This window comes from Haliotis rubra, unplaced genomic scaffold, assembly GCF_003918875.1.
Source record: "Haliotis rubra isolate DU_JTF1 unplaced genomic scaffold, ASM391887v1 Scf385, whole genome shotgun sequence".
NCBI lineage: Eukaryota > Metazoa > Mollusca > Gastropoda > Lepetellida > Haliotidae > Haliotis > Haliotis rubra.
Window position 1 is genome coordinate 194280 of NW_025767063.1, and position 72089 is coordinate 266368.

Consider the following 72089-nt stretch of genomic DNA (forward strand, 5'->3'; position numbering starts at 1 on the left):
CCTTACTGTACATTGACTTTTACATGCACAGATACGAAGCTGAAGGTCCGCGGGGACGATTTAGTCAACACTTGCATCGCAATTTTATCACAGAGGAATATTTTATGAAGATCCATTACGTATTGCTTTAAATACAAAACAAAGTGCCTACTTTTATGGACAACACAAAGATATTCCTTGATAGTATTCAAATGAAAAGTTTGCTCCTACTATAACGTTCATAAAAATATGCAAGCCTCAGTGTTAGTAACATCTATTGATATAACACAAAAAAGGTTACACATGGTTATGACACTGTGAGCGACTATCTTCACAAGTGGGATACAATGGCATGTATCAAAACAGTAAGTGAGAACGACCACCCGATCATATAAGGTCCCTCTTCCAACTGCATGGGTTGCTGAAAATCAGTTTTGACCCACATTGTTTTACAGATTCAACCTATTTGTGAACCTGTGAGAATGGTTAATGAATATATGCATAGTCAGTCTCATATTGCAGGTCATCCCAAATGCTATCAAAGACAACACAATGCATGTCGCGAATATCAAAGTTTTGGTCTCTGCATAAGACGTACCTTATAGAGGGAATCGACAGGTTAGGTTTAATCGCTATCAGCTATTCAATACAGGCACAGATATAGATGTTGGCAGACGAGTAAGATGCTTTAGAATCAGATTTTGCGCGGAAAACCTTGAACTCGTATATACATATTGACAGTAGTGGGTGACCTCGCCTAGATGGATACTGTAAGACCAACTGCTGTTCATATCTCGCCTGACTATGTTGTCAGTCAAGCAGAGAGTTAATACATTGCCAATAGTTACCGCATCATGGAACTGGTTCACGTGAATCACTATCTTTATCAGCTGATGAACGTCAACAATACAACGTCAATCCTAAAATATTGACAGACCTCGCCCAGATGTAAACTATCAAGTCAGCTGTAGTCAACTGCATTGTTCCAACAGACATAAGGAAGCCACCAGCTGTGATCAGCAGAGTGTGTTTCAAATGAAGGACGTCTTCTGCTTGCCCAGATCTATATATTTATTTTCCAAAATACGAATATTTTTAACCAGGAGATTATGTTTTTTAATGCATTTCCCTTCTTATAAGAACCACATTCCGTCTGTATCGATGGGACCTTAGACATGCCAGTTGTCCGTCTCATACTCCAAACTTTCCGCCCAACCCTTTCTGCAATGCAATAGTCCAAAATGAAACCAGTCTAGACTCCCACTGGTTCTGAATCTCCGTGCTCACTGGGGTTAATTCAGTAAAAGCAGAGATTTCTATTTCTATCAAAATTTCCTATTTTCAGTGACGATTTGCATAACGTGCCAGTATCCTGTAATTATGGATTGAAACATGCCCCGGATATGCTGTTGGTTTTCCAAGATCATCCTTATATTTCTGGATTTCTACCTCATTGCTCATCCATATAATTATAGAGGCATATCTTTAATGAGTGTTATTGGGAAAATATTTACAACTGTTTTAAACAACAGAATCTCAAACTGGTCAGGGGCGGTGGGGTAGCCTAATGGTTAAAGCGTTGGCTCGTCATGCCGAAGACCCGGGTTCGAATCCCCACATGGGTACAATGTGTGAAGCCCATTTCTGGTGTCCCCCGCCGTGATGTTGCTGGAATATTGCTAAAAGCGGCGTAAAACCAAACTCAGTCAGTCAGTCAGTCAAACTGGTCAAATCTAAGAAACTTAATTCCTCAATGTCAGGCGGCTTTTAGAAAAGATTATTCAACTACTGACCATATCTTTACACTATATGCAATAATACAAAGTGTCTATCGCGTAATAAACACAAACTTTATGTAGCATTTGTTGACTTTAAGAAAGATTTTGACTCAGTGGATCGTTGTAAATTATGGCACTGCTTACGAAAGTCTGGTTTACAAGGGAAAATGTATTCTATTTTAAAATCTATGTACTTGAATATTAAATCATGTGTTAGTTGTGGTGATGATGTCACCGATTCTTTCGACTGTCCCATGGGAGTTTGGCAAGGGTGTATTTTAAGGCCTATATTGTTTTCCTTCTTTATAAGCGTACTGTATTATGATATTACTAATTCAGGTAAACATGGTGTGCAAATGTTTCCAGATATGATCGAATTTTTTATCCTCCTTTTTGCCAATGATGTAATTTTAGTGTCAGATACTATCGCCGGTCTACAAAACCAACTGAATATTTTGGAACGTTATACAAATGAATGGAAATTATTTGTTAATTTTGAAAAAACAAACATTGTTATCTTTAGAAGAGGTGGGCCTGTGGCCACTAAAGAAAAATGATTTTTGAATTGCAAACATTTATCTATTGTTAATCAGTATACCTATCTCGGACTATTGTTTTCCCATACCATGAGTGTTAAAGAGTGTTATAGACCTGAAATCACGTGCTAAGAAGGCTCTTATTAATGTTATGTCAGTTTCCCAGAATTTTGGAATTTTAACCCCGAAAATATATTTTAAATTGTTTGATGCACAAATTCAACCGATTATGCTTTATGGGTCTGAAATTTGGGGATTTCAACGTCATGAATGTCTCGAGAAACTACACCTGTTAGCATGTAAAATATTTTTAAATGTAGCGCAAGCAGCACCAACGTGTATGGTTTATGGAGAATGTGGCAGATATCCGATATATATAAATTCACAAATCAGATGTTTAAAATATTGGTTAAAGATCCTTGGACTGCACGAACAAAGAATCCCCAAACTAGCTTAGAACATGCTTGTACATTTAGATGATAGGGGTAAGACAACATGGGCGTCTCATATTAGAACTCTTTTATTTTCTCATGGCTTTGGATTTGTGTGGCTAAATCAAACAGTTGGTAATATTAATCTATTTCTCAAGCAATTTCGAGAACAATCTGTTAGCATGTATTATCAAGAATGGCATTCCTGTCTAGACAAAAGTTCAAGATACCAGTTGTATAGATCACATAAGAGCTTAATTCAACCAGAACTATATCTATCTGTATTGACATCTAGAAATATCAGACGCACACTTGTCAAATTTCGATTGGGCTTGTTAGACTTATCAGTAAATAAGGGCAGACGATTTTCAATAGAGAGACGTTTAAGGATATGTCCATTATGTAACTCGGCTATAGAAGATGAAATTCACTTCGCTTTTGTATGCCCACATTATGCTGATTTAAGAAAAAAATATATCGCAAATAATTACCTGTTAAAATATCCTTCATCTGCCTTTGCTTCCATTCTATCCTCTAATGTAATACGTAATCTTTCGCTTTATGTAAAACATGCTGTTGTCCTTATCTGAACTGTAATTTCTTTGTGAAATGTCTTTAACATGTTATATATACTTGTATTACTTGTATATGGGCCGAGGCCTTAAGTACAATAAATATCTTTGAATTGACTTGACTTGACCTGACTTGACAACTGTCGTAAGATCCAATATTCAACTTTGCACGCTGTGTGGCCTTTCTATGGCATTTGTTTGGGTTTTCTTCGTGTGTTTGTTTGTTTTTTTCTTGAAGCATTTGTATGGACTGGGGCTATTCAAGATGAAATCCATCGAAGCAGGATAAATCGATTATTTTCTTCCTAACACAGAAGTAGCGTGACTTATTTTTCGTTTGTACCTTAAGCCCCCGGTTTTTTCAGGTGTCGTGATGTTGCGTGTGACTGTAACGGGTACTAAAGGTAGGGCAAAATGTGCTAACCTTTACCACGAGCACACTTCAAATGAAGATGGGTTTCTTCTTGATATCTTGTTCTCCTTATCCCTGAACCCTGATTTTTCGGAATATGGAAAGGCTCATCCAAGTACATTATATGTACGATGTGCTTGTGCGATCTATTAATTAGCATTATTATGTTGGTGAAACTTGATTTTATGGAGTATGGAAATGCTAATGCAAGTACATTGTAAGTACACTTATCAAAACATATCTCCCTCTGACATCAGCTGAAATGTTGTTTCTGCCAGACTGTCAATAAACGGAAATCGTATGATAGTCCCTGTATCTTCGACATATTTGGTATGGTTGAAACTTTATTCAGCGTGGACCTGAAATTATCGAATATTTTGCTGATCTAAATACAAATCCAACTTTTGTTTCCTTGTAATGTTTTTTCATGCATACAGTGACAATGAAACGTATATATGATCCTCAAATGATATGGCTGAATTAGACAAACATCATTTTGGTAAAAGTACCTTTAATTTGTAAAGTTTAACTCATATCTTTCTCATCAAATGAACTTTCTATTAAAATTAAACTTTGACCTAGCCAAGATATTTTTGCGATGAGCATACATATAATACTATTGTCCGCAATTTTAAATCATGATCTGAGCATTCAAAACCTCACTCTTTTGATGAAAATCGGTCAATCCCAACCAGAATTATTAATTCAAAATTCAACCATCCATTATCGGTTAAAATTATATCATAACTGAAATGACCTGTGGCACCTTAAAATGGTCCTGCACGGTAGCTGATGACAACCGGCTTTAAATCAAAGCTAAATCATTCCTGATTGTGAAAAATCACATCCCATTTGGTCGCCAGAACTGCACCACATTTTCTAGGCCATTAAGGCATCCATTTGCTGGACATGCTTTAGAGAATCTCACAAGAAACAGTGAGTGAGTGAGTGAGTGAGTGAGTGAGTTTGGTTTTACGCCGCTTTTAGCAATATTCCAGCAATATCACGGCGGGGGACACCAGAAATGAGCTTCACACAATGTACCCATGTTGGGATTCGAACCCGGGTCTTCGGCGTGACACAAGAAACAGTAGTGCAATATATGATTCCACTTTCAGTATGATCCTGATAACAATCCTGTTTCTGATCACCAGTTCTGATGAAGAATAGGTTTTAAGTGACTTAGAATGAGTGAGTGAGTTTGAGTTTACGCCGCTTTTAGCAATATTCCAGCAATATCACGGCGGGGGACACCAGAAATGGGCTTCACACATTTTGCCCATGTGGGTCTTCGGCGTGACGAGCGAACGCTTTAACCATTAGGCTACCCCACCGCCCCAAGGGACTTAAAAGACCCGTGAAGATCCGGTTTGTACTGATCTTCAGCAACCCGTGCTCGTGTCAGAAGCGGTTAATGGGAACGGGACCCAGACTCGTTGTCCTGGTTGACTCATGTTATAGTATCCTATTGGCGTAGATTGATGCTCATGACGTCAATCACTGGGTTGTTTAGTCCACTTTCTGTTATTTACAGACCGGCACATATTGCTGAAAACAGCAAACAATAAAACACCATAAGACCCAAGATCAAAACGCGGTAACATGTCACTGCTCTATTAGTTCATTCCACTGGCAGTTTTTATGGACAGATGCTTGTAGTGTGGGCGGGTCGTGCGCTTTTGTACACAATGCATATCCATCAGCTGTACAAGTGAACAGATACTATCAGACGCGTTTCCTTCCCTGGCCTAGGTCATCACCATTTTGTTAAATTAATGTGCGCATTAAAGGGCTTGTGAAAGTACATAATGAAAATTCGACAGATTGACGGCGTTCCCGAACAAAAGGTGAGAGATTTTACCGCTGCTTCGCACTGGAGCAAGTGATAATGGGTTTCTTTAGGTGCATAAGCTTTAAATACATGTGAGATGTATAATAGATTCCAGATATTTTGCTTCACCAACACAAGATCGGTTGCCGATGAACAACTGGTCAGGTAATGACTGATTGAATATTTAAAATGGAAAACGCAGATACTTTGTTGGAAAGTAATCAGAGACGGGTCAAATATACACGATGTTTATTCACTTTCATCACTTATATTTGCGATCGTTGTTATTCTCTCACGGATTTCGTTTTGTGAGGTTATCTCAAGACGTTGATATATACAGCACCTTGAACAATATTTCTATTTGCATTCCCATGTCAATATTCTATTGACAGTCTATTTAAAGAGATTCAAAGTTTGTTACAGATTCAAAAATGTCTATCTGTAATCAAGAAACATCGTAACAGGATTACTAGACAGGATCACAGTCGGATTGGTAAAACGGAAGGGAAATCATTTGGAACTGAGTTATATTTAAATTAGGCACACGTCCTGCATGTAAACGTTGTGTGAAAGATGAATATTGTTTTGTCTGAAGTTGGTACTGTTGTAATGAACTCAGAGACACCCATGCAGATCCGGGTTAGAATTGATCTTCAAATCAACCCAAACTTGTATCATAGGCGGGATATGGGTTTTATCAGAGAATATACAAACATGTCTATATTCCCTGATAAAACCCATATCCCGCCCCGCCAAAGTGCTTTGATACTTGTTGTAAGATACATAATATATTTTAACAATGACCATTTATATAGCTCCTGTTTCCACGCACCTGTGCTTGCTCAAGGCGCTAATACATTATTACCCCGGATAACCCAAATTGCCTGTGAGGCGCTAGAAGCTTAACAGTCACATGACTTATCCCACCGGGTACCCATTCACCGCTGATAAACAAACTCACTTGCCTAAGGTTAGACCACATGGTCACGTGTAGGACAGGACTGAAGCCTCGAAACTCTCAGGAAATCAAGCTGCCAAATGCGGTCACCCATCCAAGGACCAGCGTTGATCACTTCAGCTGATATGTGACATGGGCACTATTCACAGGACCACACAGCACCACGAATAAGTGTAAGAAGCGACTAACGGGATCGGGTGGTCACATGTCATCGTATCCCAATTGCAGAGAACGATGCTCATGTTGGATTGTCTGGTCCTGACTCGATTCAACCCTGAAACTGTGAAATATTGCTGAAAAATATGCAAATTCGTGTCGTAATGAAATTTATTTATTTATTTATTTATTTTACGGCACACTTGTACACAGTTAGAAGAAAGAACACACAGTAGTACAGGGTATGGAGCTGTAAACCTTCCTAAATCTGACTCGCTCGTATCTGAACTGCGTAAATCGAGGCTCGTGATATCAATCACTGGATTGTCACACTTACATATTACTTTCCCATGGTGATAAGATTAATATAGGACAAACTTTATGGATAACAACTTCTTTTGTCCTATATGGTACTTCTCAGCTTCTAAAATGCCGCTCAAAGAAGGTACTTCTCAGCTTCTAAAATGCCACTCAAAGAAGTCTGTTTTCAACAAACCCACCGATTGTGAAGAAACGGCTAATTTTCACGAAAAACTTCTACATACATACAGAATAACATACAACTGAATAAATCACAGATAAATCAGGTGTTAACTAATCAGTTCAGTTCCCGTTTCCGTTTCAATGCATTAAGACCGCTTTACTCAATACCCCTTTTGAACGACAATGCAAATAAGCGTTTAGAGTTACCTCCCTTGCATCACTTCTCAGTGATTACAGACATATATATCTATGTTCCCTCATAGATTGTTCACCTCCGCTAATGAATTATCTGGATTCAGCTGTGACACAATAAGTGTTTGTTTTAGAAATTGGCATGTCAGTTTGATTTGGGTTTGGGGTATTTTTCTACGTCCCAGCAATATTCCAGCTTCATGACGGCCGCGTGATAAATATTCGAATCCGGACCAGTCAATCCAGTGATTGATACTCTGAGCAATGATCCAATGATCCATCCGGGGTACAGATGTCACGATATAAACCAGGTAACCGATTGTTGGCAATCCGTTCATATATGTAAGAAAAGAACACGTAATTGTCACCACCAAATCAGACCGAAAATCAGCCATTTCTGACATCATCAACCTCCCAAACCACAGCATCACGTTGGACAATTTACAAATCTTATTACCAATCTCCATGACTTCACCCAAGGAAGACTGTCCGAAGAAGATTTCAATCAAAAGCCCTCCATTAATAGAGATCAAGAATATCTCATCGGTTACCAATGACCAGATTACCATCAGAGCACTCGCGCTGTAGTCTCTGCTTCATCTGATCAGCAATTTGTATCAGATCACGTACAATTGGCCTCCTACAGTTGTTATCGTATCACCAATAACATTCATATTCGTCGTTACTGTTAATCCCTTTCGGCCATACCGTATTTCCTCTAATAAGTATTTTTTTCAACGGACATCCAGACCCGGCTCTTGTTAGAGGCCCGGCGCTTATTGCGCTTAATGGGTGTACCGTAAGTAACTGTTAGTGAGCTGTATGTCAAAGTTAAGGGCCATGCCTTACTAAATATATTTTTGGATCAATGGAGAATACATTCATAGAGACGTACCAATCGCTTATTAGAGACCCGGCGCTTATTCGAGGCCCGGCGTTTTTAGAGGAAATCCGGTTCCTTTTTGTCGGGTTATTATATCTATCAGATGTATCAATACAGTGATGTAGTATTTCCTTCTTGCTTGAAAGCGGTATAAGGATCTGTACCGAAAGGATCTTTGGTACAGATTACTTTTTATGCATCCAAGTATTGATATAACACTCCTTTAACGGTGATAGTGCCACACCCCACCCACCCCAGCCCCCTAAATAAAGTTAACTACGGCCCTGGTTTTACAGCTCTAATCTTCACTGATGGAGAAACTCCCATTCTACGGAGATGGAAGTCACGTGTTTACATATTTCCAAAACACGAATTGATAATAAGTTACCTCACGCACATTTCTCTGCATTGTGTCCGATATTTCCATTTTTAATAGCAATTAGAAAAAAAATCAATGGCTCAGTTTTACACACACAAAAGTTGAATCGCCAAATATTCTGGTGTTCTGATGAAATGCGTTGTGAAAAGCAAATTATATTATTACTATAGTAGGGACCTGTTATCTAACTAAAAAGGTCAACTTCCCTCTTCGAGGTATGTCTCTCTCTTGTTAAACAGGCCTTTTTCATTTGTATGAAGTAATCCAGAATTTAAAAAATTGAAAATATATTTGAAGCACTGAATCACTAACAGAATATTTAGTAAAAGGCCACGTCCCACAAAGTGACCATATCCTACAACTGTCGTAAGTCTATGTGGCGTATGGGAGTTAAGATCTTCGTAGATCGCCTTTTTAGGACAGGGCCAGTAATGAGATCGTCAGCCTAGAGTCCAAGGTCGCCAAAGCTCAGTTGAGGACGATCACAAGATGCCAGGATGCACTATCATGACGTTCTTCATCAGTGATGCGATTAGAAGGAATCCCACTGTTAAGCTATCTGTCATGTTACGCATGTGAGCGATGGTCTGTCATGACTGATTACAGCACAACTGCGTAGCAACCACTACATAAGATGCTATCTTGTAAACCTTTGGACTCACGTCCAAGCCCCGGTCAACCTGCATAGGGCCAGCTGATATCTGTGGACAGGCAAAGTGGTGGACAACTGACCAGTCGGTAAAGAACGTTCGGGATCTGACTGTACCTATCAAAGACATGGCGAAATCGGAAGTCAGAAATGTCTTGATTGCAATGGACGGAAGTGACATCGCCGTTCGCGCGTTTGATTGTGAGTATCAATAATGTTGAAACAACAATACAGCTTGATATTGAATGAAATGGGTGAGTGTGGTTTTACGCCGAATATGGCATGTTATTGCGGGGTCACCAGAGACTGGCCGTTATTTGAGTCAAAACCGGGCCAGTGAACGCTTAAACATCCAGACCCTGAAATTGAATAAAACGTATATATTCCCATGTGATAGAACACGAATGGTGGCCTTTTTATGTTTAGTTCTTCTACAGATGTGAATTTGTTTAGGTTCGGGTGCAAGACAGTGTCGGTAATGCTCTAGTATTGTTAAAACGTTTAAGCGTCTGTAATGGTAATCATCAAATTTAAACCTTAATGTATTTTGCTCTTTTAAGGATGATTTCAACTATTACGAGTGTAAGGTATACTGATGTAAAATCAGTTAAAATAATATAGTCATACTTACTACCGCTGTCAAATGGAAAAAGAGGACAAACCAGTACTCTTAAACAATGCTAATGCCATTGTTTTTTCACATCCATAGTCTCGTTATTACAAATTATGCGACATTTTTACTCTTTGTTCTGAAAGAAGGAAATCATTTTCTCTCTTTTCTTGTTACGTATAAACATCAAGTTATTTTCTTCATTTTGGTGAAAGAAATGTCATAATATAAAGCTTAGGGATGATATACAAGTATGTGATGATGGTTTGTGTTTATGTATATACTGTGCTGGTTACCTCTTAATGGGGGTGGTGGGGGTAGTCAAGTGGTTAAAGCGTTCACTCGTCAAGCCGAAGACCCGAGTTCGATTCCCAATATGGGTACAATGTGAGAAGCCCATTCCTGGTGTCCCTGGTCGTAATATTGCTGGAATATTGCTAAAATCACTCACCCACTCTTATTGTGAATAGCACATAATTATCGTTCACATGATAATCAGCGAAACATAAAATGGCATGGTACTTTTAATACCAACTTTTTCTATGTCCAGGGTACGTCAAAGAGATTTACAGACCTCACGACCACGTGATTTTTGTCCACTGCCCTGAACACAGAGCATCCATTCAATCAGGTCAGTGTCAGGTCAATGTCGAGATTTAGTCACAGCTTTGTTCACAGTTTGGGAGGAATATCATATATCCATGCTTATAATGGTTGTCACCCCCTTCAAATTTATTAATAGGCTGAGGGGTGATAACCATTATTGGCATGAGTATAGGTGTGTGCTTGCGTGCGCGCTTGTACTGGTCCGAACAATTTTTTTGTAGCGCTAGCCCAATGATACATCATGCTGTACCTTTACCATAGACACCCCGCTCAGATAACAGGGAGACGATCACGTTGCCGTTTTTTGACAGATGGACTGGCCTTTGTGAGAGTAGTTGCGTATAATGAATCCTAATCTCTCCTAGTGTAGTGCGAGATAAAGCCTTGATTTCTGTTGGTGTGGCTGTGAGAGATGAGTCCTGTCCTCTGTTACTGCAGCTGTGTGATATGGACCCTGTCCTCTGTTACTGTAGCTGTGTGATATGGACCATGTCCTCTGTTACTGTATTTGCGTGATATGGACCCTGTCCTCTGTTACTGCAGCTGTGTGATATGGACCCTGTCCTCTGTTACTGTAGTTGTGTGATATGGATCCAGACCTCTGTTACTGTATTTGCGTGATATAGACCCTGTCTTCTGTTACTATATTTGCGTGATATGGACCCTGTCCTCAGTTACTGTAGTTGTGTGATATGGACCCTGTCTTCTGTTACTATATTTGCGTGATATGGACCCTGTCCTCTGTTACTGTAGTTGTGTGATATGGATCCAGACCTCTGTTACTGTATTTGCGTCATATAGACCCTGTCTTCTGTGACTATATTTGCGTGATATGGACCCTGTCCTCTGTTACTGTATTTGCGTGATATGGACCCTGTCTTCTGTTACTATATTTGCGTGATATGGACCCTGTCCTCAGTTACTATATTTGCGTGATATGCACCCTTTCCTCTGTTACTGTAGCTGTGTGATACGGACCCTGACCTCTGTTAGTGTAGCTGTGTGATATGGACCCTGTCCTCTGTTAGTGTAGTTGTGTGATATGGACCCTGTCCTCTGTTAGTGTAACTGTGTGATATGGACCCTGTCCTCTGTTAGTGCAGTTGTGTGACATGGATCCAGACCTCTGTTACTGTAGTTGTGTGATATGGACCCCGTCCTCTGTTACTGTAGCTGTGTGATATGGACCATGTCCTCTGTTACTGTATTTGCGTGATATGGACCCTGTCCTCTGTTACTGTAGCTGTGTGATATGGACCATGTCCTCTGTTACTGTATTTGCGTGATATGGACCCTGTCCTCTGTTAGTGTAGCTGTGTGATATGGACCCTGACCTCTGTTTCTATATTTGCGTGATATGGAACCTGTCCTCTATTACTGTATTTGCGTGATATGGGACCTGTCCTCTGTTACTGTATTTGCGTGATATGGACCCTGTCCTCTGTTACTATATTTGCGTGATATTGACCCTGACCTCTGTTACTATATTTGCGTGATATGGGCCCTGTCCTCTGTTAGTGTAGCTGTGTGATATGGACCCTGTCCTCTGTTATTATATTTGCGTGATATGGACCCTGTCCTCTGTTAGTGTAGCTGTGTGATATGGACCCTGACCTCTGTTACTATATTTGCGTGATATGGACCCTGTCCTCTGTTACTGTATTTACGTGATATGGACCCTGACCTCTGTAAGTGTAACTCTGTCATATAGACCCTGACCTCTGTTACTGCAGTAACACGAAATGCATCTGATAAATCATGGTGTTCTACATCCAACAGTAATGATGGGTGACAGCCTGACGGTGGAGGCTGAGTTGGCAGCCGTGTTGGCGGAGGAGGCAACGCGAATCAAGTCCATGGTAGCTGAACTCGGAGAGAAGCTGAAAAAGGCCAAGGTATCTTACGGCCCAATGCTCAACTCCTACCTTAACGGCAAATATCAACAGAAGATCGCATATACATGACTGTATTTTTCCATCTATTTCATTGCTGACATAATTGCTGAAATTAAACGCTCCTAGTGCTGAAGGTCGGGGCCAACTTTTAACTGGCACGTTTAAATCAATGTTTTACGGATGTTTTCTCTGTATTAAAATCCCTTAGACTACTAAAAGGCTTAAGGGTATAAAACCTTCCTTTTGGTGCCCGTGTGATTTGAAGTATTGGAAGCCAATCATTTCTATTGGAATTACCATCACGAGTGATGTCCCTTTCAGATTACCGGGAAGGTGAAGTGCGTGTACGGGACACCAGGGGAGGTAATCGTGCAGGTCGCGGAGGATGAGAAGGCGGAGCTCATCATCACAGGGACGCGCGGATTGGGGGCGATACGGCGGACATTTTTAGGCAGCGTCAGTGACTACGTCGTACATCATAGTAACGTCCCCGTACTCATCTGCCGTCACTAGGACCAGACATTACACAAGTCTGCATTGCCAAGTACAGTACCACACAGTGGTACCCAGAGTCTGAAAAGACCGAAAAGTGGAATATGTGAGGCTCTTTATGTGCCGGACAAAGGAAGAGCACAGCTGAAAATTGGATTTGACAAAAGAACGTTTTCAAAACGTTACTAGGCTGAAAACGAACGCCGAAGCACTGCAAACATAAGCCCAGAACATCACCTACAGCTGTAAGAAACACTATCAAGTAATAATTACTATTTCTTTTCATTTTAGACATATACATAGATGTATACTTTCTTTTACCCATCAGCATATATAAGCTGTCGTAGTGTTTATACACCCTTACCCATATGCGCCCAACCCGAGTCTCTCTTATTCCTGTAAATAGGATGAAATTCGGGGATGCGGATGGAAATCTCATTGAAATCCGAACTTCCACAGCTCTGCATCTCACACACTGGGGTTGTATCGAAGGAAAATATAGACTGATTTCCAAGTGGTTTGAGTCAAGGTAGGAAGAGTGCACATACTTATGCTAGCATTCAGCGCAACTATTTTCGTGCTATAACAATCACATGTTATCTCGAGGGCCGCTTTACTCGACGGTTTCCGGGTCAAGTACATATCAGGTGTTACCTTTGCCAGATTAGATTCCAGTTTATGGAGGAAGACCTTGACTTCCAGTGACCTCATTATCTGTCATAGTAGTTGAGTCTACACTTATAGTCCGTTTGGCTCAAAAGCGGACCGATGAATTGCAATCTAACTCGAAAACCAATAAACATAAAATACTCAATGAAACGCTGATCATAATCAAAACATCATACCCACTCTGTGGGGTTTTTGCAGAATTTTTGTCCTAAAAACCAAAAAGTTGTTTAACAATCTATCATTAAAATACTGACACAGTTCACTATTTGTTACGAGGGAGGAGTGCAGAGAAAGGGACAGCCAGGTGTTCGAGAACGGATAGAGACGGCACAGCACAGGTTAATGAATAAATAACTTTGTCTCTGAACGTGCTTCTCGAACACCTGGCTGTCCCTTTTTCTCTGCACTCCTCCCCTCGTAACAAACAGTGAACTGTGTCAATATTTTAATGATTGTTTGTTAAACAACTTTTTTATTTTTAGGACAAAAATTCTTTCATAGAGTATTTTATGTTTATTAGTTTTCGAGTTAGATTGCAATTCATCGGTCCGCTTTTGATCCAAACGAACTGTACCTGTTCGTCACCTGTGCTGTGTCTGACCTACTGTAGATATGACGCACTGGCTATAACCTTGTGTGTATTGTACACTCACGTAACGCAGCACGTGAGAGACACCGGTAGGTCCCTTGAGTTGTTGATTGCCATGTTGACGTATGCAATCTTCTCTACATTTATATCGTTTTCGATATCATTTCTGAATAAAACATTCCGTTGTGACAAAAGCAAATATTTGTTGTTTATTTTCAGTGTAATCTTACAGCTGGCCTCTTCTTGTGCAGGTCGATATTTCTTCTTGTCCCTGTCTACACGGTCAAGGTCACAGATGCAGGGAATTTTTCGCACATTTTGGTTTGGTTGTTGTTTAATGCCGCACTCAGCAATATTCCAGATACAAATGTATATGGCGGCGGTCTGTAAATAATCGAGTCTGGACCAGACAATCCAGTGATCAACAGCACGAGCATGGATCTACGTAATTGGGATACGATGACATGTGTCAACCAAGTCAGCGAGCCTGACCACCCGATCCCTTTAATCGCCTCTTAGGACAAGCATGGGTTACTGAAGATCAATTCTAATCCGGATCTTTACGGGTCCGCACATTTTGGATAGGCGATGGCGAAACATGGTGGTCAAAGCGTTCGCTCGTCATGACGACGCTATCCCGCGGTGACGGAAAGACGCGATCTGATTAGTTGACGGGCGATCGGTCGGAACTATGCATGGCCTCGCTATGGACACTTTCATCTATATTCAGATATGTATGGAACGATGGCCTCTGAAATTCCTGAGTTTGAAAATCAATGTTATATCATGATGGCAATAACTGTTTGTCATGATGTACTGTGTTTGCAGCGAATTGGCAATAGACTGGACAGTGAGTGAGTGAGCGGCTTTTAGCAATATGAAAGAAACATTTCTGCGGAGGACCCCAAAATAGGCTTCACACATAGTACCCATGCGGAAAATCGATCCCGGTTCTTCGGCGTGACGAACAAACGCTTTAATAACTTGGCTAGCCAACACCCTAGACTGAACAGCGTAATTATTTTTACATATTCTGTGAAGGTATCTGATATTACAATGACAATGACATCTCTATTATATCTGATGAGGATAATGCTAATATATCGCCACGCAGTAGATACAAGTAATTGCCACGATGATGATGATGATGATGATGATGATGACGACGACGACGACGGAGGAGGAGGTGGTGCTCTTTGCGCTGACACGACTTCCACTTACTATCACCTATTCATCCCCTCGTGTTCATCGTGTCCACCAGCTGTGCAATACTTGTAACACAGTTCTCCTCATATTTAGGCTCAGAATATAGTTACTATATTTAAAAATATACATCTGCAACAAAAATAACTAAATTAAATGCAAAGGGGGCCAAATACTATTCTAACTTCAGGAGCTGAGGCAATCTGGACTTGCCCAGTCATTCTAGACTTCAGCTGGACTTCTATTTTAATTTATTCTGTAGGGTCTGTAGGAGGCAAACGTTTCTCCAAGGTACACACGCCTCCCTTTCACTTTGTCCTCAGTCAACAAGATATCACATTTCAGCATCGGGGACCCTGTCATCAATGTGACCATACTTAATACCCCCATCTAATCTCAATTCACGTATTCTTGCTCATAGGGGACGGGGAGGCGCGGGAGTTATCATTTACCCCCTTTGATTTCCCCGGGAACATCTGATATGCAATAGCACTTGATATCCATCCCGCCTTAGGTATTTTCACCTCGAGACAAAACGATGAACCAGCTGAAAATTAAATCCGGTAATGTCGATGAATTTTGTGTTCAAGCGAAATCATGGTTTTATTCGAATGTGTCCTTTTATAAGAATTGTTGAATTTATTATGCCACAAAGACAGTAAGCCCAAATTTTCTCTATTTTAACACCCAATGTCAACAATGGTTTTCAGTGATCGGTTCACAATTTTCACAAATATTTTGCAATTAACGCTCAAATAAATCTGTTTCGGCGCGGTAATCTTACTATATTGGCTATGTTCAAAGGTGAGTAGTTGGAGAAAAAGCTGTACGACTATTTCTACAATATCACTTAACTTAACTTTTTGAACAGAAAAGGCGTTCCAGTGAGCCGGTTTGGTTAGTTTGGGGTTTTTGCATTGCAGAAATGGTAGGGAGGAAGGAAAATGAATATGGTTCAGGACTTTGAGACTAAAATGGAAGAATTATATAAAAGCAGATGACGTATAGTTAAAGCGGATCCGTACGTATCTGAGCAGATATAACCCTTTGATATGTGTAATAAGCTTGTACAGGATATAAGATAAAAGATATTTATTGCGCGAACGTTCCATGTAGAAACAGTGGCAATACCCACACCTCACATCTAAAACCGCCATGATCATATTTAAACACTGCTCTTGACTAACATCTAGTATCTAAAATGAACATATTTTACAGAAAGATACTGTTCATAAAAGATAATCATAAAATATAATGAAAAGGAACCTGGAGACTTTCTTCATTTTCCTGAAACTGTGGAAATCTAGGCTTGCCACTTATTCTAGACTTGCATGGGCTTTCTTGGATACAAGATACAAGTTAAGAAACAAGATATTTTATTGTGCAAACGTTCCGTGTAGAAACAGGAACAATATTCTATAAACTACATAAACAAGATATATAATGAGTCAGAGTAACAATACATATACTGATACAAATGTGTATAATGGCCAAGGACAATCTAAAAAAATTTCTATATTTGTTTGAAGTTGTATATATAATAGCAAAATTATTATTAATTATATGTGATCCAGTAACGCAAAATAATTGTGATTACGACACGAATCTCTCCATGTCTCTAATAGCTGTAAACACGCTTGGTGATTTACATTCCGAGGATGCAGATGATAAGTTCAACATCACGGTATTACATAATATCACCCAGACCACGAACAGAGGTCCCGAACAGATGGCCAGTGACAAGCTCAAGTCGCCTATCTATACCGCCTTGGGGGCTGAATTGAAGGCTGATCTCTCAGTGACCTGTAACCTCTGACCTGTAACCTCTGACCTCGTGTCTCAGCCCTCTGAGAAATTTTGTAGTTTCTTGTTAAAACCAGCATGGCTTCGCAACGGAATGTCGTCCTCGCAATGGATGGAAGCGACCATTCCATGTACGCATTTGACTGTAAGTAATGAAATGTATATATGTGCGTCTATACAAGCTTGTATTGGGATGCAGGAAGGATGTAACAGTATATTATTGCAACATGTGCGTTGGAGTGAACACCTGTAACACAACCCACCCAATCCATGTACCAGGCAGACTGAGTGAAAAACAAGCGAACATGCGATTTTATTGTTTTCATCGACTGTTCTCGCTTATTGTGCATTTCGTAACATTTGTTAAATACATAGATAACATATGTGACAGACAATTTGATATATCATCAGCTGATGATCAGATCGAACCAGTCCGTTTGTAGAGGTTTAGCTCCAAATGCATATATAGCTAGCTTGAAATATGTGAGTGTTAAGCCTATTTTCGATGTTCCAAGTGCAAATATGACCCGGTTTTTAAACGCAATAATAGTATATGTCGAGGACCTTTTAAGTATCCTAGATTTATCCTAGCCTTGCTCCAAGGCTCTACTGAATGCTAAGCCCATGGATGGAAAATAATTTTATCCTTTAAAGAGGCAAGTCTAGATAAGCAGACAGTACTAAGGAAGCCAGTCTGTTATTAATAAAAAAATGAAATTTTCATTTAAACTATTAATTATTACCTTAGAGACTTGTGCAAGTCTTCATTTACCTTAACGTGAGTGCTTGGATTCTACCAGCAGGGCAGGACCTGCTCACTCACTTTTCGTGCATCCAGTGTCAATGATTTTCAGTTATCTGTCATTGTATTATCGATACTATATTCCCTTTCACGACAGATAACTGAGCTTTGTCATTCTGTAACGGGGGCGGTGGGGGAGCCTAGTGGTTAAAGTGTTTGCTCGTCACGCCGAGGGCCCGGGTTCGATTCCCCACATGGGTTTAATGTGTGAATCCCATTTCTGGTATTCCCCCGCCGTGATATTGCTGGAATATTGATAAAAGCGGCAAAACCATACTCACTCACTCACTCATTCTATAACGTTGACTGTTAATGAGGCTAATTTAGACATATTCTAACCCACAATGCGAAACCTCGGGCGTTTACTCAAAAGCCATATGATAGTACCTGTATATATCACACGCAAGCACAAGTGAAAGGACGTGAGTAGAACTCAAGTCGAAAACCAGGTCATGTTCAAACGAAACAGGCATACATGTACTTGTCTCTGCATATGTACGTATAAACAGATAAAACGTTATCTTAGCGGCCCTAGACTTCAGATACAAGTGACATTAACAAAGGTAAACATTCACACTGCGATTGAATATGAATTACAGCCTTGTCAACAAGTGGACTCTCAAGACAACCTTGTAAAGGTGAAGCCTTTTATAGCTAGGAGTACACAACGCAAGTAGTGCTTGTAGAGGTGATATTGACACACCCGGAGAACATGCGGTTATGTCAAACTCAGACAGACTGTGGAGTAATCGTGTCCTAAAGCAACAGATACAAGTAGTAGTAGTAGCAGCAGCAGGAGTAGTGAGTGAGTGAGTTTAGTTTTACGCCGCTTTTAACAATATACCAGCAATATCACGGCGGGGAACACTAGAAGATGGCTTGGTTCACATATTGTACCCATGGGGGAATGGAACCCGGGTCTTCAGCGTGACGAGCGGACGCCCCAGTAGTAGTAGTATTAGTTGTTGTAGTAGTAGTCGCAGTCGTAGTAGTAATTGTAGTAGTAGTAGAAGCAGCAATAGTAGTAGTAGAAGCAGTATAGCAGTAGCAGAAGCAGCAGCAGTAGTAGTAGTAGTAGTAGTAGTAGTAGTAGTAGTAGTAGTAGTAGTAGTAGCAGCAGTTGTAGTAGTTGTCGTAGGAGTATAAATACCGTAAACTACATTCATATATTTTAGTCGAAATGCGTATACCTAAACACGATTATATCGAACTGCATTTAGTTGTCTCATGGAGTCCGTTTAACCGTAGCTTGCAGTATTACACTTTGAATATTGGTCCACCGAGAGAGCGTTATATGCTTTTGGTAAAATATTATTAAAATATACCTGTCTTCAGATCTTTGCGTAATGTGGGGCCGTTTCAAGATCAACATGGGATATAAATCACCAAACTGTGTACCTTATCATTGCTTGTTACGTAGGCTTGCGGGGATTGAGTGGCCCTGCTGTTTAAAATTGGGGCAAACCGTTGTACAGAGTCGCCATGCCCGAAACTTACGATCGTCGGTTCGATTCCGCTGGTTTGTCAGCACCAATGCCATTGCTCGTGGTTTTCATCAATGAGGTAAACGCTTATGATTCGTGACACATTGAGCAGACATGCTGACATTACTTTGCAAAACGGAGTAAAACCGAATGCACCCACTCCCGCAAATCACTGTACTGTAAAGTCTGTACATCTATTATGCTGAATGTCAAGTGGAATTATAATATCGATAGAGAAATATCATTGACCTTCTAACTGGATCTGACTTTCATGTGTGTACATTGAATTGCTGTCGACGTCCTCGCTTGTACACGATCTGGGTGCTTATCAAAAACAGACACACAATTTTAAAGTAGTTTTCTCATTACGATATAAATATTGTATCATTCTTTACTTATTAAAGCCATCGATTCACTGAAAAGATGTCAGTGCTAATACAGTATGTAATTGTGAATAATTGAAAATATTTCCTAATCGGATCAAAGGGGGAATAGTCAATTACAAGACGATCAAAACATAGGGACTGTCTGGCAGCCCGTATATTCTGCACTACACTATTGGGAGTGAGTATGGTTTTACGCAGCTTTTGACAATATTCCAGCAATATCGTGGCGGGGGACACAAGAAATGGGCTTCATACATTGCACCTATGTGGGGAATCGAACCCGGGTCTTTGGCGTGACGGGCGGACGCTTTAACCCCTAGGCTACCCTCACAGCCTCTACTACTCGACAAAGCAGTTAACTATAGCCGAAGACTACAAAAGTACAATGTCTTCGTTTCACAACAACGACAGAAAATGGCTACTACACTTTAAAACATTAACATAAACCATTGTATGTCTGATTTCAGGGTATTTGAAGAACATCCATAAGGCCCATGATCACGTGATCATTGTCCACTGTCCGGAGTACCATGCAGTCATGCAAGCACGTGAGTATTCATATTAACAATCCGGACGCTACGTGCGAGACATTGTGTCAGATATTCAATTGTTGGTTTGACAGTCATTCATAAAGACATGATATAGTCGGAACCGTACAATAAATTCTGTTTATAGCAGAGTCATGCATGTGGAAAGGGTTTTGTCTCTTTTATTTATATTTTGTATGTCAATATAATTCGTATGCCGAAAAGAGTGAGTGAGTGAGTTTAGTTTTACGCCGCACTCAGCAATATTCCAGCTATATGGCGGCGGTCTGTAAATAATCGAGTCTGGACCAGACAATCCAGTGATAAACAGCATGAGCATCGATCTGCGAATTCGGGAACCGATCACATGTGTCAACCAAGTCAGCGAGCCTGACCACCCGATCCCGTCAGTCGCCTCTTACGACAAGCATGGGTTACTGAAGATCAATATTCTAACCCGAGGGTCCCTAGAAAAGAACACGCACACCCTCTCACTCTCACACACGCACACATACACGGGCGCGGTCACAACTTAATCACATACACACACATTCACTTACACAGCCTTTGAATCTGTATATCTATTAACTTAGGAAGGCAATTCGTCAGAGCAGTTACACAAGACCTCCTGGGGCCGTTCTCCTAACTATTAGTTATATAACACTCTGACACAATAGGTCTTAACGACACAATGTCATAGGAAGGTCACACACATGGACGTCAGTGGAATATTTGCAACGTGAATAGTTATATACTGTCTCCACGTCACAAGACATGATTACTCATAATTTAGTGAGCACCATGTGTACATAATACAAGAGAACTATGTGACTAGCATACTTAATTCAAGTGGGTCGGGCAAAGCCATTATCGTGATCATGTAAGACTTAGTTATATCTGAGTTCCGGAGATGTCCAAGAATAACGCATAAACGTGCTGTGGCCGTTTAAAAATGGGCGTGATGTACTCATATATCAGGGATCACAATCGGGGTAAATTTGAAATTTGTATTCATAACCAGCTGCGGTTAGGCCTGGTCATCAGCAACCCATGCCGATACAGCTGAGTCAGCTTGTTATGATTTGTATGTATGTTTGTTACCAAGCAATAATTCAGCTAAATGGCTGCAATCTGTAAATGATCGAGTCTGGAACAGACAATCCAGTGATCAATAGCATGAGCATCGATCTATGCTGTTGGAATACGATGACATGTGTCAAACCAATCAGCGAGACAGACCACCCGATCCCGTCAGTCGCCTCTTACGACAAGCTTGGGTTACTGAAGCCCAATTCGAACCCGGATCTTCACGGGTAGTTAAGAGATAGTATTTGTTATTACCATCCCTGGCGCATTAAGGGAATAAAACAAGGACTGGTTGGCTGAGAATAGTTATAGTTGTCTGTGCGAGTTATCCATGTTAAGATATATGAGTGGACAAGCACGGTAAAATCGACGTGAGCCTGGACAGTTACAAGCAGCTATATATACTTCCCATCAAAGGTTTAGACTCACTAGTGTAAATATAGCCGCTTACTTCAGGCAACTGTTCTAAATTAAATTTTGCAAAATATTCCATACTGTTTAAAGGTACTGTTTACACATGAACTGATTTATTGTAAAACAAATTCATAACGTTGAAAAGATTATTGTCACATGAGTTCAATAAATGATACAAATCAGTGACAATTGTCAAATTCTTAACCAAACTTTACACCAAAACGCAGCTGTTCACATGCACGATATTTGCACATGCTCTTCAGCAATTTGATGCATGATCCTCGTGCAATTCATCTGCATAAGGTTTGCAGTTGGTTCTTCCAAGTTAGTGGAGAAGTCAATCTTTGATGTAACCATATAGTGAGTGCTTTAAGTGAGTGTAAACTTTTGAGGTGAGGTGAAATTGGGTTTAACGTCGTGCTTGAGAATATTTCGCTCATATGACGACGTGCATGCGTGTGTATGTGTATGTGCGGCTGCTTGTACTAGCCCAGACTAAAGCTGGTTTTATAGTGCTAGCCCACTGAGATACCATGCCGCAGTGAAGCATGAATACCCCACTCAGACACATTATACTGACTCCGAGCCGACCAGTCCTTGTTGTACCCATTAATGCCGAGCGCCAGACAGGGACCAACAAGTACCATATTTTAACGTCTTTTGGTATGACGCGGTCGGGGATCGAACCCGCGACCTTCCGCTCTCCGGGCGGACGCTCTTACCACTACACCACAGAGGCGGTCCTAAACGTTTGAGGGGTAGTAGTAGTATAGTAAACTATTTGTATGACGAACACGTTTATAACGAGTGAGTGAGTGAGTATGGTTTTACGCCGCTTTTAGCAATATTTCAGCAATATCACAGCGGGGGACACCAGGAATGGGCTTCACACATTGCGCCCATGTGGGGAATCGAACCTGGGCCTTCGGCGTGATGAGCGAACGCTTTAACCACTAGGCTACCCCACTGCCCCTGCTTATAAGGAACTGACGGATATAACGAACTGGCTTGTTGTCCCGGCCGCTTGCTGTATATTTTAGTCGAAATGCGTACAAGAAACTTCGGTTATAACGAATTAAAATAAGTGGTCCTTTTGAGTTCGTTATAACCGTAATTTGCTCTATAACAATATACATTTGAAAGCAAAATTACCCCTCATTCACCTGAACACGTGTGTTGTTTGTTAACGCTGGCAGCGATGGTGTTAGCCGACGCCACGGCAGTCTCAGAGATCATCGCGGAGGAGGAAAGGAAGATCAAGGCGCTGCTCAATGACTTCGGGGAGAAACTCAGGAGCGCTGGGGTAAAAAAATTCGTCATCACAATGTTATAGCGTATGTCGTAACTCATGGGTGTTGGTTTGTTTGTTTTGTTTCTTGATGCAACATAAGACCCAGAATGGCATCACTTCATTACGAAGATACATTCTGAGGTATGTTTGCTTGCTGCCTGTTTTTTTAATACCAAACTCCACAAAATATTAATTTAGTCGAACAAGAGTGTATCTCAGTCGCGAGTTTGCTCATGCCCCTCTCTCTCATTCCTTGCCATTTAACAATTACAATTTGTACACTGACGTTCAAAGGAAAGTGCCCTCGTATTATTTTCCTAAAATCAGTTTTCAATTTGAGGAACGTGAGGCGAAACGTCCACGTCGCGATTGCGTACGATATCTGTGGTGTTTTGGCGGCATGTACACAAAATGTGTGACCTGTGAAATCACAAACAATTTTTATTCAAAATTTTTACTTTGCCTTTTTCAGAAATAGTCCCGAAACACCAGGTTTCTTTTGTGCGTCAGCGTATATCCCAGCATTATCAGGGCGGTCTACGCATAGTAGAGGCTGGACCAGTCAAATTAAAATGGCATGGACAACGACTCCACTTAACCCCACCCGATAGAGGTCGTGACTCTCAGATAGCTGCAACACTTCCTGATTTGATCACCAATAATTATTCGTACGATATCAGGCTACTATAGTAACCAGACATAGAGACAGAGTTTTCTCCTTTTCAGATTGGCGGCAAAGTAAAGAGCGTGGGTGGTCAACCAGGAGAGGTGGTGGTGCAGGTTGCCGAGGAAGAGGGCGCAAGTCTCATCATAACAGGCACCCGGGGAAACGGCACCATTCGCCGCACCCTCATGGGCAGCGTCAGCGACTTCATCGTACATCACAGCCACGTCCCCGTGCTTGTGTGTCGCCGGAAGGGACATGGTCATGAACACTAGATCAAGCACTCTCCTCCCACCGAGCACCTGCTGGTACTACTCACTGGAGACAAGGATACCCGGATAGTGGACCTGTTCCATGGTTACCAACAAGCAATCAAGCGATTTCGTATCTGTGGTTTGATGTTCTTAAGACTGTCAAGACAATTTTTGCGTCTTTTAGTGAACTAGTCAGTGTATAATGTCTGGGAATAACACTTATAAAGACCGTGCTCCACAAACTGCCATACTTGAACATAGGCTTAGTACATTCGCAGTGCTCCACAAACTGCCGTACTTTAACATAGGCTTAGTACACTCGCAGTGCTCCACAAACTGCCGTACTTTAACATAGGCTTAGTACACTCGCAGTGCTCCACAAACTGCCATACTTTAACATAGGCTTAGTACACTCGCAGTGCTCCACAAACTGCCATACTTTAACATAGGCTTAGTACACTCGCAGTGCTCCACAAACTGCCATACTTTAACATAAACTTAATACACTCGCAGCGCTTAGTTCGCTTTGTGCATCAGGGCACTGGTTCCTGCCAGTGTTATTCTTTGTGCGTCCTTCCATTAACTGCTGGATCGATAACACATGAGTCTGCAGACAGTGTGGAGTTTGGACGCACCGAGTCAAACGTGCTAGGACTACCAGGTGCGCTGATTCTTATCGGCTTTAATAGTCGTTCATATTACTCTCTGCCAAGGAATATTGTATTGTACATATTATATATTATAATTACCATTAAGAATAGTAGGAATGTCTATACCTCGGCTTGTACGGGCTCTTGGGCGTGAAATAACCTCCTTTAAGACAGACAAATCTTTGTCGTGGAAGACAAACGGACTGCACTAAGTATTGTTTAACGCTACCTTTAGCAGTGTTCCAGCAATATCACAGCGGGGGACACTAGAAATTGGGTTTTCGGCAGGACGAGAGTGAAATTAATTTCTATTGGCCCCCTTTGATAGTGAAACAGTTAGGTACACTACCTTACCATAACATCGATACCCCGACATAGAGTGTTCCTTTATTTCTTTCCGTCAGTATAATCAATTTTCTACTTGTACCAAATCAGAGTTTTATTGGTTCATATTGTTTGAAATATACCTATGTAATATACCGTCGGTATATATTTCTTTAACTGAATCATATTTAGAATGTGTAAATGGAGATATAGTGACGAATAAAATAACATATTTGTGAAGCAGTAGCAACAAAATACCATTGGAAATTATTCAAATCCTTTGATACTCATCCATTTGTAAAATAAAACGTTATTTCGTGACTTTTGTCATTTTTTTCCTTCGCTAGTGCCACGAGATGTTGTGTTGTTGGTGACGGTAGCGAACTGGGCCCTGTCTCACAAAGCGATCATAGCGCTGCGACTATCCCATTTCCTATACTGTAACATAGAGTTACGACAGTCGTAGCGCTAAGATCGCTTTGTGAAACAGGGCCCAGTTCGCTTCCAGCAATATCATGGCAGGGGACACCAGAAATGGGCTTCACACATTGTACGCATGTGGGGAATCGAACCCGGGTCTTCGGCGTGACGGGCGGACGCTTTAAGTACTAGGCTACGCCCACCGCCCCCTGGTCTCCGTGCTGATAACATACTGGGGACGGTAGGATAGTGCAGTGGTAAAGCGTTCGCTCGTCACGCTGAAGACCCGGGTTCGATTCCCCACATGGGTACAATGTGTGAAGCCCATTTCTGGTGTCCCCGCCGGGATAATGCTGGAATATTGCTTCAAGCGGCGTAAAACCATACTCAGTCACTCACCGCAGAGTCGAGGGTCCAGCCCCAGAATATGCCCGACTTGATCTATAAATTCGCGCTTGTCTAGATAATACTTAGACCCTGAATACAATTACATCCCTTCACAAACATGCCCATTTTTCGACAGTTTCTGAAAATGAAGAAAATCTCGACCTGCTCCTTTGAAATCTATACTTACTCACTCACTGCTTGATATACTGATGGTAAAGCCCCACACCTAAAACCGACATGATCAAATTTAAATACTGCTCCAACGGCGGTAAAAGCCAGCCCACTGAAAACTCGACACCATAGAAGCTAACACACTCACTGAACCCTAAAGAAAGCCACGACCACGGCTGAATCAGATTCTATGGATAAGCCGTTAAGTGCGTCTAATTTAGCATTCAGCAAACACCATTTGAACCTTCGTTGACCCCCAGCAGTGTCCCGACATTAGTCTGTCTCACAGTCCCCGAACCACATTATTTCCCCTACTGCCCAGCCCTCCCTGCATTGCTAAAGCCCTAAATGAAGCAAGTCTAGACTTCCCCAAACTAATGGGGATATTTGTTACTATCAAAATTATATTTATTGAGGGACTGAGCGTTTAACAATAGCGTAGCCCGACATGTACAGAACCATCTGCATGTCTGTATTTTGAGGACCAAAGGATGTGCGCGTGTCCATTACACTTTAGTACAAAAAAAATAACTACAGACGCTCGCTTGTTTTCTCAGTATCCCTTCTCACCCAGCTGATGTGTATCAATTGCTCCGACTAGTTTAATTAGTATATCGATTAGCTCAAAATGACAAAAGACCATTTGTCCGATCGATTGGGACCTGCATCTGTTACATACCAATAATTTACACATCCCCATGGCAGTTGTACGGCCGCTGTGGCTTGAGTTGAGTACAGGTATAAAATATTCATATTTTCGCATTAATACCGTAAATAACTGTTGAGTTAACTGGGGTTTGGCATGAAGAAAAGCTCGACCGCAGACGTTGTACAATTTAGCTCAGACATTAGTGGTGGCACTAACAGCAGAGGACTTTGTTGTAGGCGCAGCAGGACAGCAGCTAAAGAAGTTGACGATGTGACGTAGCAGCGGTAGTAGCAGCAGTAGTGGAAGAGGTGTTGGTAGTAGTAGTAGTAGAAGGTTAGTGGAAAAAGTAGTAGTAGTAGCAGTAGTTGTAGTTGTGGAATAGGTGATGGTAGTAGTAGTAGTTGTAATAATAGTAGTATTAGTAGTAGTAGTAGTAGTAGTAGTAGTGAGTATAGCTTTATGCCGCTTTTAGCAATATTTCAGCAATGTCACGTCGGGGGACGCCAGAAATGGGCTTCACACATTGTACCCACGTGGGGAATCGACCCCGGGTCTTCAGCCTGACGAGCGAACGCTTTAACTACTAGGCTACCCCCCTACTAGTAGAGATAGTGATTGTAGTGATAGTAGACATTTGATAGTAGTGTGATTTTTGTTGTTTGTTTGTTGTTTAGTAGTGTTGTTTTTGGCGTGGCGTGGGGGTCGTTTCCGCACTCAGTTATACTGATCTGATGAGGGTAGCCTGGAAATATTATGCACTGGCAGGGCACGGCCACTAAAAGCGATCAGAAAGAACAAAGGTTATGAATAGAATTGAAAAACAAACCAAACCAAAAAGAAAAGAAACAGTTATCCTAGATTTAGCAGAGGTGGCTGTTGCAGATTGTGTAGCATTGGAAGTAGCAGATAAAATCGTGAGGCATCACACATTATAAGAAGGTATATTAGGTCGATATTGCATGACTGGATTTAACAGTGAGCCTGAACATTATCATACCAACAACACCATTAAGTTTAAGAATACTTTCATCATTACGTGTGCATGAACATCCTCTGCTATAATAACCCTTGTTTATGTGTAAACAGTCCATGGAATCAAAGATATGTTTCCAGACTATCAGCAAAAATTATCTGTAAACGGCAACGATTTTTGGGTAGAGTACGGTAGCTGCGTGACCTCTGACCCTTTCATTGAGCCTGACCTATTTCGCGCAGTGATCGCTGCCGATTTCTTTGACGGCACAATATTCACAGACAATTCTGTTTCGTCGAAGACAGGGAAGATGGCAGAAGCTACACACGAAAGAACAGTTGTCATTGCTATGGATGGGAGTCATTTCGCAGCGTATGCGTTCGAATGTAAGTTAGAATGTTTTTTAATAATTTCACGTATCGATCAGTTCTGCGTCAGTCACTGGGAAGCTTGTTTCCGTGCTCAGTTCTTGAATTCCATCAATATCAGACGATGGATACCTAATGGTTATTTATAAATGTCACAGTATATGCATCTGCTCTCGGTGCCAGTCAGTTTTAAAACAGGTCAATCTAGAAGCACTGCACTGTCAAAATATACACTAAACACTTGCCGTTCAGTATTGTTTTGCTCGGGAGGTGAAGGACGCCTCACCGGTGATTAGAAAATCTCCATCCCATGATATTTGATATTTGTGAAAGCGCGTTGACGTGCATGGAATGGTATGCACGCCCTTTGATTGATATAGGGAACTCTTGAATAGTTCATTATTATCTTTTACCAAAAAAACGAAATATTAGATTCAGGCTACATATATTATAAATGTATCAAAATTAAAATTTACACTAGAGATTCAGTCCACTGTTTTAAATCAATGGTGAGTGAGATTAAGTATGTTGGTTTGTTTTTGTTTAACGCCGCACTCAGCAATATTCCAGCTATATGGCGGCGGTCTGTAAATAATCTAGTCTGGACCAGACAATCCAGTGATCAACAGCATCAGCATCGAATTATTCAACTGGGATACAATGGCATGTGTCAACCAAGTCAGCGAGAAAGACGTCTTCAGTCGTCTTTTTACGAGAAGCATGGGTTACTGTTTGAAGACCAATTCTAACCCGGATCTTCACGGGTGTTGTGAGTGAGTTTAGTTTCCGCCGCTTTTAGCAATATTCCAGCAATATCACGGCGGGGGACACCAGAATGGGTTCCCATGTGGGGAGTCGAACCAGGGTCTTCGGCGTGAAGAGCGAACGCTTTGACCAAGGCTTCCCCACCGCCTCTGAAAATGATGAATCCCCGCGAATTGTCGTAGCGGTACTATCACACCGGTGCTTGGATCGATGCACAATAACACGATTCCATCGTAGATTCTCTTGGGAGAATATATAGCAATCTGACGTCGCGTCGTGTAACACTTGTCAGATTCTTGGGAGAATGCACACCAATCTGGCATCGTGTCGTGTAACACATGACAAATTGATTTTTACAACTATCATAGCTGTAACGCGACTAAGATAGCTGTACTGCTTTATGAGATCGACCTTTTAAAAAAATCGATTACAAAGTCACGTAGAACCATACATCTTTGATACATTTCAACTGTATATTCACCTCAGCTCACTTCCGTAAAACATACAATTGGTTTATTCCTGGAAACCACTTCTTGCTTGAAACAATTTCCACCTGACTAAACATAATAATAATCTTTTATCACACACATACATTAATAAGTGAGCAATTTTCATAGCCCGTTCCTCGTTCATTTCCAAAGAGGACGTGCACTGGAAACGATAATTTAATGACGGATAAATGTTTTGATAGAACAACAAACCAAAATACTTTATTATGCAGGGTATATGGACAATGCTCACCGGAAGACGGACTACGTGATTTTCGTCCACACCCCTGAATTCCATAACGCCTTGTCTTCATCTTCAAGTAAGTACATGTTTACATGTATAGAAATACCGCATTTGCTCTAATAGACAGGTTCACATTAGCTGCCGGGTCGAAACCAAACTGGAGGATTCATCATCAGGTATGCAGTTATACTCAGTAGCAGTAGTTGAAGTAACTTCTGTTATTTATCGGGTGCCAAAGAAGTGGTTCCAGTTCAATTCGTCCAGTTTAGGAGAAACTAAGAACCTCATAGTATTGAACTTTCTGCAGGTTGCTTGTAGTATTCTGGGACGTTGAAAAAGTGTGAATTCAAGTATTTGTTCGTTAGTTCTTTAGTGCAGCGCTCAGCAATTATGCAGCTGAATGACTGAATGAATAATCGGGTCTGGACAATCCAGTGACTGGCATCATGAGAATCAATCTACGCATTTGGGATACCATAGCGAGCCTGGCCACCCGATCCCGTTAGTCGGCTCCTGCAATCAGCATGGGCTGAAGACCTATACAAACCAGGATCTCAATGAGTCACAGTCATCGTGTAATGACTGACACTTTTTTCCATATAACGCAGACTTGGCCAGTAAACTGACTTATAGCTAGAATGTTTACAGCTGCCCGCTTGGGATTCAGCTCCACAGCACAGTAACTTACTTGACTTGATGCATCTTGTGGTCAGAGTCGATAACTTGGTATAGATGCGTCTCGTCGTATCTCATTTGCACAGATCGATTCTCATATTGTCAATCACTTGATTATCTGAACGGACGCTCATTCACAGATCGCCATTATAATTCTGGGATATTGCGGAGTACGGCGTAAAAACAAACCTGAGCGTCGAGGATCACTGGATTGACTGGTCCGGTTTGAACATTTGAATTCTGTTATTCTGGAATATTGCTCACTGAGCAACAAACAGGCGTACCTCACTCACTCACAGTGACTAAAGAGCTAACTCCGTAACACACCCATGTACCCAGTGACTCGCCAACTCGCTCAGATCTGTCAGCAAGGCCCCCTATTCGTCGGGTATGATTTGTTGGCAGAGCCATGTGTAATAACTTGCTGATGAGACAGGTCACTGAATATTCTGAGTACCTACATTTACATGATGTATATACCAAGTTTCAATTAATTCACTTGTTTGTCTTGAACGTCTGTACATAGACAGTCGAACAGTTACACATTGAAAACAAAGAGACAGATAAATAATAATAAGTCATCTTCTATAGCGCACGTTTCCAAAGACCAAGTGATTGCTCGCGGCGCTTAATCAGAATCTGATTCTTATTACCCCGGATGATTATAGTCACATGACTTTATCCCACCGGTACCCATTTTCTGCTGGGTGAACAGCGGCAATTTGAACAAATTCACTTGCCTAAGGTGAGACCGCATGTATCACATGTGCTTCGTTGTGGGGCAGGACTGAAGTCCTAGATGCAAGATCTTGCCACAAACTGATCTGACGTCCATAACGGAATGAAGAATATTTGCAGGTCGCGACTGCCTTAGTGAGTGAGTGAGGTAAGTTTTACGCCGCTTTCAGCACTATTCCAGCAATATCACTACCGGGACACCAGAAATGGACTTCTCACATTGCAGCCATGTGGGGAATCTAACTTGGGTCTTCGGCGTGGCGAGCGAACGCTTTAACCAATAGGCTTCCCCTCCGTCCCAGTAATTTGACCACATTACTTTGCAAGTTAGACTAACATCTAGTCTCTGAAATGAATATATTTTACAGAAAAAACGGTTCCTAAATTATAATCATAAAATATCATGCAAAGGAGCCCAGAGACTGTCTTCATTTTCAGAAACTGTGGTAATCTAGACTTGCCACATAGGCTTTCTTGGATATATTTGTTTCAGGGTTTGTATGACAGATTACTTTGAAAGTGTGCAGCTTGAGGTGTCGATAGATGCAGTATCTTGTGGTTGGAGACAAGTTAACTCTAGATTCTCCACAAGACATAAACACACGTGTGTGTATGCACATTGTAAATGCACGTTTACACAAGGCTTCCTGTTTCCAGATACGGACTATGTGGATCCCACCAGCAATGTTGTGATGGACATGTACCGAGCAGAGCAAAAGAAGGCCAGGGAACTCGTGCAGAGTCTGGGGCAGCGGCTCAAGGACGCTGGGGTGAGGGGGACTTGGCCTTGGGCGGGGAGGGCAGTGGTTATCTGGAGAAGATTCAAATGAGTCATTTTCAGCAACACGATTAAGTAACGAAATAGCGGATCGATAGGAAGTTTGTTATTTACGTCCCGGACACTTGCTGTAGTGACTGAGTGAGTTTAGTTTTACGCCGTACTCAGCAATATTCCAACTATATGGCGGCGGTCTGTAAATAATCGAGATTGGGACAGTCAATCCAGTGATCAACAGCATAAGCATCGATCTGCGCAATTGGGAACCGATGACATGTGTCAACCAAGTCAGCGAGCGTGACCACCCGATCCCGTTAGTCGCCTCTTACAAGCATGGGTTACTGAAGTTCAATATTCTAACCCGGATCTTCACGAGTCACTTGCTGTATATTATCGTTGATTTGCGTATAAGGAACTACGGTTATAATGAACTACAATTAGAGGTCCCTTTGAGTGTGTTATACAATTTAATGTTCCAATATACGATCTGGTCCTTTTCCATTTAGATGAACAAGAAGGTTCTTTTACAAACACGGGAAGGATTTTGACGCTGTAGAAAGATATGTGTCAGGCAGACGCTTGGCGGTTTAAGCCAGGCAGAGCTGTCAGTGGAGATCATCAGATTGGCAACATAGTCCATGAGCCAGATAAACAGTGATGGGAGATAATTTGAGGAATCTCGACGTCCATTTCAAATGTAGCAATGTATGTTATAAATATTTCATATCGTACTTAACTTGACTTGGTTTTCAGGTTAGTGGGAAGGTCAGATGTGAAACGGGGTTCCCCGGCCAAGCGATCGTGAAGGTTGCCGAGGAGGAGCAGGCAGTGTTCATCGTGACGGGGTGTCGCGGACAGGGCACCGTCCGACGAACATTAATGGGTAGCGTCAGCGACTACATCGTCCACCACTCTCATGTGCCTGTTGTCGTGTGCCGTCACAAAGGTCACTATACCAAACACGACTTTCACTCCTCCCACAAGAAGAACTGACGGGGAGACAACTGAATGTTTTCTAACATCGAAGCACGCACATCGAATTGAAATGTACACCTCGGGCGTTCTTGCACAATCAGTTTCCTAAACAGTTCTCTTGGTCCCTCCAGTAGTCCCCCTCGATTATCCAGTGTAAGCCAGTAACAGAATGGAGACATAGTAGTCTAGTATTGCACTGGAATATCGAAGGTGCTTTTTGTCGTAGAATGTAGATTTGTTAAGCCAATAGAAACTTTGTCAGTCCTCTCGCAGTCCATGGGAGGTCGCGTCAGGGGAGCTTTCTAGTAAATCATTTGGCACTGAGAAAGTGAGTGAAACATTTCCTCTAAAACGATTTTGAGAGGGCAGTTACGAATGTAAATGACAAATGCAGTTGTTATATTATATACACCAGGTCGTTTCTGAGCGCCTTTTTGAAGAAACCTAACTGTACATCGAGGAAATACATGTGTTGTGATGGATTTCTTTGTTAAAATCGAAACTTTAGCATCGGGTGGGAATATATATGTATGTCAGTATCTGCATGTCAATGATTTTAGAATGCTTATGTCCCATAGGTTCCAAAACTCGCCCTTTCTTCGCTTCGATCTGATGGTCAAAGTAAGCAGAGTGATCAAATGACGCAACGTTCTTTAGAGTGGTATATCAAAGTAAAGTCTCACTCCAATGAGATAGTTTAACGAATATGACGTAAATGGAACCAGGCACTAGTGTTTTTTGTTCGTGTGTATTGTTTGTAAACTTTGTTGTAGGTACTAGTCGTAGTGACATGATGGTTTCCTTCAGCTTTACGAATCCTTATCATGAGCAAGTGTTTTTATTCAGATTTCCTAACATCCCCAACCATTGTCGTGTCACGACACATGTGCTCTACACCCTAGAACTGGATAGCCCATCTTTTAGTGATAAAAAAGCACTACTGGATCCACAGTGCTTGTCTCTTCAGTATTTGGATAGAGAGGGACGGGTACACCTTCTTACACTCATTAAGCCCTCAGTACTATTGACTTCAGCGGAATGTTATTCCGGCCTGACGAACGTACATACGTATATAGTATAAAGTACACCCGGAAAAGGGTTATGCACATAGAATACTCTTTCAGAAAATGGCTTTTGCAAATGGATAAACAGTGGTGCTCAACCTGTTTTCCAAACGTATATATCAAACCGAAACGGTTCCGTATATGAAGTGTTTTGTAGAAGTTTGTTTACGTCTTACACAATATTTTTCTTATACTTAATTTTTCTATAACTGTTTTGTGTTTTTCGCTTTCATTTCTTATCCTTAAAGACACGTTACCATTCAATAGCTACAGCGTTGGCTTCTGTCGATTTGAGCGATCTAATATTCAAAGGATCATGGTTACCGAGTAAAGATTCTCTAGCCATTGTTATCAAATTCAATGGTCTATCACGACATCATGCCAGCATCAGTATTGACGTTGTTCTCAGACTGTTTAATGCCCATTGCCATTCAGCCAGTACCACCATGCGGTACGTGTATATCAACCATCGAAATAGCATTATCTTGACAATTGCCAATACCGCCATGGTTACAGTACGTCCACGCTTAGAAGCCGTTGTCTAGCAACCCAGTGCTCTGGAGGTTCACGCTACGTATAATATTATATACAAATGCTCATATCGTATTTACACCACGTTGTTGTTTTATTACCATTTTATCACCTGGTCTATCGGGCTTGAATGAGTGCAATATGGATTGTATCAGTATTTTATCTATGTTTTTGTTCACGTATACACATTTCAATGAATAAATTTTTAAAATTCAACGTTTCTGTGCATCATTGCTTCAGTTGTTGAGAACATATAAAAATCTCTCCGGAAGTGGTATTTCGTTCGATTCTGTTTTGACGCCATCCAAACAGGAAAATACATGTTATTGCAAGTAAAACTGAATTGATATTTATCAAATAACTGTCTTACAAAAGCCACTGTTGAATAGTGATGAAAGATTTCCTTTTTGAAAACGTAAACTATATATTTTCCCTCAGTGTGTAGTAACACTCAATACCCTACCCACCACCCACCGCTAGACACATGCATATGTATGCATACACACAACGACATCACTAGTACTGTTGACTATGGTTTATAGTCTACTGTCTGAAGCCGGTACTTTGGTTTCGCAGACTGCTTACTTACACGTACACCCCACATCGTAATATTCTCAGCGGTCCAAGCCAAAACGGGCGGCGGGGTAGTTTAGTGGGTAAAGCGTTTAGTTTTACGCAGTCTAAGTAAACTTAGGCTCAGTATTTTACGTTACACTGCTATATTGAGTCTAACAAAACCTTGTGGAAGGTCGCGTCAGCTGACCTTTTCAATGGACCAATCAGAACACAGCTTACCAAATCGCGAAAGTTGACATTCGCACATACCTTTTGAACTTTTACCTCGAAAACGTTTTGTACCCAAACGATTGCAAATGCTATTTTCCGTACGATAGCTACCGAGTGATGCACATGGAGCACGCCACAAGAGCGAGCAAACAGTCGCTGAAAATAGCGTTTTGTCAGTATTCAAGGATGTCAGCTTTCGGAAATATTAGCTAATGGTAGCCATGTCAACAGAAACCCAAAAGCGTATATTCTGCAGGTCATATATCTGCGTTCTATGCGGGTTTTCATTTGTTATGAGATCAGTGTTGGCGACCGGGGAAGAGAAAATCCATTTTGTAAGTCCCGCCAAACCCTAAATAGTAGCCGTTGTCTGATTGGTTAATTCCGTTCGGCCGTCTCGCGTTTGATTGGACGGTCATAGGTCGCTCAAAGGTTATCTGACGCGACAACTAGGCTAACAACTCTGGCTAACAACTAGGGTATCTCATAACTTGGGTATAAGGCCACAGCGACACGCCATGGAAGACTGAAAACAGGTTAATTTCAAGTGATACAGGATCTATATGCACAACCACATGTAGCTGTGCTATCGGCCATATGCATATGAACATGTACCACCGGAGGGCCGGGAGGGGGGAGGGTGGGTGATATTTGTAGGAATTCGTGGCTTTGGTGACCTTGTACTGTAACAGTTTGAGGCACGACTGTGTGTATTGAAAACGACAGCACATATTATCCGTGGTAGGATAAATGTGCACTTCAAGTTTTTGTCCACCGGTTGAGGACACACACACAAAATACGTCAGTTAATCTGGGTTACACAACGCATGTCATGACATTCTTGTTCCGCGTCTCCTAACAATGTTAACTGATGATACTTTGCTGTCCGACTTTCCTCCAATGTTTAGTTGGTTCAGTTGTCCTCAGTATATCATAATGGAACGACAGATAATATAGACCTCCCCATGTTGGTACTCTTCACGGAGCGGCGTTAAACCAAACTCGCTCACTCCAGCTTGCTCGTTTCACTTTCTTCCGACTTAAGTAACTCGTTCCAGGGACAGGCAGTTTCTGTTATCAAACAGAAATCATACATTTTCAACATCCTTTACAACTGAGGTTAATGAAGAGTCGTTTTAGAAAAGGTGGTAAACGTAGATTAACAGAAAACTGGAGCTACAATAATTATGTAAATGAAGTTTTACATATTTGGGAGTTGTTTTTAATTATAATAATAAATTTACAATCGCTCAGATCCAGCTTGCAGATCAAGGTAGAAAGGCCCTATGTTCACTCTATAATAATGTAAGGTCACTCTCTCTTAATCCTGAATCTCTTGTGTTGGTTTTCGATTGTTATGTTGGCAGTATATTAAGATATGCATGGTGGTTTCCATAAAGCAGTTAAAGTAGAAAGATTAACCTTAGATTTTTGTAAAAATGTACATGTAATTCTATGGTTTATGCAGAATTATGTCGGAGGTCTGGGGTTTCCATAATGCAGTTAATATAGAAAGATTACACTTATATTTTTGTAAAAGATTGTTAGGAGTTAAAAAATGTACATATAATTCTGTAAATTCTATGGTTTAAGCAGAATTAGGTCGTTTTCCTCTCATATATCAGAGACAGTTTAATATAATAAAGTATTGGTGCAAGTTGCTTCACACAAATAATCTTATTCTTCGAAATTGTTATGAATGTTTACATGAGGAAGTGGAGACCCGTGGTGTTAATAACTGGGGTATCAGGTGACGATATTTTATCTAGCATTGTGGTGTCAAAGAATTATGGCTTAGAGATATGTCCTGCATGGATATACCTGTTGTCGATTCTTTGATCAGGTGTCTCAAGAGATTTTTTGTAATTTATCTAATTCATCAAAATGTGTAATTTATAGAAATATTATTAATAATTGTACACTGCAATATAATAACTATAGAAAATTATATATAAAACCATATTACTACAGATGTCCATCAATGCATAAACTTATTCAACTTTTAAGTGTTAGAAATGTAAAACAGTTATGTAATTTAGGTAAATAGTTGTAAAAAGCCTGTTGTCTCAGAAATGAAATGATTGCTAAATAATAGGTAATTTTCTGTACATTCTCCATTACAATCAATGTCTAGTCATCCACCTGTACCAATTTTCGCGTTTGATTGTACTACCGATTGTCTGTAAAGATAAATGTAAATAAAGAATCTGAATCTGAGCCATAATTTCTGCGGTTTAACAAGCATTCATTTTCGCTCTCGTTACGCTAGATTGGACAATGAAGGCTTTTGGTAAACGCTACTTACGTTAGTTCCAGCCATACAAGGAGATTGGGACTGTATACATAGTGACTTTACATATATATTGTATGCATATTGGGGAGTCGAAACCTGCTCTTCGACGAGAAAACCACCGCTCATCGCGTCGATCGCATACTAATGTACTCAGGAAACAGGTGAAATAAATATAATATTTCATGTGTGTGTCTAAGGGCTATTTTCTCAATCCATCATCATCACGACAAGGGGCAGTCGTTAGAAGCATTAGGGGATTCGAACCCAGGTCTTTGGCGAGAATTCGAACACTTCAAAAACTTCACCCTACGCTCCTCATTCCCTTAAGTGATTCTTATATGTAAATACACTTACATCATCAAATGTTCAATATATTCCTCTCATAAAGTGCACACTTGACACAAAGGTTCCTATTTATCCGTACCATATCTCTCAGGTGTTCAAAACAACCGTTACACCGGTTATGCACAACCATAAAGGTAGTGCATTATCTACGGCGTGCATCCATACCGTGTCGATAGCCTGCGGGACGTGTACGTGCTCTGAGGCAGATGAGAGACCCAGGGAAGACACGAATATTTACACTCAGCCGTTATAGTGCAGGAATATTGGCGTTAAAAGGACTGCTGTTACCTGCTGCCTTCTAGCATCTTCCCTAGTGAAGGGATTTAAATGGCTCTGAAAATCTAGTTTCCACCCTTGGCTGGAATTATGGAGTCATCGAGTCAACCCAACATGGCGACTGCCGTGCGGGTTTAGGTAGATTGCAGGGTTTGCACAGCATGTTAACTGTCAACTGGGAATCGACAGATATTTTCAATAACATTTCATGCTTTTAATTAAAGTGTAAGTTATCTGAAACACTCCACGAGATAAGACCACTTCTATTGTAATGGAGATCAAAATTATGCATCAGCTATTCTTGACAGGGCGCCACCCGCCATTTTGTTTGAAGCAAATGTCGGTGAGGGACATATTGAAGGGACAGAACTCGTAATAGCCACTGCATGGTGGCGCTACGACCGAGCCAAAATTCCGAGCAAAATTCCAGCCTTGTTCCGCTTAGGTGGAAACTGAACATTTACAGTCAGTTAACTCCCTTATCTCGGAAAAATGTATTCACTAGTTACGAAAATCCTGAAACGTGAGCCTTCTGTATTCGCGTTGGGTTCCTAATAGGTTAATACATGTCATCGTATCAAAATTGCGTACATCGAAGCTCATTATATCAATCACTGGATTGTGTGGTCCAGACCCCATGTGTTGCAGACGCCGTCAAGTAGTTAGGATAATGCTGTATGCGGCGAACAAACAAACAAAATATAGTGCTCTCTTGGGCGATACAAAGTAAAAGTTGAAAATTTTGGAAATGACCGTATCTGAACTCTCTCTATTCGTCATGTTTTACCAAATTACGATAAGGAAGATGTAGGTTTCGCATGTGGTTCCCTGGAAACTAAAAGAAATGGATCAAGCAGAATACGGAGATCTAAACTGTATATGTAGGATAAAGTATATGCCACGTGGTCCTAAAGCTGGATTGTTGTGGTGCTAATTAGCAGTAGAAAGCGGAAGTTGTGCAGGTTTTACGTGTTTACCACTTTTGGTGCAAACAAATCTATAGAAACATAGCGAAGATGAATGTTTGATTCGAACCAATAACTTAATTTCTTGTGTATCTCACGAAACAGTCCCCGAACCATATATAATTCTCCTCTCCATCCAGACCTTCTGTAATACCCAAATTCTACATTTTAATTCCGCTGGTTGTGACTGACTGACTGACTGAGTTTGGTTTTACGCCGCTTTTAGCAATATTCCAGCAATATCACGGCGGGGGACACCAGAAATGGGCTTAACACATTGTACCCATGTGGGGAATCGAACCCGGGTCTTCGGCGTGACGAGCCAACGCTTTAACCACTAGGCTACCCCACCGCCCCCGCTGGTTGTGAGTCTCCCGCCTCATTATGTCTGCTTTTCAATAAAGTACAATTCTTTGTATCCATCTGAATCATATATATTTGATTATTTTAGTTGTAACGTAATGATGTTTACGACAATGTCATATCACGATATTACTGTGTAACGCTTCAGTCTACTCAGTTTCCCGAATGACGAAATGCACGGCCTCAGTCTTATCTTATCTTGACGACTTTTAAAATTTCTGTTTATGTGGGTCTACATATCTGGTGTATTTTAATGTTCCTGAACGACAGCCAAGTTTACTAATCATTTCAGACAAAGCTTACGCAGTGACGAGCGCTATATCGAGGTGATGGTGAAAACGAACTTGACCATAAAATTTTCGCTGGCGAGTGTAGGTCTTTGAAAATCTACTGAAAAAAATGTTTGTCAGATGCATATCAACTATCGGTGACAAATATAAATTTGTGACAAAATATACACAAGCAATTGTTGGATATCCATCATGGGATGAGTGCGTGCATGATGAGTAGGCCTATACCAGGGGTACTCTACTCCTTATATAGTCTCCCTGCCTATACGTTACTAACAAAATATATACAAAAAAGTTTGTTAGATGCATATCAACTGGTCGGTGAGAAGTTTAAATTTGCTACAAAATGTACAGAAATAATTTGTAAGATGCATATAAGCACAACTACTTCGTTATAGATCACCGGTTTCGTATTCAGTAACACGCGGTGTGCCCATTAAATTTAGTCACAAGTGACCTCGCTTTCGAGAACGCTCGGAGCACCAGGACAGAGGACAGATTCTCGGTGTGGCAGACGGCTCGCAGTTTCATTCGAAGAAAGTTGACTCACAGATTTCTAAAATGGCTGGTACAGATGCAGACGCAGACAGAACCGTTGTTATTGCTATGGACGGGAGCAAGCACTCCGATGAAGCATTTCAATGTAAGTAGCAATGTGCATTTTGGGACACTGGTTGTGACATGTGATTTGCATGGGATTGTTGTTCGCCGTGTCAGACTGACCTATCGTTCTTTGTGAATACGGCGTCCTTCTTAGGCCGAATACATATTTCAATTGTTGTGTTGAACACAAACCATTTTCGCAAATATCGATTTGCCAGCGCAGACGAACTGTTTTAGTTATTTTACAAATGAGAATAAAAGTAGGTGTGCCGGTGCAAAGGGTTAATGTGCCCTGTGAAATAATGTATTTGTCACGGATTAAATCTTTGATTGTATTCTCGTTGCACTGAGTCTTCAACTGAATGAAACAGTATAACTGTTTGTCTGTGTGATAAAATATAATAATAAATTTCATGTAGCAGTTGTGTTCCATTTTTTCTGTTTTGGAAAATTACAGAAATCTGTCAGGACATAGCACATCCTTGTAATCAGAAACTAGATCTACAATGTGAATATGGTTGTAACAGTGTGTCCAGCATGCTGTGATCTTGCCTGACAGACAGTTATCCTCCCGATAAATCCCCCAGAGCTCAAATAATATAAAGGGGGGGGGGATACAGCTCTTTGAGAAGGGTCACTCTCTTGAGAAAGGGGGTGGGGTGCACACTTTTTTTTCATGAGTGTTTCAATAGTCATATAATAAACTGCAGCCCCCACTGGATCCGCCTATGTGATACTATACTTAAGTATGGTGAGATAAGGGCTGATGTATCCCCTAACATCGGCTTACACTCAGGTACATCACACCAAATACCCCTTGAAATTGCTGGACAACTTAAAATAAGACCAAAGCACCAATGGACAACACATGATCTAGTTGTGCTGCCAGTATGACCTATGCATGAATGCTTTCTTCCAAATAATACCACAGTTAGATAGAGGCATTTGTCCAGTTTGTGTATTATTTACAAGCATCAAAGCTGCAGATGACTAAAAACACACAAGAGTTATGTTTGCAATAATATTCCAACATTCATCTTAAAGGCAATACGAAGTGATTTAGTGCTTATGTAGCAGGGCCTGGAGTCATCCGACAGATGACATCCTTACCTTGTGAGCCTCCTTACGGGGTTAACCTCTTTGGCCATGTGGACAAGGCGTCCGACTTTGGATCAGAAGGTCCGTGGTTTGAATCCCAGCACGGTACTCGGAAATTTTACGGCCGCTACACTGACGCTGTCAACAGCAGGCAATCCCTCCCCCGGCACACATCTCATGAAAGTTGGTGTCAATTACCTGGAAAAATCTCTAATATAAAACAACATTCCCTTCTTCCATTATTTACAAATGCGGAGAAAACCAAACATTTAGATGCTTCCAAGGCTAGTCCTAGCAAGCAAAATTACAGGAATCTGAAAATCTGATTGAAACAATGGAATGCTTTGCCTTTTCTCACCATCATCCCCTCTTCATTGTATATTTACGAGTACTTTAATACCAGTCATACCCTGCTAATGCTTATTTGAAATGTTGAGAAGTCCTCTCAGTTCTATAAATTTAAGTGGCTAAATCCTGGACCGGTGTTATTTAGGGAAAACCAATGTCATTATATGATGCTGGTGGGGCAGTGGGGTAGCCTTGTGGTTAAGTCGTTCGCTCGTCATGCCAAAGACACAGGTTTGATTCCCACATGGGTACAATGTGTGAAGCCCATTTCTGTTGTGCCCGGCCATGATATTGCTGGAATATTGCTAAAAGCGGTGTAAAACTAAACTCACCCACTCCCTGATGCAGGAACTGCACCATATTGCACAGATATTAAAATATAGCTACAAATATGTAATTACATGGATCACTAATATAAGCAATCAATCAAACAATAATAACAGAACTGATACCATGTAAATCACTTGAATGGAATGTAAACATGTCATAATATTGTCCTTCGATGGCGCCATATAAATGGACTCATTGTTATTATTATTTTTTGATGCCAGTTTGTTTGGATAGAAGGGGTGAAACATGCTTAAGTTTATCCTGTAACAGTACCAGGGCTCCAGATAATTTTTCATGATCAGGAGTACGGACTCCTTATTTTTTCAATATAGGAGTACTGGAAAACAATAAGAGTACATTTAGAGTACTGAATGGAATTTAATGGAGTATCAGTAATCTTATGTTTCGTTTCGTTTCATATATGCACCACAACATTGCTACTCTTGTGTAAACAGGTTAACAAACAATAAAGCAATACATTTTCAGATAAATACGTATGTAAATGATTCTAAGACCGTACACCATTGTAAATAACACAACGTTTCAGAGTATATGCTTGCTTCTTCATCAGGTGATTTGATCCTTAGTATATATTCAAAATGTTTCCAAGCGATTTGATGTGATTATGTGTATCACAATCTGTACTGTATCAAGACCTGTGTATCGTATCAGGACCTGCTGTATCATTTCACCCCAATTCGAAGTAAATGTATTTTTTGTGTCCTTGTACATGTATGCATGGGATGAAATTAATTTTGTGTTTATTTGTTGTTTATATATTTCAAAGCAATTGTTTTAAATGGAGGCTGATGTTAACTCAAAACACATGCATTAAGTTGATTCTTTTCAACTGCCTGAAAAAGGCTCATTATATTTTTATCTATATAGTCAATTTCCTAACTGTTTATTATCATTGTCATGCATTCATCAAGTCAGTTAATAACAAACAGGCTTTTGTGAGTCCAGTGGGATTGAAAAATATCATTTTACATTAGACCTCAGACATTTCTTTCAGATATTTTCGAAAAAAGTGCTAAACATGACAACAAAGTTTCTATTCAGAATGTGGCATCAATTTTGAAATAGTTTTTTTCACGACAGAATTTTATGCATATATGAATAATTCCTGAATAAACTGCATGTCCAATGTAAATAATATGAAGTCCACAATGCAAGTCTATAGAATACATTACAGTAGCTTAGACATAAACAATGCAGATTAGTTCAATCCCTAACTTCCAACCAGTTACTCAGCCGAGGGATCGAAATAATGCTTAATTTGCATGCCATCGCATGGTAAATATTGGAAAGGCACGGATGAAATATTTTCAATGTGCCCTGACAGCACGACTAAAATTATGAACATAATACTCACCATGATTCATATAATTATTTTAGCACCCGATGAAACAATTTATCCTTGGCACTCATTCTTCAAGCTTAACATGGGTTTGCGCATCACATGAAATCCTGTTTGGATGATAACATAGTTTGTGAGTTAGTTTATGGGTCCAGGACAAAGGAAGCTGAACTATTCTTGCTGTCATCATAGTGTTGAGGAAATCCAGCTGTCAAGTTGACAGGTTTACACCATGATGTTTACTGATTTATTCAACAGTAAACTGAAATAATTGTTGTGATGGCACACCTAAATTATCTGTCTGGTGTCCAATGAAACCAATCGAAAAATTGCATTACTATCCTTGCAGTCATTATTTTTTTGTTTTTCAAGCTAGAATATATTTCATCATTCGCATTTTGATAAAATTACATTACTATTTTGCTTTGTTATACTTTCCCCTTGTTTGTATTAAAATATTCTATAAATATAATCTGCCACTCTACCATTGAGGGTATTTGATAGTTAAGTCATATAATTATACTTTTCTCTTGTATATTTGCAACAGAATAGATGCATAGAAAAATATTATTTTCAACACTCAAAATCTATGCCTTTATATGTTGGAACTCTACATTATATATTCAATGAGGGGGCATTTACATTGTACATGCTTCTCCATAAAAATCATCATCATCCCCTAGCCATAGATTATGAACGGTTCTTAATATTCATAACAATGTTTCAAAGTTAACTGCAACTTTAAACTGTTCGCTCATTTCCTGAGGGCCCTTATCCTATCTGCTTTCTGCTAAAATATCTGCAAACTGTAAGAAAATAATACTTTTAGATCAGGTGACAAATACACAAATATAATTCCTATGCCGAAAAGAGTGAGTGAGTTTAGTTTTACGCTACACTCAGCAATATTCCAGCTTTATGGCGGCGGTCTGTAAATAATCGGTTTGGATCAGACAATCCAATGATCAACAGCATAAGCATCGATCTGCGCAATTGGGAACCGATGACATGTGTCAACCTAGTCAGCGAGCCTGACTAGTCGCCTCTTACAAAATAACTCATCTGTAAATTTCACAGTTCTAGCTTCCATTTTCGCTTGTCTTGCCTTACATTGACAATGGCAGATTCTTGAAGATGTATTGTGTTGGCTCACTTCCTGGTATGTTTGACAGACTGAGGTAGATGTCATAGAAATCTTGACAGATGTCATGTACACTAGCCAGGCAAGATTAATGTCATTTCAAGTTTATTTCATTATAAGATTATTACACAAGTTTATTACATTTGGGGTCGGTTTCATTCTAAAGTTAACTCATCCCAGTATAAGACCTAACACGAGTTACAGGTGTCAGCAAACGAAATTATAAATTTTTGTCACATTGGATTGAATTTTAAAATTCTGTCTGGGCGGTTGGGTAGCTTAGTGGTTAAAGCGGTCACTCGTCATGAGAAAGACCCGGGTTTGAGTACCCACATAGGTACAATGTGTGAAGTCCATTTCTGGTGTTCCCCGCCATGTTCTTGCAGAAATACTGCTTAAAGCGGCGTAAAACCATACTCACTCGCTCTCTCAATAAAATTCTTTACATAGTTTGGCATCCTGAAACCCAGAGGTCTAGATAAGCTTTTCCAATCTGGGAATTTTACCAATGGTATCTGTTATAAGTGGGTACTCAAATTTACCACTTTCACATTGGTATGTGAAACCCAAAGATATGGTGCTAACAAACCAAGAAACATGGTCAGGCTGAATCTGAATCTGAACCCACACTCAGTCATTAGGACTCTGTGTAGTATATGTTGGTGGTCCTGTAGTGACCACTGTCCCAACAGCCAATTAAATACAACATCTGTGTTATGTTTTATGCACACTGGGGAGAATAAGTAAGGTATAATCAGGACCACCAACATATACTACAGAGAGTCCTGATAACTTGCAAATATACATAAACAACAGGGTATATTCCATGTTATGGCGTAAAAGCAAATCCAAAGTTTTGTTTTCATAAGGACTTTTTCACCAATGTTTCAGGAAGATTCTCCACATATGTTAAACCATAACAATCAGAGATTTGAAAATGTGAACTCTTAGATTATTTGTTTTGTCATTTCAGGGTATATGAAGAACGTTCACAGAAAGAATGACCACGTGATCTTTGTCCACTGTCCTGAGTACCACACAATCATCCAGTCGCGTATGTATCAACAAGCGAGAAACATTTCCATATCTATGATTCATTCGCAATAAAATACATTACTTCACTGAAGTTACCATGTCTATTAATATTGATACTGATATGTCAACAGCTGGGGACATTATTAAAGTTGCACATTGCTCAGCTGGTCACAGAATCATGTTGTTTCCAACCTGCCTTTCTCTTCCAGTTCTTCATTTTATGGATGGGTCGACAGTGTTGTTCTGACCTGCGTGTCAGCTGGTCAATGCCTCAAAACAGCCTTAAATCACGCAGTCTCTGAACTGCATTGTTATTCCTACTGCCCGACCCTTCTGCAATGCTAAAACCCTAACTGAAAGAAGTCTTCCTCAGGCTCTGAATCTCCCATCTCACTGTAGCTGCTTTTCAATTTAAATGGAATTATTTGTTTCTATCAAAATTGTATATATTCAGAGACTATGTGTCAATCTACCTTTGGTTTGGTGCAGACTAATACAATGGGTAGTCACCATTGGTTTGGTGCAGACTAATACAATGGGTAGTCACCATTGGTTTGCTTGAGGCTAGTACAATGGGTAGTCACCATTGGTTTGGTGCAGACTAATACAATGGGTAGTCACCATTGGTTTGCTTGAGGCTAGTACAATGGGTAGTCACCATTGGTTTGCTGCAGACTAGTACACTGGGTAGTCACCACTGGTTTGGTGCAGACTAGTACAATGGGTAGTCACCATTGGTTTGCTTGAGGCTAGTACTGTGGGTAGTTACCATTGGTTTAACTGAGGCTAGTACAGTGGGTAGTCACCACTGGTTTGGTGCAGACTAGCACAGTGGGTAGTCACCATTGGTTTGCTTGAGGCTAGTACAGTGGGTAGTCACCACTGGTTTGGTGCAGACTAGCACAGTGGGTAGTCACCATTTGTTTGCTTGAGGCTAGCACAGTGGGTAGTCACCATTGGTTTGCTTGAGGCTACTACAGTGGGTAGTCACCATTGGCTTGCTTGAGGCTACTACAGTGGGTAGTCACTATTGGTTTGCTTGAGGCTAGTACAGTGGGTAGTCACCATTGGTTTGCTTGAGGCTAGTACAGTGGGTAGTCACCATTGGTTTGCTTGAGGCTAGTACAGTGGGTAGTCACCATTGGTTTGCTTGATGCTAGTACAGTGGGTAGTCACCATTGGTTTGCTTGAGGCTAGTACAGTGGGTAGTCACCATTGGTTTGCTTGAGGCTACTACAGTGGGTAGTCACCATTGGTTTGCTTGAGGCTAGTACAATGGGTAGACACCATTGGTTTGCTCCAGACTAGCACAAAGGGTAGACACCATTGGTTTGCTTGAGGCTAGCACAGTGGGTAGTCACCATTGGTTTGCTTCAGGCTAATACAGTGGGTAGTCACCACTGGTTTGCTTGAGGCTAGCACAGTGGGTAGTCACCATTGGTTTGCTTGAGGCTAGTACAGTGGGTAGTCACCACTGGTTTGGTGCAGACTAGCACAGTGGGTAGTCACCATTGGTTTGCTCCAGACTAGTACAATGGGTTGACACCACTGGTTTGCTCCAGACTAGTACAATGGGTAGACACCATTGGTTTGCTCCAGACTAGTACAGTGGGTAGTCACCATTGGTTTGCTCCAGACTAGTACAATGGGTAGTCACCATTGGTTTGCTCCAGAATAGTACAATGGGTAGTCACCACTGGTTTGCTTGAGACTAGTACAATGGGTAGACACCATTGGTTTTCTCCAGACTAGTACAGTGGGTAGTCACCACTGGTTTGCTTGAGGCTAGTACAGTGGGTAGACACCATTGGTTTGCTCCAGACTAGTACAATGGGTAGACACCATTGGTTTGCTTGAGGCTGGTACAGTGGGTAGTCACCACTGGTTTGCTCCAGACTAGTACAATGGGTAGACACTACTGCTTTGCTCCAGACTATTACAATGGGTAGACATCATTGGTTTTCTCCAGACTAGTACAATGGGTAGTCACCATTGGTTTGCTTGAGGCTAGTACAGTGGGTAGTCACCATTGGTTTGCTTGAGGCTAGTACAGTGGGTAGTCACCATTGGTTTGCTTGAGGCTAGTACAGTGGGTAGTCACCATTGGTTTGCTTGAGGCTAGTACAGTGGGTAGTCACCATTGGTTTGCTTGAGGCTACTACAGTGGGTAGTCACCATTGGTTTGCTTGAGGCTAGTACAGTGGGTAGTCACCATTGGTTTGCTTGAGGCTAGTACAATGGGTAGTGACAGTGGTCATATCCATCAAGTCTGCAGCTCATTTCAGGCATATTGTTTATGTTCAGTCAGAAGGGTTGTGATAAAACAACTAGTCCATCTCGATTGCTACTCCTCTCAGACTAATAAGCTAACACACGTGCATGCACATGCACGAACACACACACAGTCAGCTCAACCCATGTCCAAGCTTCAGTTGGATGGCAAACATGATAATAGGATTCCTACTGATAAGGGCACTGGGATCATCCTTTTTGTTTTCTAAGCAAGATGTACAGCATTTATAGATATATCTTTTTCTTTTTTAATTTTTTCATTTTGTTTCCACAGGGCACAAAAAAGATTTGTATGTTAAAACTATCCGTGTACTAAATGTGTACTTGTTTTGTATACATATTGTATACACATATGCTCCTAAAAACTAACCGGGCTTCATGAAATGAATAATTTTAACACCAAATACAGTACAACCAGAAATTATTGAGAAGTTAAAGATTGTAATTTTTTATTTTTTTTCACTCATTACTCACGTATTAAATGTCAATATTAGCAGAACATAACTTCAGATTCAAAGACAGGTGAACAGTTAGTATTTTGTCATGTCACCATGGGCAGCAATGCTGGCTTCAATGCGGTGGGGCATACTACTGATCAAAGAAGTTAGAAAGTCTTGGTCCATGCTGTCCCAATATCAGACCACCTCTCCTTTCATTTCAGCAATATTTGTCAGATTTTTCTTATTGACACTTGCCTTCATCAGTCCCCAAACATTTTCTATTGGATTTAGGTCAGGGCAATAGCTTGGCCAATGTAATAATGTCATATTTTGGGTCCGAAACCTGGCCTGTGAATGCTTTGAACGATGCTTTGGGTCTTTGTCCTGCTGGAAAATCCAAAAATGTCCATAGAACACGTGAGCAGATGGAAGTAAATGTCCCTCGAGAATATCTGTGTACCGCTGACTGTTCATATTGCCTTCAAACACACAGAGGGGCGTTGCCCCTAACACAGATATGCCAACCCACACGTTAAATTTCGGACTGTACTTTGGGCGCTGATACAAAGGTTTTTCAGTTTGTTTGGTCCAGAATTTCAGTGTATTAGGAAACAGCCACACAGAACTTTCATCTGAGAAAATCACATTGTCCCAGTTAAAATTTCTATGCTGTAAGCACCAGTTCAACCTTCGCTCCTTTTGTTCAGGTTTCATGATCGGTGATGGAATTCTTCGACTTTTCTGCCAACCCATTGCATGCAGCTCAGTTCTAATTGTCTCCTTACAGACAGCCACAGTTCCTCTATCAATCATATCCTGAGTTTTCTAAACTCCTTCGTTTGTTTCTCTTGAATGAAACCAAGCGCTTGATAGGTTGTTTATACTAGAAATCCAATTAAACATATTCCTAAAATTCTCAATAATTTCTGGTCATACTATACTAGGACAAAGATTAGTGTTGATGACAAACACCACATCCGATAGTAGGATTAGACTAACAAGTAGTCTCTGAAATATATATAATTCTGATAGTAACAAGTAAACCCATTAAATTGAAAAGGACCCGTGAAGGTCCGGGTTAGAATGAGCCTTCAGTAACCCATGCTTGTCGTAAGAGGCGACTAACGGGATCGGGTGGTCAGGCTCGCTGACTTGCTTGATACATGTTATCGGTTCCCAATTGTGCAGATCAATGCTCATGCTGTTGATCACTGGATTGTCTGATCCAGACTTGATTATTTACAAATCGCCGCCATGTAGGTGGAATATTGCTGAGTGTGGCGTAAAACTAAACTCACTCAACTAAATTGAAAAGGAGCCCCAGTGAGATGGGAAATTCAAAACCTGAGGAAAACGAGACTTGCTTCATTTAGAGATTTAGCATTGTGGAGAGGGTTAAGCAATAGGGGAAATACTGTAATGTTGTTCAGAGACAGACCAGTGTAGGATATCCATTATGATTTTGCCAGGACCATGTTTCTAGGAAGGTCAATAATTCCCTACTGACCATTATTGTTATCTATCTTATTGATTGTACTTATCATGCAGCTGTGATGTGCTTGATTTCAATCATTCTATGTGTGGAACTTATGATGTAGTATCTGCAACGCACAGATAATTGCTAACGGCTGTTGGCATGCTGATCTGACAAAAGCTCGCTTTGAGAACTTCCCAGGTGAACAACAAGAGTGCTGGATCAATTGCTCTGAAACCAGGCCCAAATCATAGGCGCATGATGCATTATTGTACCAGTCATCAGAAATGTTAGTTCTCTCACTACACACCCTGTCCATCGTTTGATTGTTTGCATTTTTACAAAACACTGCCAGCATGTTCTGTTAATTGTCATGTTAATCTTAGTCCATCCTTCCTCTTATCTTCCCATTGCCAGCTCTCGACACCTCTTTGAATCCCAGTGGACATCCATTATTTTGTAATATCTCATGCTATATTTGGAACGTAAACTCTGTCAAAAAAGAAACGCAACCCCTGTCCTCAGATATGAAAAATTCGTTTGAATGAAGTTATTGCTTCCAAACTAAATGTTATTCGAATGTATTGAAATTATACACGTAATTAATGAAGATTACCATCCAAACAACTGCATTTGTACGCATAAGTGTATTTTATTGCTTATTCCGTCACAACGCATGAAATGACCCTCATGGTGACTTCGCAGAAAAAAAACCACATGCAAATCATGAAAATGGCAGTTAATGTAGGGGTGTATAAAAGCCCATGTGCTTTTCGTGATTATATTCATTCATTTGTCGCGATGAAAAGCTGTGTGAAAAATGCCACGATTGAGTGCTGCCGATCGAAAATATCGCCATTGGTCGTGTTCAAGCCGGAGAAAGTTTTGGAACTGTTGCACGGCACCTAAATGTTCACAAAACAACGATATCCCGACTTTTGAGCCGCTACAACAACTTCAATTTGACCAACGACGCCGAGAAGTGGAAGGCCAAGAATCACGACCCCCTTCAAGATCGGTACATCCGGTCCATCACCTCATGAATCGGCATGCCCTACCAACCGTGACTGCCACACAAATACCAGGTTTGAGGAGAGTGTCAGCTCAAACGATTAGGAACCGCCTGAAAGAAGCGGGTTTACGTGCCTGTAGACCAGTTGTTGGACCTGTACTACGCCCCTACATCTCCTCACCGACGACTCAGGTGGTGCAACAACGTAAGGATATGGACTTTACAAAACTGGAGGCGATCTGGTTTTCTGATGAATCCCGTTTTCTTTTGCAACATCACGACGGAAGAAAACGGTGTATAGGAGACGCCATGAACGCTTTTTGCCCATCTGCGTCCGACAGGGGACAGATTTGGCGGAGAAAGCGCTATGGTTTGGGGATCCATCTCATACAACCAGAAATCAGACTTGGTGATCGTTGAAGGGAACCTGACAGCCCAACGCTACATCAACCACGATATACAGCCTCACCTTCTCCCGATTATTGACCAACAGACACAGATTTTTCAACCAGACAACGCCCCGCCTCATACTGCACGCGGCAACAATGAACTTTCTGCAGAATTCCAACGCCAATGTCTTGCCATAGCCCTCTAAATCACCAGACCTCAACCCTATTGAACACCTGTGGATACTCTGGGTCGACAACAGACGCCAACGCCAGTCGCCGCCACAGACGCTGCAACAGCTCGGCGCTGCACTGCAGGAGGAGTGGAGAGCCATTCCCCAGGAAAGAATCCGCGCCTTATCCGCTCTTGTCCAAGGAGATGCCGTGCAGTGATTGCAGCTCGTGGTGCTCATCGAGATACTGAGAAAGACGCCCCCCTGGTGACAAACTGGTGTCTGTGAGATGACTTTTGAAATGACAATTTTAAACATGCCCATCTTGGTTATTATTCTGCCAAATTTCAGACTTCTGTCTTAAATAATAAAAATGCTGTGTCGTCTTAAAACTTCAGATCAAAATCTCTAAAATACAGGGGTTGCGTTTCTTTTTTGACAGAGTTTATATTCATGTATTCATTTGCCATGTTTTCCGTATTTTTCTGAACAAAAATACTTTGATAACTGATTTAATAATCACCATGTGACATGATTCCTAAGTGTGCCCTGTAGCCACTTAAACTTCCATTGTGATTTTACTGCACCATGTGCACCCCTGCTTAAAATTATCATGAATTTGAGCCCTGTATAAGAAAGAAACTGAAATTTACTTTGAAAGGCCGACTCCCAATGGCTCAAGTTGAAAAAAACATGAAAATATGCTGGGTTCGCCCCCCTTTGAAAATTCCTGGATCCACCTCAGAAATGTTTGTTGTAGTTGCCATGGTAACCATGGTTACTGTAAAATTATTCTTTGAATATTATGCTAATGCCATACAATCCTTCTGTCCCCAATTAACAAGATGCCTATATTCTTTACATCCATTTGAATATTGATTTAGTCAGGTCATTCAAGGACAGAGAAAATTTGTATTTGCAGTCAGTTTTATTAGATATTTGTAAAGGATTAGATCGACTGGAATATGGGGGTTAGAGGCAACCCAGTGGAGAACATTTGTCAATTCGCAGGGGATGAGAAGGCAAGTATGATTGTGACAGGTACACGCAATACGTGTCAGATCTGGCATACATGGTTGTAGCATCAGTGACGATAATGTTCACCATGCACACTTCGCTGTCTGTGGGTTTTTAATGAAGGGGCTCCCAATACAAGCTAATAAAGTTTGTTAGTGGCATCATTCAAATTTGATTTTCATCTACAGCGATGGTGATGGCTGATGTGACTGTACTGACTGACCTGTACAGGGACGAGGAGAAGAAGGTGAAGGAGTTCCTGGAGACCCTGGGGAAGAAGCTGAGGGAGGCTGGGGTGAGAGTAGACTAAGGCTTAGTCTCTGAATATATATAATTTTGATAGTAACAAACAAGCCCATTTATATTGAAAAGGAGCCCTAGGGAGACCAGAGATTCAAAACCTGAGATCCTGAACCTGAGGAAATCTAGACTTGCTTTATTTAGGGCTTTAGCACTGCAGAGAGGGCTTGGCAGTAGGGAAATTAATGTGGTTCAGGGACTGTGAGACAGACTAGGGTGAGAGCTGTGGAGAGTGAGTGAGATTAGTTTTATGCCACACTCAGCAATATTCCAGCTATATGGTGGCGGTCTGTAAATAATCAAGTCTGGACCACACAATCCAGTGATCAACAGCATGAGCATCGATCTACGCATTTCTAACTCTGATCTTCATTGATGGGTTGGTGTGGAGTGGATGGGTTGAGAGCTGTGTGGGAAGTGGGTTGGTGGGGAGTGAATGGGTTGAGTGCTGGGTAGGAAGTGGGTTGGTGGAGAGTTGATGGGAGGGGAGATGGGTGGGAAGTGGATGGGTTGAGAGCTGGGTGGGAAGTGGATGGGATGAGAGCTGGGTGGGAAGTGGATGGGATGAGAGCTGGGTGGGGAGTGGATGGGTTCAGAGCTGTGTGGGAAGTGGGTTGGTGGGGAGTGAATAGGCTGACCGCTGGGTGGGAAGTGGGTTGGTGGGAAGTGAATGGGTTGAGCGCTGGGTGGGAAGTGGATGGGATGAGAGCTGGGTGGGAAGTGGGTCGGTTGAGAGCTGGGTGGGAAGTGGATGGGTTGAGAGCTGGGTGGGAAGTGGATGGGATGAGAGCTGGGTGGGAAGTGGGTCGGTTGAGAGCTGGGTGGGAAGTGGATGGGTTGAGAGCTGGGTGGGAAGTGGGTTGGTGGGGAGTGAATGGGCTGACCGCTGGGTGGGAATTGGGTTAGTGGGGAGTGGATGGGTTGAAAGCTGGTCAGAGGTGGGTGGGGAGTGGATGGGTTGAGAGCTGGGTGGGAAGTGGATGGGTTGAAAGCTGGTCAGAGGTGGGTGGGGAGTGGATGGGTTGAGAGCTGGGTGGGAAGTGGGTTGGTGGAGAGTTGATGGGATGAGAGCTGGGTGGGGAGTGGATGGGTTCAGAGCTGTGTGGGAAGTGGGTTGGTAGGGAGTGAATGGGTTGAGCGCTGGGTGGGAAGTGGATGGGTTGAGAGCTGGGTGGGAAGTGGATGGGTTGAGAGCTGGGTGGGAAGTAGATGGGTTGAGCTGGGTGGGAAGTGGATGGGTTGAGAGCTGGGTGGGAAGTGGATGGGTTGAGAGCTGGGTGATGGGTTGAATGGGAGCTGGGTGGGAAGTGGGTTGGTGGGGAGTGAGAGCTGGGCTGGGTAGGAAGTGGATGGGATGAGAGCTGGGTGGGAAGTGGATGGGATGAGAGCTGGGTGGGAAGTGGATGGGTGAGAGCTGGGTGGGAAGTGGATGGGTTGAGAGCTGGGTGGGAAGTGGGTCTGATGAGAGCTGGGTGGGAAGTGGATGGGATCAGAGCTGGGTGGGAAGTGGATGGGATGAGAGCTGGGTGGGAAGTGGATGGGATGAGAGCTGGGTGGGAAGTGGATGGGGAGTGGATGGGTTGAGAGCTGGGTGGGAAGTGGGTGGATGAGAGCTGGGTGGGAAGTGGATGGGATCAGAGCTGGGTGGGAAGTGGAAGGGATGAGAGCTGGGTAGGAAGTGGATGGGTTGAGAGCTGGGTGGGAAGTGGATGGGATGAGAGCTGGGTGGGAAGTGGGCTGGTGGGGAGTGGATGGATTGAGAGCTGGGTGGGAAGTGGATGGGATGAGAGCTGGGTGGGGAGTGGATGGGTTGAAAGCTGGGTCGGAGTTGGGAGGTGGGTAGGGGATTAAAGCTGAAGGATGACTTAAGATGGAACATTCTACATGTTTGAAATAGCTGGAATCAGAGGAGTTGAAGGGACATAAGCAGTGTGTTTGGGAGGAAATGAAGGATACTGGGGGAGAAGAGGATAAGGATGGGCAGTTGGATGTGCGGGAGAATGAATATACCCATTGGGAAGACACTGAATAATACAAGGATGACGATAGGTTAGGGAGAGGTTGTGGTGTATGGGAGTGGAATTAAGGTGCACAATGTGGGTGCCGTTTATACTATAGTCTATGTTTAGGTACCCTGAAGGATATTGGGGTGAGAATGGGTTTGTTTCTGCTTCCAACCAAAGAACTGAATCATAGAATCTGAGATAAAAATATTTTCTGGTTAGATTGCTTTCTTGTTTCCATGCAGATTTTTTGTTTAGACATGCATGGCATATTATCCCATTACTATCTTATGCAATTGCTAAGTACATGAATAAAACAGGAAGAATGCTGAATGTTTATGATTTTTCTATCAACAAAATATTTCTTGACTTCTACGAGATGTGAGACCTAAACTGTTCCAAGTACTAGATATTGGCCTGACAGCTGGGAGGGATAAAACTGATGTTCTTAAGTGGGGAAAGAAAATACCTGTTGTTCTGTACAGTCTGTTATGAACTTATGCTTTTACATTTGATCCCATCTTCAAAGTACAACAATCACATTACTACACATCCTCTTGCACACTTGAATATAGTGAGGTATTTATGGTAAATAGTAGTAAATTGTGAAGTTTTTCACTTTCAGATTGGTGGTAAAGTTAAGAGCATAGGAGGAAGCCCAGGCGAGGTTGTATGTCAAGTCGCAGACGAGGAGAAGGCGAGTCTGATCGTAACAGGAACACGCGGAATGGGGCAGATCAGGCGTACATTTGTTGGCAGCGTCAGTGACTACATCATTCACCATTCACACGTCCCTGTCGTCGTATGTCGATTGAAGGGCTCCCATGACAAACATGGACATTAACGGCTCATCTCCCTGAAATTGACGCTTCCAGTTGAGACGGACGTCTTTGGTTAATACGACACATGGACTCTGTTATCAAGTACATTGTGGCTTTTTTAGCTCAAGTCCTTGTTTTCTGTTACCCAGACAAAGTAGTAAACTGGAGAAAGTTCATGGTTTATGTTAAGAGGTGCTGCTTGAAAAATGAAGCTTAAATATTGTTGAAAGTATTTCATGTGCCTTATTGTAATAAATTTAAATAGTTTATTTGATCTTTTAAGCTGGCTATACCGAGTTTGCATTGAATTTTTTAAGAGACTGTGATTATTGGTTAAGTTGATTTCGAGAGATATGTCTCTTTGTTTGGACAACAATGTCATAAACTAATGTCTGTGAAAAGTCAAACTCTTAATCTGTTTATGAAAAGTTACACATTATATAGACCATGCAGAAAATTGTGTCTTCCTGGATGTATCTCAATTATCAGGGCTCTCCAGCTCTCAACCTATCAGTTTTGTCTAATTGTCGAAAGTGTTTTCATTTTCATAAATTTATATAAATTGGGACCATTTCAATTCAAACTTGGAATATTTACTCCCATTTGCTGCAGGCCTGGGGCCAAATATGAACCTCTAGCATGGCCTTGCTAGTGTTTTGCAGAGAATACCAAATCAGAGGTGGATATAACTATTATCAGTAGGTGAAATAAGTGTTGAAAAACTGCTTCATAACTGACTAGAAAACATGCCTGGACAAGACCAAAGAATTTTATAAGTGTAATTTTTCACATATTAGTCAGAATGTTCTTTTAGCTTTTCTTGTCCATAAAAAAATTGAAAAAATGAAAAAATCTCCATATTCAGTAGTTTAGGTTTTGGTACATTTTTATTGCTATTCATATAATCAAGTTGTTTGACTGCTGTCTGCAGTTTTGTTTTCAAAGTGGCTGGGAAATTAAGAGATATTGACCAATGGCTGTCTTGCAGCACCAGCTCTCCAGCTTTTGATTGGATAACCATACATCTTGTTTATTGTACAAATAAACTGATTATCAGTTATCAAAATATCAACTTGTTCTTTTAGGTGTCATTAGAAAAAAACATGATTATTTATCCAGACAGATCAATACTGTTAAACAGTTGGCAAGTGTGAAATGTTTGTGAAATGTAAAATTGTGATAAACTCGAAGTATCGGTCCCGACCATTAATTTGCAATTACTGGGTCTTATGTGCCAGTTTAAATGAGACAGTTTGTTTCAATGAATATTGATTATTGATATTGTTACTGTATGCAGAGGCATGTTATAATCAGAAGTCATTGATTAAACAGATGGTAGGAAAAGATACATTGTTGTGTTGTATTTTTATATCTATTTGAATATATCAATATTATATTCTTCACATGTTCTAGTTTGATGTCTATGTGTCTATATGGCTAATGTCTTCCTCTGTGGTCTAGTGGTTCAATCATCTGACCAGAGTGAGGAAGGTCTGTGGTTAAAAATACCCAGCAGCATTGCTCCTAAAGAAAGTTGTTGAAAAAATAGTCATGGATTTACCTTGAGTCCTGTATTTGAGGGTCCCTGTGACTCATGCTTATAAATTTCAGGGGTCCTGGACAACAAAAATGGGGGTCCCAGACACTTAAATATTATTATGAATACTGTTATAGTTATTGTATTGTGTATCATGATCAACACATTAATTGTTACAATAATGAAATTGCAAATGATACAATGACCCAGCTAGAAGCAAACTCAGTGATAACTTATTGTTACTTGACTGGAATTTTTACAAAAGTATTTGGACTTTTTCTGCGTCCCTGTGGATGCGCTAATAAATTTCATTGAGGCCATTGTCAATTTTATGCAGCGTCCTGTAAATCCCTGAATAGTACTTTTTGTTTCTCGTCCATGCACTCAGCCTTTTGGAGATAAAACTGGTTGAAAAAATGAGTTTGTTGTATCTGATTAGCTTTTGATTCCATGTTGAAACTGGACACACAACGTTTAACCCCATTTTGCCTCAATGTTATTACTATCACATAGCATTCAAATGAAAACTTGGTTTTAGGAATAGGTAAGTGTGAAACATATGAATATCCAAATGTTTCCAGTTGTACCACATGGACATTATGGAAGACCTGTACTTGTAACAGTTTTCATACATGCAAATATAGGTGACCCCCAGCATGTCAAAGGTCAACATTCAGGGTCACTGCTACCAGTTATGATAAAATCTTTCAAACAGCTTTTGATGCCAGTAACGTTAACTGAAGCACTATCAGCAAGCTATGATTAGGTAAGTTTGTTTGGACTTTTGTTTACCTTTTTCTTAAGGTCAAGGTCACAAGAATGCATGGTCAATATTTTTAATCTCATCAACATCAGATCTCTTATTCCAGTATGACAGAATGTCTGCATGAGGATCTCTGTCACACTCACACTCAACAGCAAGCAAGAGTAGCATCAAAGGAATAATGTAGGACTTCAGGAGTTGGTTTGTTTTCTAGACCATGGAAATGCCCTAGTGAAGAATAAAGTCAATTGTTTCAGAAGAAGTCTGAAATTTGTTTAAATGTATCATCAGATTCTCCATCACATTCATTAAAGTGTGGGTATTGATGTCTTTTTGAAGAATGTATTTTCTGGAATGCAATTTGACCTGTACAGTTCTGTTGTTCAGGTATCTCAGGCTCAGTTTGTATAAACTACTCCGGCAATTGTGGTTATACAAAATTAACGACTTCCGCCCCTACCCTACACGCCACATGCCAATTGAGGCCACTATTGATTCAATAAACTATCACAAATACACTGCAGATCCACATGTGCACATTCTCTCTCCCCAAAGTACATTATCTCAACAGTCTATTTCTCAAATGGGCTCATGTATATTATATGTTGTGTTAGCGAAGGATTTACTGCTAACTAGTAGCTCACTGTTTGTTTTGAGACCAATCTTCAACCCCTCTATTATCAAGGGCGTGTTATATTTATATTTCAATTACTAACAAAGTAAATTTGATGATGAAATTCACAGATGTTCTGTTTTTAAAATGTCAATGCAGCTAAAATGTTGATTTGAATACATGGTCTTCAATACACTGAGACATTACAAATACCAGCTTGGAGCAGATTCCGTAAGAACGTTAAACATAATAAGGCTCCCAATAATACGATTATACCGTAAATAAGTGCCTTATTGATTTATCGATTTGATGGGACCTCACCCTGTCTGTAATTCAACCTGTGCTTTTCTTGCCAATAATAAGGAACACTGAGACAGTTGATCTAATCGCCCTGTTGTCAGGGTTACAATATTTACCTTACGGGGATTCCAAACCCAAAATGTAAAGCCTTAAATTAGCCACTCTCATGTCCCTATTTTGGTCGTATTCGACAGTCTTCACAACCACAGCAGGAAGTGTGTTGTCTCAAGGTATGAAAGAGGAAACCATCAATGCTGGAGACCAATGTGAAAGTGATATCGACATATCAATCGGCTTCCGCTGTCTGCAGCATTTACTGTTGGCAAAATCAATGATCTGTGTAGCTCTGTGTAGACAGAGTGATGTAACAGAATCTAACAAGACCGCAATGAACAAACCAACGTCACCTGTTCCTGAATACAACTCTGCCCCACTTACTGAATAGTCACGGTTCTTTTCCTAGGCTCAATACCGCACCTCTTTCAAAATCACCCAAGAGGAGGAATTAGGGATATTTTGAGAGTGATAACATTGAGCGTCCTGGTAATCGGATATTGGATGAATGTGTCCAAAGGATTCTGACGGGACGTGATTGTTATATCCTCTTAAACCAAATATCGACTTGGTGGTTTTTAAGTCAATTATTAGACTAACGCCTAGTCTTGGAAAATATATTGCTTTGAGAGAAACAAATAATCCCTTTTATGTTGAAAAAGAACAACAGTGAGAAGTGAAATTTAGAACCTGAGGAAATCTAGACTTGCTTCATTAAGAGATTTAGCAGAAGGGGAAATAATGAGGTTCAGGAACTGAGAGACAGACTAGTCAGTGATGTTCAACTGTCTCTACACAGGCTACAGTGACAAGTAAATCGAAATCGTATTAACAACTTTTTTAATGTCTCTGTCAAGGTGCTTTTCGTTATCTACCGATGTATGATCGGATATGGGAACAAGCTTTCAGACGACCTCAGCTGTCACTACAACTGCCTCTGTACGTAACTGAGGTATCATTGGGTGTGGACAGCACCCGCAACTCATTCTTACACTTCACCATGAATGCGGAGGGTTATACTTTCCCCGCTACTCGGAACAATTGACCAGCAAAAGACACCCCCTATATCTACTGACCACATTCTTCACAGGGAAAGTCCAGCATAACATGGCTTTCTCAGAATGGAGCCCATGTTACCACGGACAGTTTTACTGAGTAAACCCTGTCAAGACACCTTGGTGAGTGAGTTAATTTAGTTTTTCGCTGCACTCAGCAATATTCCAGCTATATGACGGCGGGCTGTAAATAATCGAGTCTGGATCAGACAATCCAGTGATCAACAGCATGAGCATTGATATGCGCAATGACATGTGAACAGATGACATGTGTCAACCAAGTCAGCGAGCCTGACCACCCGATCCCGTTAGTCGCCTCTTACGACAAGCATGGGTTACTGAAGATCAATATTCTAACCCGGACCTTCACGGGTACAAGGCACCTTGGTCGTGTAGGTATGATGTCATGTTTACATCAAGCTGCTGGTACTATCGAAGACACATCAAGTTAAGATAGTGTCCTAATTAAAAATGATGCCGAAAAAATGACTGTACAACACAGCTTTATCGTCTTAAATATACATCATCGAGTTATCATATTATAGTGATAGTTTATCATTGTAAAACCTATTCAGGCTGATTTTCCACAAGCGCGTTGGCCCAACAATGGAGGGCTGACCTGCTCTCTGTCCTGTTAGTCATAATGCTATGGTTCGGATTCTTACTGAAGACAGGGCTACTTGGAGCTGAATTACTACACTGATCAGTCAATAATTATGAATGAATAATAAGCACTTATTTCAACAATTGTAATAAGATACAAATGTGCAGGTGCATTCTATCATATAAAGATAATGTTATAATGGTTTGGTTTTCAATTTCGAAATTATTCAAACTAAATATGGAGTTTAGGAAGTAGTACGTATATATAGCCGTCAGCATGGCCAACATCGCCTATTATATTTACAATACAACCCTTAACCATAACAATATTTATGACATGCAATATGTTTCCTGAAAACCGGTAAAACGTAATAACCAGCTTTGTCACAATGTCTATGGTTTAAGTTCAGTTCTACATAGGTTTCCATTTACATCCGAAGTTAATTGTAATTAATTGACCTACGTTGCTTTGAATTGTGTAAAAATGAAAGAATCTCTAACTATATATCCAACCTGTTGGTTTTAGAACCATGGATGCCTGTATCCCAATGTATTTCTATTTCACAAGAGGTGCAATCAAAGTTCATGTAAATTTATCTTCATCCAATTTCGAATGCAAACCAGAAAACTCTAACCTCCAAATTCTAAGGCAACCTTCCTTGGACTTCAAATCCATGTTAAATTTTGTTTTGCTGTTTTTCTTTATTTTACTTTCAAATGGTTTTGTTTTTTTCCAAAACATATGGCTTCACAAATACTAAATGTTTACATAAAACTATTGTTACGTTGATGTCGCAATTTTAAAATAGATTGCCTACTCAAACTCATTATACTAAATTAGCCGACCTGTTATCCCGCGCGCCGTAACAACAAGTATCGTCTAATGTTTTACGCATTTTGGTGTAACGCTGCACTGGGTTCGAACAATGATTTTCCGATTTCCGGGAGAGTGAATATGAAAACACAATGACACTGGGAAAGAGGCCCCAGCCACTACAACATGTGGGCTCTAAATCGCTAGAAGACACTCACATTGTGAAACAAATTATAAAGCAATCCCAAGAATGAAACTATCGCAAACATTTGAAACTATAGTGAAAATTGGTATTCATATTCTGAATCCTTGGTATTGGTGTTTTGTGGACCAAGAAACCGCACAGTTTTGAATCAGAACTTCAGACTTCCGTGGTCATGCTTTACATATGTATGTGTGACAATAAACTGACGGGCAAAATATGTGTGACAATAAACTGACGGGCAAAATATAGTGTTTCAGTACTATATTTGATGTCGGCAGAAAATGGAATGGTTATTTCAGTATGATGTATCTAAAAAGGGAATCAAATAGAATATTACATGTTACATTATTACATCATCTCAGTGAGTATCTCACAACGGAATGACAAGTACTTGTAACGTTTTCATAAAGTTTATCATGTTTTTGTGTATACGTCTTCTGCACGGTAGTATTTCATAAAGTTTATCATGTTTTTGTGTATACGTCTTCTGCACGGTAGTATATCCCAACACGAGCTGAATTCGACGTTCTGGTGATTTCGACGATTGCATTGCACGCACTTTATCGGAGGAGTACGTGTGCGATCGGAGTGCACAAACAGTTTCACTGGTAGGGCGGGTGCCTAGTCGCTGTCGTGAGAAGTTTTATTGACAATGGAAATCGGGAAGTAAAGTTATATGAAAAGCAAACAAACATCACTATTATTTACCCGAGATCGTTATTACCACTTACGATGCAAAATCAGTTCCCTTTATAACAAAAAATAGCAAGCGAAAATTCAGTTAGATCAGTCGTCTGCTGGTGACAGGCAATATACGTGTATAAACAGGAAGTCAAGTGATCACAACACTCCCTCGCAGTGCGGAGCAAAAAGTATGGCTCATCGTCGAAAACCCCTGACACCGGGATATATGGTCATAAATTGATTGCCAAATCATTATACATTCCTGCACTTACCTAAGTTAAGTTTCTCCCGAAATCATAAAAGACGAAATGTCAAGTGGAAAGACGTTACTTTGTGGACAATCTTCTTGCTACACAATGCACTTCACATAACATAAAATTGTTCATAGTAGCGCGTAAAAAATAGTGGAAACAGTACGAATAAGTGTTTGAGCTTTTGTTCGTGTCAATTTAGAATGAATTCTTACCAGTTTGTTGTGAAGGATCAAAACCGACTCCGAGGTTTTGTTGTAATTAACTTGACTTGAGTCCAGGCTGTGGTTGAGTACACATCACGTCTGCTTCCTATCGTGGAGTCTGAATTAACGCGCACCAAAAACTCGTGCAGCGGATGTGAGCTCTGATTGGTTCAATCCGTTACCATGACATCACGTGACCGTGCTGGCTAACACCTGTGTGAAATATACAACGCTTCGATCGTATCTGATTAGACATGTGTTTATATAAACAGTCTAAATAAACGACATCAATTTCGCGGAAGAGGTGTAGAGAGACAAATGTATTTGTGATTATTGTTTTGGTTTTCGAATTTCAAATAAGTGTATTGTTTGCAAAGTACACTTCCCGTCCCAACTGAACTGCAGCTGAGGATATGAACGGCTAATATCTATGTGATTAACCTTTCAAACTGTCTGAAGACAGGCCTCCTTGAAACTTCCCAAATCGTGTGATAATCTTAAACAAGATGATTTGCATACCATTTTGATGCTGTTGTTTTTCAGTGGCACACTCAACAATATATCCAGATCCGTGCCGGGTTGTGCCAGGACCAGACAAAATCCAGTAATTAATCAATTTTCATTATCAAGATCATCATTATTAACATATGTCATATTATTACGAAATATCCATGAGATCGATCTACCATTGAAGTTGATGAGATGCCGTTGTATCAATGTATATACACCGAATGTGCACATGAGATGAACAGAACAGAGCAGAATTTTATTCTCAAAAATTACAAAAAGTGATATAGAGAACTTACAGGTATATATACATATAGATAAAATATTCACATGATATCATTTGAAGAGGCACAAACAGTGTTTTATACATTTGGATAATTTGAGGATGAGTGATTGAGTAAAAAACGGAATTCGTCACATATAGCTTGATTACAAAGTCGGTTTTCTTTCAAAATATTTAGTTAGCGCCCTGATGATTTGCCCCCTGGATATTGCTCGAGCTACAATCTCACTAATCAGGTCTTAGTGTTTGCGACACTACACAAAGATTTACTAGGAACAAACGCCGTAAATGGAACCGCTTTCCAAGCATCCGTTCACCTGATGAATACAAATACATGTACTAAGGATTTCCTCGAAGGTATCTTCCTCAAAATCCCATCCATAAATTCTCTCCTTCATGCGTATCGTTTCTTAATGTCATTCAAAGAACTAGAAATATTGTAAAGGGGAGCTTTAAGGGCGTGCTAGGGATGTGTCTCTCTTCAAACCATAGATATTGAACAGTATTTAAGTTAGAACATAATGTGTGAGGTTATTGTTGAAAGAAAGCACAGGTGCGAAAAGAGTGCCAAGATCAAGGGGCAACTCGCAGTTAGTTATTATGAGGTGGTGAAATTGGGTTTAACGTCGTGCTTGAGAATATTTCGCTCATATGACGGCGTCCATGCGTTTGTATGTGTATGTGCGGCTGCTTGTACTAGCCCAGACTGAAGCTGGTTTTATAGTGCTAGCCCACTGAGATACCATGCCGCAGTGAAGCATGAATACCCCACTCAGACACATTATACTGACTCCGAGCCGACCAGTCCTTGTTGTACCCATTAATGCCGAGCGCCAGGCAGGGACCAACAAGTACCCTATTTTAACGTCTTTTGGTATGACGCGGTCGGGGATCGAACCCGCGACCTTCCGTTCTCCGGGCGGACGCTCTAACCACTACACCACGGAGGCGGTACTAGTTATTATGAATAACGACATTGAGTACTTACAACTGAGATGTGTGACAAGTTTCAATCAATGTGGTTTCAAAATGAGGTTCTTGTGAACAAATTAGAACATGCAGACGACTTGGATCCAGGTACCAGTGCCACTCACCGGAATTTGCTATTGTCTTCTGTAAGTTTTTATTGCGTAGAAACATTGTGCAGAACGGTTGATTGCACACATGTGGTTTGGTAACATGATCCAAAACAAATATTTGATAAAGATTGTAATTCAAATGTGAAGGACGGTGGGATAATCACTGGAAAAGAATGGGACAGCGGGGTAGCTTAGTGGTTAAAGTGTTCGTGAAGCACATAACGCCGGATACACGGGTTCGATTCCTTATGTGGGTACAATGTGTGAAGCCCATTTCTGCTGTCTATTGATTGTAAATTGTCAGATTTCTCTGCTGTGGATGCAAATATTTCTTGAATTTGCCGAAGTTCAAGTTCATTCCTATTATCTATATTTTCCTAAACACCTGTCCTGCCATGTGTAGCACCTGGTGATATCTGTTAACATGTTTTTCATAGATCTTATAGAACGCATACATGTCAAAATACCAGTCCATGTGTTTAAATAATCTCTAGCATATACTACTGCACCATGTTGAGACCAACAGGAAATCTGTGCACGACCAAGTGTGTCTTATCTCTATGCATGACACTTTATGCTGTGATCAGTCTGAGTTGGAGACGAAGTACGATGACTGGTAGGGATTGCGCCGAGACTTGTTGAGTCTCCAAACAATTTCATAGGGATACGGTACACTGGGTTGAGACACTTCGTCCAGTCGTGCCATCTGAAATAGATTGGAATCTTGTGATTCATCGACGTGATATCTGATATTTGAAGTTGACAGGGACATTGTTTACAAATGACGCCAATACAACTCGGAGTAGGAGTGAGTGAGTGAGTTTAGTTTTACGCCACACTCAGCAATATTCTAGCTATATGGCGGCTGGCTGTAAATAATCGAATCTGGACCAGACAATCCAGGGATCAACAGCATGAGCATCGATCTGCGCAATTGGGAACCGATGACATGTGTCAACCAAGTCATCGAGCCTGACCACCCGATCCCGTTAGTCGCCTCTTACGACAAGCATAGTCGTCTTTTGTGGCAATCATGGGCTGCTGAAGACCTAGTCTACCCCGGATCTTCACGGGTCACTCGGAGTAGGAAACACGACCCATCAGCATATAGTGATCAGTAAACACGCCCAGAATAAAACAGCGTCTAGCTTATAGATTGTCATCTAACTGTCACAGACTCACCTCCTCTGAAGATAACGTCCAGCCACAAGCAGTGTCTAGATTGTCATCCATCCATCACAGACTCACCTCCTCTGAAGACAGTGTCCAGCCACAAGCAGTGTCTAGATTGTCATCCATCCATCACAGACTCACCTCCTCTGAAGACAGTGTCCAGCCACTAGCAGCTCCCAAGTTGTCATCCAGCTGTTCCAGAGTCGTGGCTCCGATGATTACTGATGGAACCACATCCTTCTGCAGCAGCCAGCGCAGTGACACCTGGGCCATGGACTTGCCTTAGGGAAGAGACATAATTATATCATGATATCATAACTGGTGAACTTAACGACGTATCATGTGTCTATTCGTATATTACCACTGTGCAAACAATGTCTAACCTTCACGGCCATGCCTATTTTGATAATCAACGCCATTGCTGCCTGAACTGTACCAGGTAATTAATATAACATGTCTATCCTTTCATTCATCTGCCATGGCCACCATGTTTTTGTCACTATGTCTACCCTTTGTCTATCTACTATGCCTATCATTTCACTACTTTTCCCATCCTTTGTACACCTGCCCATCATGACTAATAATTAAACCAGACCCCTCTCCGCCTGCCTGACCATGTTCCTACCGCGCGTATTGGCGATGTCCCGCACTGCGTCCATGATGGCCCAGATCTGATTGTCCTCCTGGACAGTGTTCCAGCTGCCGGCGTCGTTTTGTCTCCTCCATCCATGACGTCCTGTCGTCGGGGGAGACTCCCGTGTGTATTTCCCAGAAAGAAGACCTCTGTTGAAGAGACAGCTGACATTTATTGTATCCACCACAGTCGATAAAGACAAAGAAGATGACCAAACCCAGAGACCCTTAGACATTGCACGTGGATCATGCAATTCCTTCGTGCTCGTGGGTAGAGGGGCATCTTGGATACCGCCACTTCAGTAAAAGGTTGTGGTCATTTCGATTTTAGTTATCCAGAATTTGACGCAAAACGGATGAACACTTAAGGTTTCTTGGCGTGCATCAAGCTGACAGAACCTCAGCGAGATGTGGCCAATACGTTCAATGTGTCTCAGTCTGAGACTTGCAGACTTTTGAACAGGTATCTTAAGGTCACTAATGCAAGCCAAAGATCAATTAATCAGCCGCCAGGCTAAAGCAAATCGAACAGCCAACAACATCGTGGCTCACTTTCGCCAGGCAACCTGAATATAATTTACAAATAAGGTTCCTGTTCCACAAAGACATCTAAGCGCTGCAGTTTTCGTACGTCGTACGTTTTCGTACGTATTAAAGTATGTACGCTAGGATCATCATGGTGGTATAATAACTTGATAAAACGGAGCCCAAATGCTAAGAAATAGCCACCATGCTGCTTAGTCCGCGGGGTTAATGAATCGGATCATAATCAAACGTTTCACCAATCGTGGCCCATCACTGATCAAAGACAGATAAAATAAATCATTCTCTCAATACACTGCCGATATGTTCTGATGATTCTCATGTTGAACCTAGTCCTTAATTTTTTACCACCACTCGTATTTTAGTAACCATCTGCTGTTTTGTATGTATAACGACACCACCAAAGCTGATGCCATGACTGATTTCTTTCTGTTTCAAAGTGGTCTCTGATATTAAAGACTTACTATTGTATTACACCAAGACATAGTATCCTGTCCTCGTCCTTGAGAGGGAGCATCTGTACCAATGACATCGTTTTAACTGACATCGTGCTACACCAAACTGGCCATTCGATCTTAGGGCAATCGTAACATATAGACTCACGGTAATCGTAGCGCTATCATAACTCTCACGACCAGACCACGATCCAACTCACCCCTTGAGAGGGCTCCAAGGCAGCACCCCTAATCCCTCGATCTTGCACACCTGTAGGGATTCGAACTCAGTCTCCCTACACAAAAGGCTGTACTGTTGCTGGAAACAATTAGAACAGCAATATTCAGGTTAATGTATATAAGAATAGGTTCAAGGCATAATGTCCTACTTGTAAGGCTGATGACGATGTCCATGTCATAATGTCCTACCTGGAGGCTGATGAAGGGGATTTACAGCTGCATGTCCCAACTGTGATTGAATGAATGACTTCATGCTACAGTACAACCAGAAAGTATTGAGAATTTAAAGATTGTAATTTTTATATATTTTTCACTCATTACTCACGTATTAAATGTGAATATTAGCAGAACATAACTCCAGATTCAAAGACAGGTGAACAGTTAGTATTTTGTCAAGTCACCATGGGCAGCAATGCAGGCTTCAATGCGGCGGGGCATACTACTGATCAAAGAAATTAGAAAGTCGTGGTCCATGCTGTCCCAATATCGGACCACCTCTTCTTTCATTTCAGCAATATTTGTCAGATTTTTCTAATTGCCACTTTCCTTCAAACATTTTCTATTCGATTTAGGTCAGGGTTATAGCTTGGCCAATCTAAAAATGTCATATTTTGGGTCCGAAACCTGGCCTGTGAATGCTTTGAACAATGTTTTGGGTCGTTGTCCTGCTGGAAAATCCAAAAATGTCCATAGAACACGTGAGCAGATGGAAGTAAATGTCCCTCGAGAATATCTGTGTACCACTCACTGTTCATAATCCCTTCAAATACACAGAGGGGCGTTGCCCCTAACTCAGATATGCCAGCCCACACGTTAAATTTCGGACTGTACTTTGGGCGCTGATTCAAAGGTTTTTCAGTTTGTTTGGTCCAGAATTTCAGTGTATTAGGAAACAGCCACACAGAACTTTCATCTGAGAAAATCACATTGTCCCAGTTAAAATTTCTATGCTGTAAGCACCAGTTCAACCTTCGCTCCTTTTGTTCAGGTTTCATGATCGGTGATGGAATTCTTCGACTTTTCTGCCAACCCATTGCATGCAGCTCAGTTCTAATTGTCTCCTTACAGACAGCCACAGTTCCTCTATCCAGCCTGAAGTTTTCTTAACTCCTTCGTTTGTTTTTAGAAACAAGAATACCAAGCCGCCTCTGTCACCGACAGTCAATTTTCTGGGCCTACCTGCACCTCCCTGGTGCTCAAAGCCATATCCATTTGCAATATTTTTCAAAACACGATAAACAGTGGACAAAGGGATGCCTGTTCTACTTGAAATCACTTTAGCTGATCTGATGTCCTTGTTATAATGCTCTAAAATCAACTTCCTCTTCTCTAAATCATCCATACTGAGGATCACTGAAAATGTCGTCTGCTAGCAAGTAAACAAAGGGGTATAACTCTTCACAAACTAATGAAAAGGATTAACGGAGTTGTCTCTCTTGAATGAAACCAAGCACTTGATAGCTGGTCAAGGTTGTTTATACTAGAAATCCAATGAAACATATTCCTAAAATTCTCAATAATTTATAGTCATACTATACAATGCCCTACCTGTAAGCTGACAAAGGGGTTCAGGCCAAGCTTCTCCGATGTACAGACTATCTTCTGTAGCTGCCAACCCACCACGTTACTGGCACCGATATAGCGCGCCTTCCCACATCGAACCAGGTCATCAAAGGTGCGGAGCGTTTCTTCAATAGGAGTGCCATAATCCCAGAGGTGCATCTGGAACCAAATTTCAATGGGCACGTTAAGCAACCTTTCTTACCAAAGAAACATGCAAGAGGCTGCTTTTACAAGAATACTGTAACAAGCTACAAGTAAAGTAAGATTCAAACAGAGGCTGAGAACACCTTATTACCAGCTGTATACTACCGTCAGTACTCACCTGGTATACACATTTAACCGTTTGATGTAAAAAATCTTCGTACACCTTGTGCAGATCCACACACTACAGTCAGTACTCACCTGGTACAGATCCACGTAGTCTGTCTGCAGTCTCTCTAGACTGTCTTGTATGCTCTGGACAATATGGCGACGACCCAGTCCTACCCCAGAGTTGTTGGCTCCTCTGACCTTTGTGGCAACAACAATTTTGTCACGTGTTTGTCTGAAACCGTAGGACAGTTGTTAAAATGTAAACTAATACGTCAACATGGCGTTGTACAGTTCATGATTCTTTCTAAGATATATGAAGATATGCTGTCGAGTTTGAAGGAAACGAAACCGTTGTATTACAATTCCGGTTATCGACTTCCATGTCCTTTACTTGCATCAAATCCACAATCTGAGACTGGTTATTCTGTTGCATTGACGTTTTGAATTTACATACTTGCTTAAACTGCGACAATGCTCAAACTGTTTAGACAACACTCACTCACTCACTCACTTACGCACGCACGCACGCACGCACGCACGCACGCACGCACGCACGCACGCCCACGCTCACCTCCATGCTCTCACTGACTCACTCAGATAATCCTTTCGACTTAGTATTCTGGTAGTCTTAACACATAACATTTCTAACATCTATAAGTGAGTTTTATAACAACTTGCTTTGCTAGCCAGGACCCAATGAACTTCTCGGATAGTCCCTGTGTGTAGACGTCGGCGGTGTCGAGGAAGTTGCCTCCCCACTGGACGTAGCGGTCAAGCACCTGGTGGGAGTATTCTTCCGTGGCCTGACCAGGTAGCTCGGACTGTAACACAAAGTGAGTTGAGTTTAAAGAGTTGAGTTGAGACACACGTCACCGTATCCCAATCGCGTAGATTGATGCTCATGCTGTTGATCACTGGATTGTCTGCTCCAGACTCGATTATTTACAGACTGCCACCATATAGCTGGAATATTGCTGAGTGCGGCGTTACGCTAAACTCACTCACTCATACACTGCGTGCACATTAATACATTTCATAGCCTTGTTAATAATAATGATGAACACAGTTTGGCTTAGTATCAATCAACAATTTCATAAACTGAATTTTTAAAATTTGACTATTGGTCTTCGCTTGTTAGTATATATACTGAAACGTAGCAGTCATTAAAAAAAGCAAGTATTCAATCCACACATTTATCGACTTTACCTTTGCTATCACAACAAAAGAAGGCGATGATTAAATAACCCAATGTCGTATCTGTCACCACACATTTATATGCGTATCTAATGACCGGTATGTATTTAGGTCAGCCTCATTCATATTTTTGTGCATCGCCTAATGTATATCGAGATCAGGTTATCACTAAATAACACACTAGTAGATTTACTTTAGTCAAGGTTGCCTTGAGGTTGCCGTAATCATTTGAACATTTCTGGAATACCAATAACCATGAAACATATTTAATCATATAATGATTAATTTTTCTTCAACTGAATAGAACTAAAAGTGTTTTCTTTTTAATATTACTGATCGAAACTTTGGCTATATAATGACACACGAACCACGATACCTATCCTCAGAAAAAAGAGGCGTATTTGGCGTTCCTTGATTCACTCACTCACCCCAGCACTGCCAAACGTCATCGTGCCGAGACATATGTTGGCCACCTTCAGTCCAGACCTCCCCAGGATGTTGTAGGCCACTTTACGCTCGTCCGGTACTTCTACCATATTTGCTGAAGGGCGAAAACCAGCAAGATACCCGTTTGCAATCTATGGGTAAAGGGAAGTAACTCTGTCACTGTTAAGATCATTAGTTGGCAACACAAATTTGAAGTACTCTTTAGTTGTTGATTGTTTATTCAGAAGTAAACGAGGCCACCGGCCCATTCTACATGTACAGGCAATATAACAATAGTGTTACTTTATGGAGCACCAGTCGTAATGAATACATATAATTATAATGAGTACATGTATCAATACATGTTATCATTATATTAAATTAAAAAACTTTGCACGGTTTTTTTAATGCGAGGAAAACATTCTTTGCAAGACAGTTAATAATGTACTTATTATCAGATTTACAAAGTGAATACATTTTTGTAAAGACAGCGAAGTACAATAATACACGGGTAGAGTACTACTTCTAAAGTCTGAATAAAATGGACATTGCAACTAGAAGTGGTATTCAGATTCTTGAACAATTACAATGCGAAAGGGACACAATCTTTCTTCTGGTGGAATATTACATCTTCTACCAACCTGAACCATTAAGTTATGATTTGAGCAGCGGAATTTACAGAGCGCTATTCGGTAAACATGGATTGGTACAGCTGATAAGTAATTTTCATACATGTGATTCACTTTAATTTGTCTATACAAATTTAACTTAGAGTAATGGGCTAAATTATCAAACCAGAGTTGCTTGTCAATATCCACACATCTTTGCTTTAACATACTTAGAAAATGATTAACATTTTCAACACCCTGTTCTATCCAAGAGCAGCCAAGCCCTAAATTGAATAATATTTTTATTACCTTGAGAGCCCAACAATTAATTCCATTTTCTGCCAGCTTATATTGGTAAAAATAAATATGTTTTAAGATAGCATTATCCTGTTGGTATGCTAATCTGAGCCAGTAACTGATTATCTTGACATGCTGATTCACCTTAACAGAAAACGTCCAAGTTCGCCTCTAGCCACAATATTTGGTACAGTCCTACCTAGGTGTAAAATGTCCTAAAATCGAATAACATTGGCTGAGGGGTGAAAACCCCAAACTTCACTACCATATAATAGGATTGGCATAATCGTGACATCAAAAATATGCACCAAAACCTGAGATGAAAGATTCATTAAGTTTTGGATTAG

The 72089-nt window shown here is 40.9% G+C and overlaps 5 protein-coding genes across 5 annotated transcripts; 4 read left to right on the forward strand and 1 right to left on the reverse strand.

Moving 5' to 3' along the window:
- The first annotated feature begins 9156 nt into the window (after nucleotides 1–9156).
- On the forward strand, nucleotides 9157–13333 carry LOC124286511 (universal stress protein in QAH/OAS sulfhydrylase 3'region-like). Its single transcript, XM_046722884.1, has 4 exons — nucleotides 9157–9440; nucleotides 10400–10480; nucleotides 12235–12350; nucleotides 12672–13333. The coding sequence occupies exons 1-4, from the start codon at nucleotides 9368–9370 to the stop codon at nucleotides 12861–12863; spliced, it is 462 nt and encodes a 153-aa protein (XP_046578840.1). The 5' UTR covers nucleotides 9157–9367; the 3' UTR covers nucleotides 12864–13333.
- Nucleotides 13334–16985: 3652 nt separating this feature from the next.
- Nucleotides 16986–25309, forward strand: LOC124286510 (universal stress protein YxiE-like). Its single transcript, XM_046722883.1, has 4 exons — nucleotides 16986–17251; nucleotides 20246–20326; nucleotides 23002–23108; nucleotides 23823–25309. Exons 1-4 carry the CDS (start codon nucleotides 17185–17187, stop codon nucleotides 24033–24035), a joined length of 468 nt encoding a protein of 155 aa, XP_046578839.1. The 5' UTR covers nucleotides 16986–17184; the 3' UTR covers nucleotides 24036–25309.
- Nucleotides 25310–27797: 2488 nt separating this feature from the next.
- LOC124286508 (universal stress protein Sll1388-like) lies at nucleotides 27798–33170 on the forward strand. Its single transcript, XM_046722881.1, has 4 exons — nucleotides 27798–27974; nucleotides 29443–29529; nucleotides 31524–31636; nucleotides 32398–33170. Exons 1-4 carry the CDS (start codon nucleotides 27899–27901, stop codon nucleotides 32635–32637), a joined length of 516 nt encoding a protein of 171 aa, XP_046578837.1. The 5' UTR covers nucleotides 27798–27898; the 3' UTR covers nucleotides 32638–33170.
- A 6805-nt stretch (nucleotides 33171–39975) lies between these two features.
- On the forward strand, nucleotides 39976–56711 carry LOC124286509 (universal stress protein A-like protein). Its single transcript, XM_046722882.1, has 4 exons — nucleotides 39976–40175; nucleotides 45386–45466; nucleotides 52430–52536; nucleotides 55170–56711. The coding sequence occupies exons 1-4, from the start codon at nucleotides 40094–40096 to the stop codon at nucleotides 55386–55388; spliced, it is 489 nt and encodes a 162-aa protein (XP_046578838.1). The 5' UTR covers nucleotides 39976–40093; the 3' UTR covers nucleotides 55389–56711.
- A 7961-nt stretch (nucleotides 56712–64672) lies between these two features.
- On the reverse strand, nucleotides 64673–70987 carry LOC124286516 (1-deoxyxylulose-5-phosphate synthase YajO-like). Its single transcript, XM_046722887.1, has 8 exons — nucleotides 70840–70987; nucleotides 69896–70038; nucleotides 69308–69449; nucleotides 68891–69064; nucleotides 67324–67421; nucleotides 66118–66275; nucleotides 65634–65773; nucleotides 64673–65025 (listed from the first exon to the last, which is right to left on the reverse strand). The coding sequence occupies exons 1-8, from the start codon at nucleotides 70945–70947 to the stop codon at nucleotides 64903–64905; spliced, it is 1086 nt and encodes a 361-aa protein (XP_046578843.1). The 5' UTR covers nucleotides 70948–70987; the 3' UTR covers nucleotides 64673–64902.
- Nucleotides 70988–72089: the final 1102 nt, after the last annotated feature.

What these genes read in the sequence shown, in the direction of transcription:
- LOC124286510 (XM_046722883.1), top strand. Translation starts at nt 17,185, where the DNA reads ATGGCTTCGCAACGGAATGTCGTCCTCGCAATGGATGGAAGCGACCAT. An exon ending in TTCCATGTACGCATTTGACT is followed by an intron (nt 17,252 to 20,245) that starts GTAAGTAATGAA and finishes GTCTGATTTCAG; the next exon opens with GGTATTTGAAGAACATCCAT. An exon ending in CCATGCAGTCATGCAAGCAC is followed by an intron (nt 20,327 to 23,001) that starts GTGAGTATTCAT and finishes TAACGCTGGCAG; the next exon opens with CGATGGTGTTAGCCGACGCC.
- LOC124286508 (XM_046722881.1), top strand. Translation starts at nt 27,899, where the DNA reads ATGGCAGAAGCTACACACGAAAGAACAGTTGTCATTGCTATGGATGGG. An exon ending in CGCCTTGTCTTCATCTTCAA is followed by an intron (nt 29,530 to 31,523) that starts GTAAGTACATGT and finishes TCCTGTTTCCAG; the next exon opens with ATACGGACTATGTGGATCCC. An exon ending in AGCGGCTCAAGGACGCTGGG is followed by an intron (nt 31,637 to 32,397) that starts GTGAGGGGGACT and finishes CTTGGTTTTCAG; the next exon opens with GTTAGTGGGAAGGTCAGATG.
- LOC124286509 (XM_046722882.1), top strand. Translation starts at nt 40,094, where the DNA reads ATGGCTGGTACAGATGCAGACGCAGACAGAACCGTTGTTATTGCTATG. An exon ending in CCACACAATCATCCAGTCGC is followed by an intron (nt 45,467 to 52,429) that starts GTATGTATCAAC and finishes TTTCATCTACAG; the next exon opens with CGATGGTGATGGCTGATGTG. An exon ending in AGAAGCTGAGGGAGGCTGGG is followed by an intron (nt 52,537 to 55,169) that starts GTGAGAGTAGAC and finishes TTTCACTTTCAG; the next exon opens with ATTGGTGGTAAAGTTAAGAG.
- LOC124286511 (XM_046722884.1), top strand. Translation starts at nt 9,368, where the DNA reads ATGGCGAAATCGGAAGTCAGAAATGTCTTGATTGCAATGGACGGAAGT. An exon ending in CAGAGCATCCATTCAATCAG is followed by an intron (nt 10,481 to 12,234) that starts GTCAGTGTCAGG and finishes TACATCCAACAG; the next exon opens with TAATGATGGGTGACAGCCTG. An exon ending in AGAAGCTGAAAAAGGCCAAG is followed by an intron (nt 12,351 to 12,671) that starts GTATCTTACGGC and finishes TGTCCCTTTCAG; the next exon opens with ATTACCGGGAAGGTGAAGTG.
- LOC124286516 (XM_046722887.1), bottom strand. Translation starts at nt 70,947, where the DNA reads ATGGTAGAAGTACCGGACGAGCGTAAAGTGGCCTACAACATCCTGGGG. An exon ending in ACTACGTGGATCTGTACCAG is followed by an intron (nt 69,065 to 69,307) that starts GTGAGTACTGAC and finishes ATTTGGTTCCAG; the next exon opens with ATGCACCTCTGGGATTATGG. An exon ending in GGACATCGCCAATACGCGCG is followed by an intron (nt 65,774 to 66,117) that starts GTAGGAACATGG and finishes CTCTTCCCTAAG; the next exon opens with GCAAGTCCATGGCCCAGGTG.